The sequence below is a fragment of the Neoarius graeffei genome, chromosome 25 (genome assembly GCF_027579695.1).
Source record: "Neoarius graeffei isolate fNeoGra1 chromosome 25, fNeoGra1.pri, whole genome shotgun sequence".
In the NCBI taxonomy this organism is placed as follows: domain Eukaryota; kingdom Metazoa; phylum Chordata; class Actinopteri; order Siluriformes; family Ariidae; genus Neoarius; species Neoarius graeffei.
Window position 1 is genome coordinate 44938399 of NC_083593.1, and position 72089 is coordinate 45010487.

The window sequence follows — 72089 nt, forward strand, 5'->3', positions numbered from 1 at the left end:
TGTGAAATGTGTTTTCTTCTGATGACTCTTCCATGAAGTTCATATTTGTTCAGGTGTCGCTGCATAGTAGAACAGTGCACCACCACTCCAGGGTCTGCTAAATCTTTCTGAAGGTCTTTTGCAGTCAAACATGGGTTTTTATTTGCCTTTCTAGCAATCCAACGAGCAGTTCTTTCAGAAAGTTTTCTTCATCTTCCAGACCTCACCTTGATCTCCACTGTTTCTGTTAACTGCCATTTCTTAAGAACATTACAATCTGAGGAAACAGCTACCTGAAAACACTTTGCTACGTTCTTGTAGCCTTCTCCTGCTTTGTGAGCATCAATTATTTTATTATTCAGAATGCGAGGGAGTTGCTTAGAGGAGCCCATGGCTGTTGATTTTAGGGACAAGTTTGAGGAGTCAGAGAATTTATACAGCTTTGAAATCTGCATCATCTGGCCTTTCCTAATGAAGAGTTTGAACAAGCCATAGCTCAATAAACTAATTAAGGTCTGGAACCTTGGTAAAAGTTACCTGAGAACTCAAATGTATTGGGGTGCCCAAACTTTCGCATTTCTTTTTTCACTCTCCAATTGTACAAAACAAAAATAATACACAAATCTTGCAGAAAACGCTGAAAAGAAATGTCTCGTCTTACCTTTATGCCTTTTGGTGATCAGTTCATCTTCTGCTCACTTAATTATTCACAATAACAGACATTTTCAGCAAGGGTGCCCAAACTTTTGCATGCCACTGTACCATCAAATACTTTTATTCCATATTTTGTTGCTTTTCTTTTGTATTTTTTGGGGTTTTATTTTCGAGTAGAGTTTTTATTTCGTCCTCAGGTGGTTCAGCAATACGCTCCGCCATTTCGTTTTTCTCTACTCATGGTATATGAGCTGATATCCTAGTAGTAGAGTAGCCAATCAGAGCGCACGATTGCTCATATCCAGTGAATGTGGATAGAATAACTAATTAACTCATAATTAGACCATTATTCATTACAACGATGGCCAGGTTCATGAACTAACGTGAACAAACCATGTTCAAATTAAAAAATAAAAAAAAGTTCAGATCTACCGATAATTCGACTGATTCACTGGCATTGGAAAGTCAGAACCTGAATTCCTTGTCGCAGTCTGAATGCATAAAGCTGATATTTCTGCGAAGCATTAACTCAGTCGTAATGTAACAAATGACTTTCTTTTCATTTGTAATATTTCACTTTGTATACTGTCCAAATGCAATGTTCTCACACAGTTCCTCATCAAGCTAGTGAAGTCATTTTTAATCCACTAATACTGCGTCTTTTTTTTTTTTTAAGGTTGCGTTGTGCTCCAGTGGCTGTCAAATTTGTAACGAACACATCAGAAGAATGTAAGAGGACGCTCCTTGAACGACTGCGACGTCTCAGCTTTGACATAGAAGAGCGGGAGATCTTTACCTCACTGACTGCAGCTCGAAACCTGTTGGAGCAGAAGGAGATGCGCCCCCTGCTGCTGGTGGAGGATAGTGCACTGGAGGACTTTACAGGTGAGCTCACAGCACTGACGCACCTCATTTAATTCACAGGGCTTAATAAGTAGCTGATTATGATCATGAGATCATTAGTTTGTGGAAACGCTGTAAGGATGTGTGATTAAACTAGAATTCAGACTTTGTTCTTGTCCCAGGTATACAAACTTCAGATCCGAATGCTGTTGTGATTGGCTTAGCGCCAGACCACTTCAACTATGAGATGCTTAACAAAGCTTTCAGGTGAGGACTCGGTGTGCATTGGTGGAAAAAAAAATACTGTATTACTATTTATATTTACATTTTTAGTATGCTTCAGTAGTACCGTTACTGATGATTAAGATTTTGCAGCATGAATGCAGAAATTGTAAAAAAAAAAAAAAGGAGCGTTCCCTTATATAGACAGTTAGGCCTCTTGGAAAATGACACCTTCAGGTCCTTCTCGGATTCTAATCACACCCCTGAATACGGATTAATCAGTGATTGGATAGTGGTTGCATTTCAGGTTAGTACTGCTGTAACACAGTGATGAAAGTGTAATGTAATGTTCTGAAATGAGCAAAACCTGCTGATTGTTTTGCATCGAGGAAAGAAAGTGACATAAGAGCAATGCAGGTCAGGCTTTGCTTTTCAGTGTGGCATGTTGTCTTTATATCGCAAACAAAAAGCAATACTATCTACAATGGTGCTTGAAAGTTTGTGAACCCTTTAGAATTTTCTATATTGCTGCATAAATATGACCTAAAACATCATCAGAATTTCACACAAGTCCTAAAAGTAGATAAAGAGAACCCAGTTAAACAAATGAGACAAAAATATTATACTTGGTCATTTATGTATTGAGGAAAATGATCCAATATTACATATCTGTGAGTGGCAAAAGTATGTGAACCTCTAGGATTAGCAGTTAATTTGAAGGTGAAATTAGAGTCAGGTGTTTTCAATCAATGGGATGACAATCAGGTGTGAGTGGGCACCCTGTTTTATTTAAGGAACAGGGATCTATCAAAGTCTGATCTTCACAACACATGTTTGTGGAAGTGTATCATGGCATGAACAAAGGAGATTTCTGAGGACCTCAGAAAAAGCATTGCTGATGCTCATCAGGCTGGAAAAGGTTACAAAACCATCTCTAAAGAGTTTGGACTCCACCAATCCACAGTCAGACAGATTGTGTACAAATGGAGGAAATTCAAGACCATTGTTACCCTCCCCAGGAGTGGTCGACCAACAAAGATCACTCCAAGAGCAAGGCGTGTAATAGTCGGCAAGGTCACAAAGGACCCCAGGGTAACTTCTAAGCAACTGAAGGCCCCTCTCACATTGGCTAATGTTAATGTTCATGAGTCCACCATCAGGAGAACACTGAACAACAATGGTGTGCATGGCAGGGTTGCAAGGAGAAAGCCACTGCTCTCCAAAAACAACATTGCTACTCATTTGCAGTTTGCTAAAGATCACGTGGACAAGCCAGAAAGTTGGAAACATGTTTTGTGGATGGATGAGACCAAAATAGAACTTTTTGGTTTCAATGAGAAGCATTATGTTTGGAGAAAGGAAAACACTGCATTCCAACATAAGAACCTTATCCCATTTGTGAAACATGGTGGTGGTAGTATCATGGTTTGGGCCTGTTTTGCTGCATCTGGGCCAGGACGGCTTGCCATCATTGATGGAACAATGAATTCTGAATTATACCAGCAAATTCTAAAGGAAAATGTCAGGACATCTGTCCATGAACTGAATCTCAAGAGAAGGTGGGTCATGCAGCAAGACAACGACCCTAAGCACACAAGTCGTTCTACCAAAGAATGGTTAAAGAAGAATAAAGTTAATGTTTTGGAATGGCCAAGTCAAAGTCCTGACCTTAATCCAATCGAAATGTTGTGGAAGGACCTGAAGCGATCAGTTCATGTGAGGAAACCCACCAACATCCCAGAGCTGAAGCTGTTCTGTACGGAGGAATGGGCTAAAATTCCTCCAAGCCGGTGTGCAGGACTGATCAACAGTTACCGGAAACGTTTAGTTGCAGTTATTGCTGCACAAGGGGGTCACACCAGATACTGAAAGCAAAGGTTCACATACTTTTGCCACTCACAGATATGTAACATTGGATCATTTTCCTCAATAAATAAATGACCAAGTATAATATTTTTGTCTCATTTGTTTAACTGGGTTCTCTTTATCTACTTTTAGGACTTGTGTGAAAATCTGATGATGTTTTAGGTCATATTTATGCAGAAATATAGAAAATTCTAAAGGGTTCACAAACTTTCAAGCACCACTGTATGTGCTGCGTATCATGTTTTCCCCCTGGAGCGATTGGCCTGCTCTCTGACACGGATCCTAATTTCTTCTCCTCAAGTTCTTGATAAAGGAGTCTCACTGACACCTTAATTCAGTATCTTTACCTCTGATTTCTGGACTATTTCCCACATTAGGCTCATTCTAGATGGTGCCCCTCTCATCGCCATCCATAAAGCCCGTTACTACAAGAGGAAAGACGGCCTGGCGTTGGGACCCGGACCGTTTGTGACGGGGCTGGAATATTCCACTGACACACAGGCCACTGTTGTGGGCAAACCAGAGAAAACCTTTTTCCTGGAAGCGCTGCGGGATCTGAACTGCAGCCCTGACGAGGCCGTAATGATCGGAGATGTGAGTGTGATGCATTAATGTTTTTAATACAAATATTGTAGACTTTCAAGTTAATATTAACTTCTGCGTTCCGGTATTTTCTTCCACAGGATGCTAGAGATGATGTTGGCGGAGCTCAGAACACAGGCATGCTGGGAATATTAGTCAAAACCGGTACTTTTCTATTTGACCTTCATCGCTTTAAGACCTTTCTTCAGATATCAACCCACATTTATTTTATTATATATCATTGTTCTCAGGTAAATACAGAGCAGGTGATGAAGACAAAATAAATCCTCCTCCTCACCTGACCTGTGAGAGCTTCCCCGAAGCTGTGCATCACATCCTTCAACATCTGCTAGACACCAAATAACTTTTGTGGTGCTGTTTAAAGGTTAATTTAACATGTTTATACTGTATGTGTGCCAAAAACACAGTATATAGTAATTAATTCTGCAGCACTGTGTTAAAATGTTAAAATGTCTGCTGATGGACTGGAATGTGGTTGTAGATTTGTGTTGGTTTCACTCGTCCTCCTGCATTTGTCTTCTGACCAAATAATATGTCATTCTTACCACAACCACTGTAAAAAATAAAATGCCTTGAATGTTTCCTATGACAGCGTTACACTCCAGACTCCAGGCTTGTACGATGAAGATGAGCCGATGTTATAAAGAATAAAAACTACACAGATTTAAAATACTGACTTTGTCTGGACATTTTTCACTTTGTTGGTCAGTCTTTGTGTGTAGTATGCATTATTGTCCTTGTTTACATTCAGTTTGAGAAAGTAGACAGACAGTAAGGTGTTAAAATGACGGTAATGATCAGTTCTCTGTGACAATTCTAAAAATGATACAAAGAAAAGTTTGAGGCTGATAAAAACCTAAACTTCAATAAGATTTTTTTTTCATGAACAAAAAAAGTAAACCATCTCTTGCTGTTAAGCATCTAACGATTCATCCAACTCACGATGCAATTTTCCCATGATATTCTTGGAATAAATTAAATGAAGAATATTTTATCATATGAGAGAGAGCAATATTTATTTTCCTATTCTTTATCACAGGCGGCATGGTGGTGTAGTGGTTAGCGCTGTCGCCTCACAGCAAGAAGGTCCGGGTTCGAGCCCCATGGCCGGCGAGGGCCTTTCTGTGTGGAGTTTGCATGTTCTCCCCGTGTCCACGTGGGTTTCCTCCGGGTGCTCCGGTTTCCCCCACAGTCCAAAGACATGCAGGTTAGGTTAACTGGTGACTCTAAATTGACCGTAGGTGTGAATGTGAGTGTGAATGGTTGTCTGTGTCTATGTGTCAGCCCTGTGATGACCTGGCGACTTGTCCAGGATGTACCCTGCCTTTCGCCCGTAGTCAGCTGGGATAGGCTCCAGCTTGCCTGCGACCCTGTAGAAGGATAAAGCGGCTAGAGATAATGAGATGAGATGAGATGAGATATATATATATATATATATATATACACACACACACACACACACACAGTGGGGCAAAAAAGTATTTAGTCAGTCACCAATTGTGCAAGTTCTCCCACTTAAAAAGATGAGAGAGGCCTGTAATTTTCATCATAGGTATACCTCAACTATGAGAGACAAAATGAGAAAAAAAAAAATCCAGAAAATCACATTGTCTGATTTTTAAAGAATTTATTTGCAAATTATGGTGGAAAATAAGTATTTGGTCAATAACAAAAGTTCATCTCAATACTTTGTTATATACCCTTTGTTGGCAATGACAGGGGTCAAACGTTTTCTGTAAGTCTTCACAAGGTTTTCACACACTGTTGCTGGTATTTTGGCCCATTCCTCCATGCAGATCTCCTCTAGAGCAGTGATGTTTTGGGGCTGTCGCTGAGCAACACAGACTTTCAACTCCCTCCAAAGATTTTCTATGGGGTTGAGATCTGGAGACTGGCTAGGCCACTCCAGGACCTTGAAATGCTTCTTAAGAAGCCACTCCTTCGTTGCCCGGGCGGTGTGTTTGGGATCATTGTCATGCTGAAAGACCCAGCCACGTTTCATCTTCAATGCCCTTGCTGATGGAAGGAGGTTTTCACTCAAAATCTCACGATACATGGCCCCATTCATTCTTTCCTTTACACGGATCAGTCGTCCTGGTCCCTTTGCAGAAAAACAGCCCCAAAGCATGATGTTTCCACCCCCATGCTTCACAGTAGGTATGGTGTTCTTTGGATGCAACTCAGCATTCTTTCTCCTCCAAACACAACAAGTTGATTTTTTACCAAAAAGTTCTATTTTGGTTTCATCTGACCATATGACATTCTCCCAATCCTCTTCTGGATCATCCAAATGCTCTCTAGCAAACTTCAGACGGGCCTGGACATGTACTGGCTTAAGCAGGGGGATATGTCTGGCACTGCAGGATTTGAGTCCCTGGCGGCATAGTGTGTTACTGATGGTAGCCTTTGTTACTTTGGTCCCAGCTCTCTGCAGGTCATTCACTAGGTCCCCCCGTGTGGTTTTGGGATTTTTGCTCACCGTTCTTGTGATCATTTTGACCCCACGGGGTGAGATCTTGCATGGAGCCCCAGATCGAGGGAGATTATCAGTGGTCTTGTATGTCTTCCATTTTCTAATAATTGCTCCCACAGTTGATTTCTTCACACCAAGCTGCTTACCTATTGCAGATTCAGTCTTCCCAGCCTGGTGCAGGTCTACAATTTTGTTTCTGGTGTCCTTTGACAGCTCTTTGGTCTTGGCCATAGTGGAGTTTGGAGTGTGACTGTTTGAGGTTGTGGACAGGTGTCTTTTATACTGATAACGAGTTCAAACAGGTGCCATTAATACAGGTAACGAGTGGAGGACAGAGGAGCCTCTTAAAGAAGAAGTTACAGGTCTGTGAGAGCCAGAAATCTTGCTTGTTTGTAGGTGACCAAATACTTATTTTACCGAGGAATTTACCAATTAATTCATTAAAAATCCTACAATGTGATTTCCTGGATTCTTTCCCCCCATTCTGTCTCTCATAGTTGAAGTATACCTATGATGAAAATATTGACAATACAGTATGCAGTGACAAAGCCAAAGTTTCTGAATGTTTTAACCAATATTTTACTTCAATAGCTTCTAATCTTGTTAACAAACTGCCTCAAAGTTCAGGTTTATTTGGCAAATCCCACATTGACTCATTTTACCAAGACAAAGTTACAAATAGTTTTACTTTTAAAAATATCTCTGCAGAAGAAGTTGAAAGGATCTTGACTACTCTCAACCCAAGCAAGGCTACCGGTTTGGATAATATTTCCCCACGTTTTATGAAAGACAGAGCCAAGCTTATCTCGTCACCTCTTGCACATATTGTGAATTTATCACTGACATCTGGCACCATCCCTCTTGATTTTAAAAATGCAAAGGTGACCCCTCTCCACAAGAAAGGTTCCAAAACAGATCCTGGCAACTACCGCCCCATATCGATTCTCAGCACTATGTCAAAATTACTTGAGAGAGTGGTATACAATCAACTCAGTGAATATCTCTCTCAGAATAATCTTATCTATCAGTTCCAGTCTGGTTTCAGGCCCTCATATTCTACTGAGACCTGTTTGATCCACCTTTGTGATTACATCAAATCCAGAATGGACGAAGGCAAATATGTTGGTATGGTTCTGTTGGATCTCCAAAAAGCCTTTGATACGGTGGATCATGAAATTCTTCAGTTGAAACTTCAAGCAATGGGTCTTGATAATTCAGCATTGGACTGGTTCAGCTCTTATATGGAGCCTAGACAGCAAGTTGTAGAGATAGGTGGCACCCTGTCTAATCCAGCAAGTATTACATGTGGGCAGTGTTGGGCACGTTACTTTCAAAAAGTAATTAGTTATAGTTACTAGTTACTTTTCCCAAAAAGTAACTGAGTTAGTAACGGAGTTACTTTGTCATAAAAGTAACTAATTACCAGGGAAAGTAATTATTCCGTTACATTTTGTTCCCCCTCAAAAAAAAAATCAAATTCAATTAGTGTAATCATAATAAAAGTGAATGTTAAATGTGTTTAATGACTGAAATGGACACTTAACAGAACCAATTAGCAATGTTATCTACACTATATTAATATTTTTGTGGGACAATGTGAGATAAGACATCTATCAAATGTAATATATTTTTGTAGTTATTAAAATTATGTTACTAATTACTGGCCACTGACGAGGACAAACGCTTTGTTCCTCGACATAATGTGCATTGCATGTAAACACTCTTGCCTTTTATTTCAAGTAATGAAAAGTACTGGCTGTATTTCCAATGTGAAAGCGCAGTGCTGGGCTGACCGCTCGCCATCGCTGGGTCTTCTGATTGAAAGAGCGCGCAGTAGTGCAGTAGGCGTGGCCTACCACGTATGTTGTCCAAATCTACTCTGATTGGCTTACTGTGCCGTTGTCTCTCGTGTCTCCCCGCCCCACACGAAAGCAGAGTAAAGAAAGGCTGAACAAGCAGCGTGCCAGATGAGAACAGCTTTAATAAAGTAACGCATAGTATTTTATTGTAAGTAACGGGAACGGCGTTATAACGATGTAAAAAGTAATTAGTTAGATTACTCGTTACTAAAAAAAGTAACGCCGTTAGTAACGCCGTTTATTTCTAACGCCGTTATTCCCAGCACTGCATGTGGGGTGCCTCAAGGGTCAATATTAGGACCACTGCTGTTTCTCATCTATGCCAATGATATTACCTCTGCTGTTACATGCAAATTGCTACTATACGCTGACGACTCTGCCCTTATTGTGGCTGATAAGAGTACAGAGGTAATAGAGCATAGATTAAGTAGGGAAATGAATTCGATCAGGGAATGGCTGACCGACAGTAGATTATCCCTACATTTGGGCAAGACAGTGTCCATCCTCTTTGCTTCAAAAAAGAGGCTATGCAATTTTAAAACCATTCAGGTGCAATGTGCTGGCAATATTTTATCCAGTGCTTCTGAAGTGAAGTACTTAGGTCTAACTTTAGACCAATCCCTAAATGGAGATGGCATTGTGGACAAAATAGTCAGCAGATCTAATGCCAAACTAAAGTTTTTGTATAGACAGGCTGGCAACCTGAGTCCAGACACTAAGAAACTTCTTACTTCAGGCCTACTACAAAGTTACTACGACTATGCCAGCACAGCATGGTATTCTGGCACAACTAAAAGGAGCAAGTCACGGCTCCAGTGTGCACAGAATAAAATCATTAGGTTTATTTTGAATGCACCGTTCAGAACACACATAGGAGCTGATGAATTTAGACGAGTTGGTATGTTGCCAGTTGATTTTAGATCCAAACAACTCAAAGCCCATATGATGTTTAAAATTCAAAATTCCTCAGCGCCTCAATACTTGTCTTCTGCAATTCAAAATGTTACCCATAAATATAGTACAAGATCCAGTCACTCTTCTCTTCAGCTCCCCCGGTGTGGTCCTTTTGGAAAAACTTCTTTTCTGTACACTGCAACCAAAATTTGGAATGAACTACCTTCAGAAATAAAATCAGTAGAAAATTTTCCCCTGTTCAAGAAGAAGGTAAAACAGCACTTTTTCAATATTCTATTTGATGAGGAAGCAGCAGATTATGTGTATTTTTAGTTTTATATTCTTTAATTTCATTCTTTATTTATTATTATTATTATTATTATGATTTTTTTCTCTTGCTTTTTTTGTTTTTCTACTATTATTAATATTATCAATATTGTTCAGTATCATCTGTTATGGTATTAGTTTTTACATTTTTGCTACGCGTCCCCATGATATTCAGTTATATAGTATTGTCAAATTATTATTATTATTATTATTATTATTATTATTATTATTTTGTTATTTTTTTAATTGTGTGTAGCTATTTTTTGTCTGTGATAAGGGACCACAATGGAAACAAGTTTTTATGCTTTTTTGTGTCATCCCTGCCACACTTGTACCGTTTTTATTGTACGTTTATGGCTAAATAAACAAAACAAAACAAAAAATTACAGGCCTCTCTCATCTTTTTAAGTGGGAGAACTTGTACAATTGGTGGCTGACTAAATACTTTTTTGCCCCACTATATATTGATGCTGTAACAATGTAAATTTCCCCTTTTGGGATAATAAAAGGCTATCTTACACACACATTTATCATATAATACTTTATCAATAACACTTTTGAACAGTGCAAAGAAGCAGTTTCAACCATTAGAGCAGAAAAAAAGAAAGAAGACACCAAGTGCAAGAGATCTGGGGTTTTGTTTTGTTTTTTCAGTTTTCTAGCGTTGCAGTTCTGCTCCCGTTCAAGGACATAAAAAACCTAGCAGGTGTTGCGTTGTTTGCTGATGATGGGACAATCTGGAAAAGAGGAAGGAATATACAGTATATAACTAAGAAAATGCAACAGGCACTTGATATAGTGCAGGAGTGGGCAATCAAATGGGGCTTTAGGATTTCAGAGGACAAAACAAAATCCATATTATTTACAAAAAAGAGGACAAGTGGGGAATTTAAGTTGAGGCTGGCTGGCAAAGACGTGGAAAGGGTTGAAGCCTTCAAATACCTGGGGCTGTGGTATGACCGGCAACTTACGTGGAATATTCACATTGACAAGATGGTGGACAAATGCAAAAGGGTGCTCAATGTAATGAGGTGCCTGTGTGGAGTGGACTGGGGAGCATCCAGAGCAGCGCTAAGCAGCATTTACAAAGGACTGATAAGATCAGTGTTTGATTATGGCTGCATGGCGTATGGGTCAGCTGCAAAGACATCGCTTAGGCGATTAGATGTCGTCCACAACCAAGCCCTTAGGATTTGCTGTGGGGCGAAAAAGACAACACCAGTAGCCGCGCTACAAGTTGAGATGGGGGAGATGCCCCTCCATCTGAGGAGAGACCAGCTAGCACTGGTGTACTGGGCAAATTTGAGGGGGCATAGTGAAACACACATGGCACAATCAGTGTTGATGCATAGCCAAGAAAGGGAGAGAGAGGCTAAGAGATTTGGATGGACCATTGGGCAAAAGATGGACGAGATGGAGCTCAGCACAGTTTGTGTATCCCCCATAGTGGTGCTCCCTGCAGTACCACCATGGATGTATGATGACCTTAAGGTAGACCTATGGTTGCTTGAGAAGAGAAATAGATAGCAGCAGTTATGTGGTACATGAGGGAAACATACACAGAGTCACTACAAATCTACACTGATGCATCAAAGAAGGATGAAAAGGTGGGAGTGGCCTATGCCATCCCAAGGGAAAAAGTGGAGGTGGCAAAAAGAATCAGTAACAGCTTGGCAGTGTATACAGCTGAATTGATGGCAATATGGTTGGCGCTACAGTGGGTGGAGGATAACAGGCCACAGAGGGTTGTGATTGCGTCTGACTCAAGCTCAGCACTCATGAGCTTAAAAAATGTACATTCTGAGTCAAGGCAAGACATCATTTTTGAAATTGTACATATGGGAAATAACTTGAGGAAGGCTGGGGTTGAAATCACATTTCTATGGGTACCAGCACACATAGGTGTCAAAGGAAATGAGTTGGCTGACACACTTGCCAAGGAAGCCTTAAAAAAGGAAGAAAATGACATCTCATCTCATCTCATTATCTCTAGCTGCTTTATCCTTCTACAGGGTCGCAGGCAAGCTGGAGCCTATCCCAGCTGACTACGGGCGAAAGGCGGGGTACACCCTGGACAAGTCGCCAGGTCATCACAGGGGAGAAAATGACATTGAAGTGCTATATAGTAAGGCTGAGGTTAAAAGTATTGTCAAGGCCAGGACAAGAAGTAAGCGGCAGAGCATGTGGAATGCTGGGGACACTGGAAGGCAGTACTATGCCATTCAAAACCAAGTGGGAAGAGCCAGGAGCACAAGCAGGGAGAAAAAGGTGGAGGATGTGTTCTCCAGAATGCGTTTTGGACACACAGCACTTAACAGCACACTATACAGGATTAAGAAACATGATGATGGAACCTGTGAGTGCAGTGACAGCCAGGAGACTGTAGAACATGTTCTTGCATACTGTCCAAAATACAGTGCTGACAGGGAGGTGCTTATAAGGCACCTACAGAGGGAAAAAGTGGTGTTTAATGTCCAGAACATGCTGCAGTTAAGCACAGGAGAGGTGTGTTTCAATCACCTATGTAGGTTTTTAAAAAGCACAGGCCTAATTAACAAAATGTAGCTGGAAATCTGAGTGATTTCTCTTCCTTTTATACATTTTTTTCTTCTTTCTTTTCTTTTTTGTTAAGAATTGTGGGTGGTAGATATTCTTGTTCCACACTCCAGTCCAGAGGTGGCGGTAATGCACCAACAAAGCTGGTTGCCAAAGAAGAAGAAGTTCTGCTCCCGTCCAGCAGTTGGCGATAGTACACCAAAAATAAGTAGCGAAGAAGAAGAAGAAGACCCAAACAAGCCGGTTGTTCTCAGTAAGGACCTTTAAAACTTCTTGTAGATGAAGCTGTTTTATGTTTTGAGTGTTTCATCAGTTTCTCATCACAGTCACATTTATTGCACCGTGTTTTTGTTTTGCAGCTCCAGTGATGCCCCTAATTTAGCAAATTGATTAGACTGAATGATCAGAATCCAGTTTCAGCAAAATAATGAAGTTCAGAGAGAGAGAGAGATTAATATTAATCTGATGCTTTACCATTTCAGAATGTTTAGGAAAGACAGTGTCTTATCTTGTGTCATTTAAAATAATAATAATAATTCCTGAATCCAGATGTGTGTGATCATGTATGTACCAAAGCAGAAAACAGAAGAATCACATCTTAAAGGGATACTCCACCCTGACATACACTGAATAGATTTATATTGAATTGATTGTGATGTGGTGGCAAGAAGGTCTGGGTTCAAGCCCAGTGGCCAGCGAGGGCTTTTCTGTGCGGAGTTTGCATGTTCTCCCCGTGTCTGCGTGGGTTTCCTCCGGGTGTTCCGGTTTCCCCCACAGTCCAAAGACATGCAGGTTAGGTTAACTGGTGACTCTAAATTGACCGTAGGTGTGAATGTGAGTGTGAATGGTTGTCTGTGTCTATGTGTTAGCCCTGTGATGACCTGGCGACTTGTCCAGGGTGTACCCCGCCTCTCGCCCGTAGTCAGCTGGGATAGGCTCCAGCTTGCCTGCGACCCTGTAGGACAGGATAAGCAGCTACAGATAATGGATGGATGGATGGATGGATAAACACCTTTTCCTTGCTTGGGGATTATTCTAGTGGTAGGTATGTGAAGATAAGAGGAACAGCGAAAGATGGAGGGAAGTAAACAGTGATCAAGATCTTTTTATTCCTCACCATTACAATTAAAAAACACATCAAATCTTACTTCCATGAAAATATCAGTGGAAAAAACATTCATGGAAATAAACACACTAAACACCTTTTCAGGGCGGCAAGGTGGTGTAGTGGTTAGCACTGTTGCCTCACAGCAAGAAGGTTCTGGGTTCGAGCCCAGCGGCCGGCGAGGGCCTTTCTGTGTGGAGTTTGCATGTTCTCCTCGTGTCCGCGTGGGTTTCCTCCGGGTGCTCCGGTTTCCCCCACAGTCCAAAGACATGCAGGTTAGGTTAACTGGTGACTCTAAATTGACCGTAGGTGTGAATGGTTGTCTGTGTCTATGTGTCAGCCCTGCGATGACCTGGCGACTTGTCCAGGGTGTACCCCGCCCATAGTCAGCTGGGATAGGCTCCAGCTTGCCTGAACAGGATAAGCTGCTACAGATAATGGATGGATGGATGGATGATTGTGATGTGTTTAGTGATTCTGGTGCTGATATGCAGGTTGGTGCTCCATTTTTTATTATTTTTGGCCTCTGACATGTTATCAGAGTTATGAGCTTTGGTTTTGACATTTGACAATTGTTTAATCAGGGAAAATTCTTCCAAAAGATCTGCGACAAGACAGGCGTGCGATATAGACTTGGACAACCTTTGTTGTCATTCAGTATGCAACAAGTGTACGCCGAATGAAATTTCATTGCAGTTTGGCTCAGCACAGAAATAAATATGAAGTGTATTAAATTAAATTATGTTCAAGTTATAAATAGAAGTTTGGGTTTGGAGTTCAGCAGTCTGGTGACTTGGGGGTGGGGTGGGGTGGGGGGGTGTCTGTTACAGAACCTGGTGGTCCTGCACCGAATGCTGTGGAACCTCTTTTCAGAGGCCAGACGGGAGAACAGTCCATAATGAGGGTGTGAGGGGTCACTGATGATGTTACCGGCTCGAGACATGCAACTCCTTGGTGCAGTGTCCTGAATGGAGGGAAGAGATGTCCCAATGATTTTCTCTGCTGTCCTCACCACTCTTTTATATAGGCTTACCATTAAATGCATGAGTGCCAGATTTTCCTAAAACCATGAGCTATCCCAAAGGAGTAATGGGAATCGGTAGAACAAACAGAATAGCCATCCAGAAAAACTAAATCATTGGGTTTGGAGCAAGAGCCATCAACAAACACAAACGCGCACACTAAGAAAGATCAAGCCTCATGGATGAGGTGGAGGAAATTTCATCTCGACAGTCATGTTCCGACCATGATGGATCTGGGCTGGACTTTCAGGAAGACAATATGTGGTGTAACCACAGGGCTGGAGTATCCGCTGACATGACAGGCTTGATAGAGAAGTTTTGAGTGGCACACCGAATAGACTCGTAACCAGAACATTGCTGAGCGGTCATATGTTGGGTCTGAATATTGTTTAAAATGGAGTGTACCTGATGTGATGTATGTATAATCAGAAAGTGAGACAGTACGTACACACACACCACATTAATCAACAACAGGTATACTGACTTTGCCACTCACCTTCCCTGGCCCCGCCCTCCATTCACAAACCGATGCTTGACCACGCCCCCCTGCCACAACCATGCTCTTGAGCCAGGACTCCTGCTGCGCCCATGCCATCCTCCGAGATGTACAGGCGGAATGGTAGACTGGAGTCAGGCAGACCCTGTGCTCGAGCTGATGTGAGAGATTGTTTCAGATAACAGAATGAATGCGTGCATCATTTCAGAGGTCCATACAATGTCATTGGGCTGCTCTTTGAGGCAGGACTTTCTCAGGATCTTGTCATGATGAGAACAGTCTGGAATGTACTGACGGCAATAGTTAATAAGTCTGAGAAAAGACAACATGTAATGGCAGTTTTATCCGAGTGAGGAGCCGCCTTGAGTATTACAGAGAGTCTATCAGATGAGAGACAACGCTCACTTTGAGAGGTGTCAAAGCTGAGGTGTCGCACCAAGTGCTGACAAAACCGCAACTTGGACTGTGAGGCTTTAAATTCACACCTAGCGTGAGAAGAGCCAGAGAGCCTTGTTCACACTTGGGCCCTGTCCACACGGCAACGGATTCAGGTGAATCTGATAAAATTGTTTATCGTTTCGGCCTGGCGTCCACACGGCACCGGCGTTTTGGGTGCCCCAAAACGAAATCTTTTGAGAACGGGTTCCAGAGTGGAAAAATCTGGCAACGGCCCCGTTGCGAAGTCGTCTGGATGAGTAGAACGGATTTGTTTACGATGACGTCACAACCACATGACTGTCAGTGCTTCACGCCGGGTAGAAGTGTAACGAACTCGATGCGAGTTGTCAACAAATCCTATAACTTGGTTCATGAAACGCGCTTACAAAATATTTTCACTGTGAATATTTATTGTGTAAGGTGCAAAGTGAGAGAGAGAGAGAGAGTGAGAGAATAGCCCTTAGGGCAGAGTCTTTACTCCAAACCACGCACCGCCTGTGCGCTTTCCAAAAACAAAAACAATCCCGCCAGCAAACATAGGAAAAAAAAAAAAAGGAGCAATCTCACCTCTTCAGATGTTGGTTTAAGTCCGACAATACATTCCTCAAAAAGGGCGTAGAAGAACAAAGTAATCCATCAACGTGTAGCATTCAATTTATTCCGGACCATTAAAGAATTCTGAAGGATATCAGAATGTTGGCGTACCGGCTTCCATCTACCCCCATTCATTCCTCTTTCCGCGTCTTTCGTTTTACGCTACTGATTAATAATCAAAACTTTATGTGGCTGATGCTACAGAAGAAGGGGTTAATGCGCATGTGTCTACTTCTATTGTTCTGGTGTCTCCGATGGGACCGTCTTACAGCGCACATAAAGGTGTGGCATGTGTATTGCATCGTTTTCAGCAAGCGTTGCGTTCCCATATGTACCTGATATTTTACTGATCCGTTGCCCATGTGGATGCGATATTTGAAAAAAAAAAATCTTGTTGACATTGTCGTGTGGATGTAGCCTTGGACTCATCTTCAGCCGAGAGCAGAATGTCATCTGCATTTTGGAGCAACGTGCAGCCATCAGGGAGCGTCAGAGAGTCTCAGGACAACAAAGAAGATGGCAGGGGAGTCAACGAACCCTTGAATTAAGCGGGTCCATGTGTATTGTTGCAGCTTAAAAGTAAAGGCTTGGAAATAGGTTGATAATGGGTCTCGATACTAATGGGACACTGAAAAATGCACTGCAGACAGGAACAACTGAAGAGTTTGGTTCCAAAATGCTATATATCCAATTGCATTGTTTCGAGAAAAATCACTTTTTCTGATTACGGGAAAACCACTGTATCCTGTTTTCAAATGTATTGACTAACTCCTTAATGATGATAAACTTCAAAAATGAAACCCAGAACTAATTAACAGCTTTTAACTGAACCAAGTAATTATTTATTTGTCAAGTCGCTACATATCCACGCCACGGCATTTTCCCCCCAAATGCTACATATCCCTTTCTATTTAAAGTGCATTTAACCATGTTCTTTCATGACAGATTATTTTATTTTATAGATTTTTTTAGATTATTTTATCGAAATTATTCATAATTCAGTGTGAGATTGTCCAATAAATTTAAGAAGTGCCGAATCGATTTCCTACTTCATGAGCGCAACCATCTTAGAAGACTTCACGCCAATGGCGGCCTCTGATTGGCCAAATGGATATGTCTGGTTTTGAGAAAAATCGGTGACGGCACTTGTTGCGTTTTAGAATGAAAGGCCGTAATGCAGTGCATAAATCAATGGCAGAGATCGTGTTTTGGTGAAAACTGAATATGGTACGAGTAAGATATGATAATTGCTGATGGTTTGGTGGCGGGAGTTTCAATTTTTCAAATTTGGCGTTTATGACGTTTTGGAACCAAACTCTTCAACTGTAAAGTGGGTATGTTGACCTAGAAATAGATTTAAAAAAAAAAATGGAAGCAACATCTGGTACAATAGGACTGACAGGTATAACTAATTGATTAATACAGCTTGAGTGCTGAGGAAATCTCCAGGAGCCATTTGATATCTTTACAGGATTAACTGGAGTATTATACAGAGAAGACCAAGGAACTAAAATACCATGTGATAACACTGACGAAATCACAGGTTCAAAGCCCTTCTCCTTTTCAGGAGACAATGGATGTTGTTTACAATACACACAAACAGATGTTTTTAGACTGGCAGCGTATTGAGGTACCTGTGCACGTCTGCCCTCACTGGAATGCGACGCCTTGAGAGTCTGAGGCTACATCCACACGGCAACGAGATGTTCTTTAAAAAAATATCGCGTCCAAATGGGCAACGATCAGTAAAATATCAGGTCCATATGGCAACGCAACGCTTGCTGAAAACGATGCAATACACATGCCACACCTCTAGGGGCACTGTAAGACGGTCCCTTCGGAGACACCAGAACAATAGAAGAAGTAAGGACGCATGCGCATAAACTATTATGCGCGAGACTTCATATTAGCCACAAAGTCAGAAAAATCTGTTCGTAAAATTACATTATAATGACCAAATACAATGAAAAGTATTTTTCCAGTCTCACCTGTGAAAGGTAATCCCATGTGATCTCGTTTGGACGGTAAACCTGTTGGTACAGTTAAACGCAGCACATGAATGAGGCATCTTTATTCTCCGCTTTGACCCATCCAATATGGTGGCGAGTATGACGTATGATTCTACGCGAAAGGCGGCGTCTTTAATGGTCCGGAATAAATTGAATGCTACACGTTGATGGATTAATTTGTTCTTCTATGCCCTTTTTGAGGAATGTATTGTAGGACTTAAACCAACATCTGAAGAGGTGAGATCGCTCCTTTTTTTTCCCTATTTTTGCTGGCAGGATTGACTCTGCACTAAGGGCTATTCTCTCTCTCTCTCTCTCTCTCTCTCTCTTTGCACCATTACACAATAAATATTCACAGTGAAAATATTTTGTGAGCACGTTTCATGAACCAAGTTGTAGGATTTGTTGACAACTCGCATCGAGTTCGTTACACTTCTACCCGGCGTGAAGCACTGACAGTCATGTGGTTGTGACGTCATCGTAAACAAATCTGTTCTACTCATCCAGACGACTTCGCAACGGCTCCGTTGCCAGATCTTTCCACTCTGGAACCCGTTCTCAAAAGATTGCGTTTTGGGGCACCCAAAACGCCGGTGCCGTGTGGACGCCAGGCCGAAACGATAAACAATTGTATCTGATTCACCTGAATCCGTTGCCGTGTGGACAGGGCCTGAGGCACCTGGTGTCGTGGAAGTCTGTATCTCAAAAGTAGCCAAAAAATATACTTACACAAAAGAAGTTGCCTTAAACGCTTTTGTTGTACAGACCCAATACAAGTGTGAGTGATTTCCCAAGAGAGCACTGATCTCTAAGTTTCTTCCATTAGTTTTTAAGTTGGGTCTCTTTTTGGGAGACCTGCCCTAAGACCGCCCCAAACCAAAATGGCGGCTATTAAAATCATTGTAAACGGACTTTCTTTGTTTGAAACACAGACCTCTGATTGGCTCAAACATTTCCAGTGATTTTTCAAAAGAAAACAGACATACTAGCATTTACCATATGACCTTCGAAGGGTTTTACTACTTAATGACGAGTCGGTATTTGTCACACGAAATGCCTTTACAATGATAATCAGTGGTGGAGAACACAAGATGATCACATATACATGAGGTCCTCTAAACATTTAAACTCAAAGTGTACTTAGGCTCAGCTTAAGGAGCTTGATGTTAAAATACCTCTCAAGTATACTACCATTCAAAAGTTTGGGGTCACTTTGAAATGTCCTTATTTTTGAAAGAAAAGCACTGTTCTTTTCAATGAAGATCACTTTAAACTAATCAGAAATCCACTCTATACATTGCTAATGTGGTAAATGACTATTCTAGCTGCAAATGTCTGGTTTTTGGTGCAATATCTACATAGGTGTATAGAGGCCCATTTCCAGCAACTATCAGTCAGTGCATTTACATGCACATAGAGAAAATCAAATTTCTGCCGTAGCTCGACTGAAATCGAAGTTCTAAATGCCATGGAAACACCTTAGCTCGGCTGAAATCGAACCGAACTGGATTTCTCGTAATCGAGCTACGCGACCTAGATTATGCAATTGTAGCCGAGCTACTTAGTGCATGTAAACCCTATCGAGCTACGTAGTTGAGCTACTTACTTCAGCACTGCCCCTTCTGGAAGTGACGAGTGACGAGACCACAAGCGGGAAACACAACAGCCTCGGTCGGCATGACAACAGTAGTAGTAGCGAGCAGCAGAAGGGAACACAGAACTGATAACTTTGTTTATACTCTTGAATAGCTCTTCTTCATGATGACAACCGGAAGTGTACCAACACGATGGGGTGTGTAGCGCCACCTGTGGCTCGGGTGCACAATGTACCTCACACAATAGCTCGATTTCCTTGTGTGCATGTAGGATTGGATTTCTCTGGCACCCCTGCTGGGACCCTTAGCTCGATTACCGACAGTAGCTCGATTTGGATGTGCATGTAAACGCACTGACTCCAGTGTTCTAAAGGCCAATTTATGCTGACAACGCAGTCCTCGCAGATGGCGTCTGCGTAGCCCCCCCACCTTCGCAGACGCTCTGTGCGCACCTCCCAAAAATTGTGACCACCGCAGAAGCCTTGCAGACAGCGTCGCAGACAAGAGGGCTCTGATTGGTCCACTCTACATCCGCTGTACACGCACTTCCACTTCCCTACTTTCCCGGTTTGGTTTGTTTTCACGACTGCCATTTTTAAAAACACGAGCGAAGATGGAGCAGCACGAAGAGCGGTTGATCGAGGAAGTGAGGAAGTACGTACATCTATACGACCCCAGTTCTAGTCATTATAAGTAACCGGAGGATAAACACTCCACTAACCACACCCACCAACTACTCCTAGCGATTTCGCGACTTCGCGCCCCCTTGCGTTGTGGCGGTGAATAACATCGCGCACGCCTATTACTCCCCGCTCAACGATAAATTACAACTGTCTGCGAAACGCTATCTGCGAAAGCCTTGTCGCAAGAGCATGCAGAGGCCTAATGGTACAATGTGTTTGCTCATTGCCTCAGAAGGCTAATGGATGATTAGAAAACCCTTGTACAATCATGTTAGCACAGCTGAAAACAGTTGAGCTCTTTAGAGAAGCTATAAAACTGACCTTCCTTTGAGCAGATTGAGTTTCTGGAGCATCACATTTGTGGGGTCGATTAAACGCTCAAAATGGCCAGAAAAATGTCTTGACTATATTTTCTATTCATTTTACAACTTATGGTGGGAAATAAAAGTGTGACTTTTCATGGAAAACACAAAATTGTCTGGGTGACCCCAAACTTTTGAACGGTAGTGTATATCAATCATAAATTCATGCTAAATACTACAACAATTTTCACCATGCTCTCAAAAAAAAAAAAATTGTAGCAAGCTAAAGCAGTTTGTCTGTGTGTGTGTGTGTGTCCAGTGTGTAACTGGAGGTGTGAGGGCCATAAAATATCGAAATAAGAGAGCAGTCTTTCTAACCTAGTCAACAGTTGATCAAAAAGATAACTGTGGCTACAGAGACCTTCACACCTTTTGGTGCCTCCAGAGACAGAAAGTCTACGGGAATCCCAGCACATTCTGAAACTCAAAACCACAAGCTAAAGTTAAAATTCTCTCAGACTGGTTCATCAAAATCTGAGGAACAAAAACTTCAACATGTGTCATCCTTCAGGTCATACTCCGAGAGAACAGTAGAAGGATAAACTAGGTTATCTGGTGTGCACAGAACAGTATGGCCCTGTTCAAAGGAAATGGAACAATCGAGCTTAGTAAAAATATCACGACCTAATAGATTAAAAGGGGTGATAGGAATGACGCAAGCGTTTTCAGGACTCAAAAAGGTTGTTATGAAAAGCAGAGTGAAATCAGAAGCAGATTGAATGCAGATATACAACACTGTCGCTCTGAGTTACGGCAGAGATTCGACTTTTCGTTATGGCTTTCCGAGGTGCCAAGCGCAGTGGCGTTGATGCCAGTATTGGCATAAAAGCACAGTGTATAGACGAGGAGATGAGAGAGCTGGATAGACTAAAGGACTAAAGCGCTGCTGCATCGCTCTCTTCAAGAAGAGATGAAGCAAGAACTAAACCCTACTGGCACCACGAATGGCAGGTAGCTGAACAGGACAGTGGGTAACGTACAAACTAAAGTGAACATAGACCGACATGTCAATGCAAGTCATGTACAGAATTTCATTCTTCATAAATCTTAGACACCGCTGAAAATCAGGTTCATGATAAAAATGAATAAGCATTTCATTCAGGGTTTTATTTCATCCTCTGCTTTATTTGATTGACAGGCGATGGCATCTCGCCGCGCACTTAAAGCCGTGCTCATTGATCTAAGTGGGACTCTTCACATCGAGGACACGGCTGTACCTGGAGCTCAGGAAGCACTCACAAGGTGAGAGAACATCAATGATACAGTCAGTGATGAGCGATGAGCTTGGCTAGTACCGTAGCCGACACTTACCGTTATAGACCTATACATGCTTCGTAGAAACGAATTGGGGTTGAAAAAGGTCACTTCTCAGGAGTTAATCAGCACGTCTTAAATTAATCTCCTGTGTACTGCACAACAAAAACAGCGACGCTGTATCATATTGAGAAATGCATTGAGCACATCATCAGTCTCTCTGCGATATTTGCGTAGCTCCATTACTAAAGCTACCTTACTAAAGCTTTTGACTCCATCTCCCATGACAATTTCTGGAAAATATTAGCAAAACTGGGCATACCTGATAAATTAATCAGAGCATCGGTGCAGCTCCCTGATGGCATGCATGGACGCGTATGCACAGATGGCCAGCTCTCAGATCGCTTCCCAATAATGACTGGCATGAAGCAAGGATGTGTTAATTGCCCTGGTTTTATTCCTTATCATCTTCATGGCCATGTTGAACGAAGCCCTGCTCAACAACTTCTTCTTTCTTGTCCAGCGCTGTTGCCAGGTCGGGGTGCATGTGGACCCTACTGATCCATGTGTCATTATTAATTTATGCTGGATGCCCTTCCTGCTGCAACCCTCCCATTTCCGGGCTTGGGAAACACACACATTCTCACCTATGGGCAATTTAGAGTAGCCAGTTAACCTAACTGCATGTCTTTGGACTTTGGAGGAAACTAAGGCCCTGTCCACACGGCAACGGATTCAGGTGAATCTGATCAAATTGTTTAGCGTTTCGGCCTGGCGTCCACACGGCACCGGCGTTTTGGGTGCCCCAAAACGAAATCTTTTGAGAACGGGTTCCAGAGTGAAAAAATCTAGCAACGGCGCCGTTGCGAAGTCGTCTGGATGAGTAGAACGGATTTGTTTATGATGACGTCACAACCACATGACTGTCAGTGCTTCACACCGGGTAGAAGTGTAACGAACTCGATGCGAGTTGTCAACAAATCTTATAACTTGGTTCATGAAACGCACTTACAAAATATTTTCACTGTGAATATTTATTGTGTAATGGTGCAAAGTGAGAGAGAGAAAGAGAGTGAGAGAATAGCCCTTAGGACAGAGTCTTTAGTCCAAACACTGCGGAAGCAGTATAACCAAACCGCGCATCGCCCGTGCGCTTTCCAAAAACAAAAACAATCCCGCCAGCAAACATAGGAAAAAAAAAAGGAGCGATCTCACCTCTTCAGATGTTGGTTTAAGTCCAACAATACATTCCTCAAAAAGGGCGTAGAAGAACAAAGTAATCCATCAACGTGTAGCATTCAATTTATTCCGGACCATTAAAGAATTCTGGAGGATATCAGAATGTTGGCGTACTGGCTTCCACCTACCCCCATTCATTCCTCTTTCCGCGTCTTTCGTTTTACGCTACTGATTAATAATCAAAACTTTGTGGCTAATGCTACAGAAGAAGGGGTTTATGCGCATGCGTCTACTACTTCTATTGTTCTGGTGTCTCCGATGGGACCGTCTTACAGCGCACATAGAGGTGTGGCATGTGTATTGCATCGTTTTCAGCAAGCGTTGCGTTGCCATATGTACCTGAAATTTTACTGATCTGTTGCCCACGTGGACGCGATATTTAAAAAAAAAATCTCGTTGCTGTTGTCGTGTGGATGTAGCCTAAAGCACCTGGAGGAAACCCATGCAGACACGAGGAGAACATGTAAACTCCACACAGAAAGGCCCCCATTAGCCACTGAGCTTCTTGCTATGAGGCGACAGTACTAACCACAACACGACCATACCGCACGAAGCCCTGCTCAACTGCGATGAAGGAATCAATGTTGGATTCAGAACAGACGGTAACATCTTTAACATCTCAAGGCTCTGTGCTAAACCCAAAGTTCACTATCAGCTGGTTCGTGAGCCTCTCGTTGCTAATGATTGTGCCTTGTTTGCCCACACTGAAGAACAAATGCAAGCACTGGCAAGCAGTTTTTCCATCGTGACCAAGCAGTTTGGCCTGAGCATCAGCATAAAGAATACCGAGGTCCTTTAAAAGCCTTCTCCTGGGATGGATTAGAGTGAGCCAGCCATCATTTTTGATGGCCAGTTAAACAATTAAAGAACACAGACGCTTTCATATATCTGGGATGCATGATCTCAAGTGACGGCCAACTAGACAGCTGTTTATTACACTATTGTCGTAAGCATCTTACTGTATGGAGCCGAGTGCTGGACGACACACTGTCACCATATCCAACAGCTCAAGGCCTTCCAATAGCGTTGTCTGAGGAAAATCCTTAAACTAACCTGGGAAGACAAAGTACCAAATCTCAGAGTATTGAGAAAGTCAAACTGCTCCTCTGTCGAAAGTGTGATCTTTAAGCGCCAGCTACAGTGGACTGGGCATCTAGTCTGTATGGACGACCAAAGAATCCCAAAGAAACTACTCTGTAGTGAACTGGTTGTCGGAGTACGTGGTGTCAAAAGACCAAAGAAGCTTTAAGAAGATTTAAGGACTGTATCAAAAACACTCTAAAGTACTGCAGCATGGCCCCCATCACCCTCAAAGCTGCCAACTGAGAGTTATGGAAATCTTCCATTCAGAAAGGGGTGTCCACATTCAAACAGGACAGATGCTATCAGATCAACTATGCCCGTCTTCGAAGAAAAGCATCGGAATCTGCCGATGAGACAAACCACAAATGCCGAGTGTGTTCCGGGCCGTGTGCCTCTCCGGCTGATCTCGCAGCTCAAAACCATGCGCGTCATTCAGTCCACTGACAGTCGTCAGGTACGGCGTGACATCCATGAATACTGTGATTTGTATCACTTTAGAAAACAACAGCCGTTGATGCATAAATGCAGTGTGCATTCTCACACAGTTCCTCGTCAAGACGGTATGGTCATTTATTTGTGTGTTTTTAAGGTTGCGTTGTGCTCCAGTGGCTGTCAAGTTTGTAACGAACACAACGAAAGAATGTAAGAGGACGCTCCTTGAACGACTGCGGCGTCTCAGCTTTGACATAGAAGAGCAGGAGATCTTTACCTCACTGACTGCAGCTCGAAACCTGTTGGAGCAGAAGGAGATGCGCCCCCTGCTGCTGGTGGAGGATAGTGCACTGGAGGACTTTACAGGTGAGCTCACAGCGCTGACACACCTCATTTAATTCACAGGGCTTAATAAGTAGCTGATTATGAGCATTAGATCATTAGTTTGTGGAAACGCTGTAAGGATGTGTGATTAAACTAGAGTTCAGACTTTGTTCTTGTCCCAGGTATACAAACTTCAGATCCGAATGCTGTTGTGATTGGCTTAGCGCCAGACCACTTCAACTATGAGATGCTTAATAAAGCTTTCAGGTGAGGACTCGGTGTACATTGGTGCAAAAAAACTGTATTATTATTTATATTTACATTTTTAGTATGTTTTAGTCCTACTGTTATTGATGATTAAGATTTTGCAGCACGAATGAAAACCCTTTTTTTTTTTTTTTTTTAAAAAGAGCGTTCCCTTATATGGACAGTAACGCCGCTTGGAAAATGACAGATCCTTCTCTGATGACAACCTCAATTCCAAAAAAGTTGGGACGCTGTGTAAATTGTAAATAAAACCGAATACAATAATTTGCAAATCACGGAAACCCTATATTTCAGTAAAAAATAGTACAAGGACAACATATCAAGTGTTGAAACAGAATTTTTTTTTTTTTTGGAAAAATTTATGCTCGTTTTGAAGTTGATGTCAGCAACACGTTTCAGAAAAGTTGGGACAAGGGCATGCTTACCCTCTACTTTTAACAACACTCTGTAAACGTTTGGGAACTGAGGAGACCAATTGCTGTAGTTTTGAAAGAGAAATGTCTCATTCTTGCCTGATATACAACTTCAGTTGCTCAACAGTTCAGGGTCTCCTTTGTTTGTTGTATTTCACGCTTCATAATGCACAAAATATTTTAAATGGGAAACAGGTCTGGACTGCAGGCAGGCCAGTTTAGCACCTGGACTCTTTTACTATGTAGCCATGCAGTTTTAATATGTGCAGAAAGCGGTGTGGCATTGTCTTGCTGAAAGAAGGAAGGCCTTCCCTGAAAAAGATTTTGTCTGGATGGCAGCATGTTGCTCTGAAATGTGTATATATCATTCAGCATTAATGATGCCTTCCCAGATGTACAAGCTACCCATGTCATGTGCACTAATGCCCACTCATACCATCACAGATGCTGGGTGTTGAACTGTGCACTGATAAAAAGCCAGATGGTCCCTCTCCTCTTTAGCCTGGAGGATGTGGTGTCCATGATTTCTAAAAATAATTTCTACTTTTGATTTGTCAGACCTGGGGACAATTTTCCACTTCGCCTCAGTCCATCGTAAAACAGCTCAGGCCCAGAGAAGGTGGCGGTTTGTCTGGATATTGTTTATATCTGGTTTTAACTTGCATTTGTGGATGCAGTAATGATCTGTTTTCACAGACGATGGTTTTCTGAAGTGTTCCTGAGCCCATACAGTGATTTCCACTACAGACACGTGTCTGCTTTTAATGCAGTGTCTCCTGAGGGCCTGAAGATCACAGGCATCCAATGTCAGTTTTCAGCCTTGTCTCTTGCAAACAGAGATTTCTCCAGATTCTCTGAATCTTTGATGAATATTATGTACCATAGATGCTGTGATCCCCAAATTCTTTGCAATTTTACATTGAGGAATGTTATTCTTAAATTGTTGCACTGTTTGCCCACACAGTCTTTCACAGAGCGATGAGCCCCTCCCCATCTTTACTTCTGAGAGACTCCGCCTCTCTGGGATGCTCTTTTTATACCCAATCATGTTACTGGCCTGATGCCAATGAACCAAATTAGGATTTTTTAGCATTACACAACTTTTTCAGTCTTTTGTTGCCCGTCCCAACATTTCTGAAACGTGTTGCTGACCTCAAATTCAAAATGAGCATACAGTGGGGCAAAAAAGTATTTAGTCAGCCACCAATTGTGCAAGTTCTCCCACTTAAAAAGATGAGGGAGGCCTGTAATTTTCATCATAGGTACACTTCAACTATGAGAGACAGAATGGGGGGAAAGAATCCAGGAAATCACATTGTAGGATTTTTAATGAATTAATTGGTAAATTCCTCGGTAAAATAAGTATTTGGTCACCTACAAACAAGCAAGATTTCTGGCTCTCACAGACCTGTAACAACTTCTTTAAGAGGCTCCTCTGTCCTCCACTCGTTACCTGTATTAATGGCACCTGCTTGAACTTATCAGTATAAAAGACACCTGTCCACAACCTCAAACAGTCACACTCCAAACTCCACTATGGCCAAGACCAAAGAGCTGTCAAAGGACACCAGAAACAAAATTGTAGACCTGCACCAGGCTGGGAAGACTGAATCTGCAATAGGTAAGCAGCTTGGTGTGAAGAAATCAACTGTGGGAGCAATTATTAGAAAATGGAAGACATACAAGACCACTGATAATCTCCCTCGATCTGGGGCTCCACGCAAGATCTCACCTTGTGGGGTCAAAATGATCACAAGAACGGTGAGCAAAAATCCCAGAACCACACGGGGGGACCTAGTGAATGACCTGCAGAGAGCTGGGACCAAAGTAACAAACGCTACCATCAGTAACACACTACGCTGCCAGGGACTCAAATCCTGCAGTGCCAGACGTGTCCCCCTGCTTAAGCCAGTACATGTCCAGGCCCGTCTGAAGTTTGCTAGAGAGCATTTGGATGATCCAGAAGAGGATTGGGAGAATGTCATATGGTCAGATGAAACCAAAATAGAACTTTTTGGTAAAAACTCAACTTGTTGTGTTTGGAGGAGAAAGAATGCTGAGTTGCATCCAAAGAACACCATACCTACTGTGAAGCATGGGGGTGGAAACATCATGCTTTGGGGCTGTTTTTCTGCAAAGGGACCAGGACGACTGATCCGTGTAAAGGAAAGAATGAATGGGGCCATGTATCGTGAGATTTTGAGTGAAAACCTCCTTCCATCAGCAAGGGCATTGAAGATGAAACGTGGCTGGGTCTTTCAGCATGACAATGATCCCAAACACACCGCCCGGGCAACGAAGGAGTGGCTTCGTAAGAAGCATTTCAAGGTCCTGGAGTGGCCTAGCCAGTCTCCAGATCTCAACCCCATAGAAAATCTTTGGAGGGAGTTGAAAGTCCATGTTGCCCAGCGACAGCCCCAAAACATCACTGCTCTAGAGGAGATCTGCATGGAGGAATGGGCCAAAATACCAGCAACAGTGTGTGAAAACCTTGTGAAGACTTACAGAAAACGTTTGACCTCTGTCATTGCCAACAAAGGGTATATAACAAAGTATTGAGATGAACTTTTGTTATTTACCAAATACTTATTTTCCACCATAATTTGCAAATAAATTCTTTAAAAATCAGACAATGTGATTTTCTGGATTTTTTTTCTCATTTTGTCTTTCATAGTTGAGGTATACCTATGGTGAAAATTGCAGGCCTCTCTCATCTTTTTACAGTGGTGCTCAAAAGTTTGTGAACCCTTTAGAATTTTGTATATTTCTGCATAAATATGACCTAAAACTTCATCAGATTTTCACACAAGTCCTAAAAGTCGATAAAGAGAACCCAGTTAAACAAATGAGACAAAATATTATACCTGGTCATTTATTTATTGAGGAAAATGATCCAATATTACATATCTGTGAGTGGCAAAAGTATGTGAACCTCTAGGATTAGCAGTTCATTTGAAGATGAAATTAGAGTCAGGTGTTTTCAATCAATAGGATGACAATCAGGTGTGAGTGGGCACCCTGTTTTATTTAAAGAACAGGGATCTATCAAAGTCTGATCTTCACAACACATGTTTGTGGAAGTGTATCATGGCACGAACAAAGGAGATTTCTGAGGACCTCAGAAAAAGCGTCGTTGATGCTCATCAGGCTGGAAAAGGTTACAAAACCATCTCTAAAGAGTTGGGACTCCACCAATCCACAGTCAGACAGATTGTGTACAAATGGAGGAAATTCAAGACCATTGTTACCCTCCCCAGGGGTGGTCAACCAACAAAGATCACCCCAAGAGCAAGGTGTGTAATAGTCAGCGAGGTCACAAAGGACCTCAGGGTAACTTCTGAGCAACTGAAGGCCTCTCTCACATTGGCTAATGTTAATGTTCATGAGTCCACCATCAGGAGAACACTGAACAACAATGGTGTGCATGGCAGGGTTGTAAGGAGAAAGTCACTGCTCTCCAAAAAAAACATTGCTGCTTGTCTGTGGTTTGCTAAAGATCACGTGGACAAGCCAGAAGGCTATTGGAAAAATGTTTTGCGGATAGATGAGACCAAAATAGAACTTTTTGGTTTAAATGAAAAGCGTTATATTTGGAGAAAGGAAAACACTGCATTCCAGCATAAGAACCTTATCCCATCTGTGAAACATGGTGGTGGTAGTATCATGGTTTGGGCCTGTTTTGCTGCATCTGGTCCAGGACAGCTTGCCATCATTGATGGAACAATGAATTCTGAATTATACCAGCAAATTCTAAAGGAAAATGTCAGGACATCTGTCCATGAACTGAATCTCAAGAGAAGGTGGGTCATGCAGCAAGACAACGACCCTAAGCACACAAGTCGTTCTACCAAAGAATGGTTAAAGAAGAATAAAGTTAATGTTTTGGAATGGCCAAGTCAAAGTCCTGACCTTAATCCAATTGAAATGTTGTGGAAGGATCTGAAGTGAGCAGTTCATGTGAGGAAACCCACCAACATCCCAGAGTTGAAGCTGTTCTGTACGGAGGAATGGGCTAAAATTCCTCCAAGCCGGTGTGCAGGACTGATCAACAGTTACCGGAAACATTTAGTTGCAGTTATTGCTGCACAAGGGGGTCACACCAGATACTGAAAGCAAAGGTTCACATACTTTTGCCACTCACAGATATATAATATTGGATCATTTTCATCAATAAATAAATGACCAAGTATAATATTTTTGTCTCATTTGTTTAACTGGGTTCTCTTTATCTAGTTTTAGGACTTGTGTGAAAATCTGATGATGTTTTCGGTCATATTTATGCAGAAATATAGAAAATTCTAAAGGGTTCACAAACTTTCAAGCACCACTGTAAGTGAGAGAACTTGCACAATTGCTGACTGACTAAATACTTTTTTGCCCCACTGTATATTTTTCAAAAAGCAATACAATTTCTCAGTTTCAACATTTTGATATGTTGTCTTTGTACTGTTTTCAATTAAATATAGGGTTTCCATGATTTGCAAATCTTCACATTCTGTTTTTGTTTTACATATAAAGTCTCCCAACATTTTTGGAATTGGGGTTGTATAATCACACCCCTGAATACAGATTAATCAGTGATTGGATAGTGGTTGCATTTCAGTTTAGTACTGCTGTAACACAGTGATGAAAGTGTAATGTAATGTTCTGAAATAAGCAAACCCTGCTGATTGTTTTGCATTGAAGAAAGAAAGTGACATAAGAGCAACGGAGGTCAGGTTTTGCTTTTCAGTGTAGCATGTTGTCTTTATATCGCAAACAAAAAGCAATACTATCTATGTACTGCGTGTCACGTTTTCCCCCTGGAGCGATTGGCCTGCTCTCTGACATGGATCCTAATTTCTTCTCCTCAAGGTCTTGATAAAGGAGTCTCACTGACCCCTTAATTCAGTATCTTTACCTCTGATTTCTGGACTATTTCCCACATTAGGCTCATTCTAGATGGTGCCCCTCTCATCGCCATCCATAAAGCCCGTTACTACAAGAGGAAAGACGGCCTGGCGTTGGGACCCGGACCGTTTGTGACGGGGCTGGAATATTCCACTGACACACAGGCCACTGTAGTGGGCAAACCAGAGAAAACCTTTTTCCTGGAAGCGCTGCGGGATCTGAACTGCAGCCCTGACGAGGCCGTAATGATCGGAGATGTGAGTGTGATGCATTAATGTTTTTAATACGAATATTGTAGACTTTCAAGTTAATATTAACTTCTGTGTTCTGGTATTTTCTTCCACAGGATGCTAGAGATGATGTTGGCGGAGCTCAGAACACAGGCATGCTGGGAATATTAGTCAAAACCGGTACTTTTCTATTTGACCTTCATCGCTTTAAGACCTTTCTTCAGATATCAACCCACATTTATTTTATTATATGATATATCATTGTTCTCAGGTAAATACAGAGCAGGTGATGAAGGCAAAATAAATCCTCCTCCTCACCTGACCTGTGAGAGCTTCCCCGAAGCTGTGCATCACATCCTTCAACATCTGCTAGACACCAAATAATTTTTGTGGTGCTGTTTAAAGGTACATTTAACATGTTTATACTGTATGTGTACCAAAAACACAGTACAGTGAAGTGCATTTGTGTTGGTTTCACTCGTCCTCCTGCATTTGTCTTCTGACCAAATAACATGTCATTCTTACCACAACAATTGTAAAAAATAAAATGCCTTGAACATTTCCTATGACAGCGTTACACTCCAGACTCGTACGATGAAGCTGAGCCGATGTTATAAATAATAAAAACTACACAGGTTTAAAATACTCACTTTGTCTGGACAGTTTGCACTCCGGTGGTCAGTCTTTGTGCAGAATTCATTATTGTCCTGGTTTACGTTCAATTTGAGAAGGTAGACGGATCATATTTGCATTTCTTTTTTGGTGTTTTAAGAAATTAATCTTGTTTATTTTTATAAGCCACTTTATCCTCGTCAGGGTCACAATACAGTGACGAGATAAAATGGATGGTTTGTTGGTGGTAACATGATGGTAATCAATCAACTTTATTTAACCAGGAGTAAGAAACTCACTGAAATTAAAAATCTCTTTTCCAAGAGTGTCCTGACCAAGACAGCAGCACACAGAACAGTTTTCAGACACAAACATAAAACATTACCCAACAAGGTCAACTGTGAGCTACTGCTCACTTATGTATCCCCCCCGGTGTCACTGATATCAGAATGCAAGCAATCGAAGGAATCGGACACTCATTATGAATGTTGACTTCAACAAAGGGGCGGCACGGTGGTGTAGTGGTTAGCGCTGTCGCCTCACAGCAAGAAGGTCCTGGGTTCGAGCCCCAGGGCCGGCGAGGGCCTTTCTGTGTGGAGTTTGCATGTTCTCCCCGTGTCCGCGTGGGTTTCCTCCGGGTGCTCCGGTTTCCCCCACAGTCCAAAGACATGCAGGTTAGGTTAACTGGTGACTCTAAATTGACCGTAGGTGTGAATGTGAGTGTGAATGGTTGTCTGTGTCTATGTGTCAGCCCTGTGATGACCTGGCGACTTGTCCAGGGTGTACCCCGCCTCTCGCCCTTAGTCAGCTGGGATAGGCTCCAGCTTGCCTGCGACCCTGTAGAAGGATAAAGCGGCTAGAGATAATGAGATGAGATGAGATGAGACTTCAACAAATAATTAACCCTGAAACAAGTAAGTAAAGAGCAGTGTCCTCCCCAGGAACTTCAAATAACATCCTGGTAAACTGTCATTTTGAAATAGCATTTTGCGTCTTGAAATAGCGTCAAAATCCACCCTATATGTTTCATAAATATATTCAGTCGGTAAACAGGAAGTCGATGTGCGACAGACCTAAAAACGGTATACATGGTACAGAACCCCAAGCTGAAGCTCGGTACCAAATATCAAGCAGTTGTGATTTGTAGTTGTTGAGAAAAGTGTTAGGAAAATTTTGTAAATCCACCCTATACATTTCGTAAGTCGGTAAACAGGAAGTTGATGTGTGACAGACCTGAAAACGGTATACATGGTATAGAACCCCAAGCTGAAGCTTGGTACCAAATATTAAGCAGTTGTGATTTGTAGTTGTTGAGAAAAGTGTGAAGAAAATTTTGTAAATCCACCCTATACGTTTCGTATATACATTAAGTCGGTAAACAGGAAGTTGATGTGCGACAGACCTGAAAACGGTATACATGGTAAAGAACCCCAAGCTGAAGCTTGGTACCAAATATCAAGCAGTTGTGATTTGTAGTTGTTGAGAAAAGTGTTAGGAAAATTTTGTAAATCCACCCTATACGTTTCGTATATACATTAAGTCGGTAAACAGGAAGTCGATGTGCGACAGACCTAAAAACGGTATACATGGTACAGAACCCCAAGCTGAAGCTCGGTACCAAATATCAAGCAGTTGTGATTTGTAGTTGTTGAGAAAAGTGTTAGGAAAATTTTGTAAATCCACCCTATACGTTTCGTATATACATTAAGTCGGTAAACAGGAAGTTGATGTGCGACAGACCTGAAAACGGTATACATAGTATAGAACCCCAGGCTGAAGTTTGGTACCAAGTAGCTAGGATTTGTGGTTGCTGAGAAAAAGGGTGTTTCGGACGGACGGAGGTAAACCAGTATATCCCCCTCCCCCTTTAGAGTGGGGGTATAAAAAAAAAATTTTAAACATCTACAACCAGATGTAGCTGTATCCAAGTCATTTAAAATCCCTTTAAAAGTGTTCAGTGAAAGCAGTGAAAGGAAAAAGTCCAAGAACTGCCTTATAAATAAAAATATGCCAACGTCTCAGGGCAGACAAGGCCGACCAACCAACCCACCCGCTCATACAAAGAGCAATGGTGTAAGAGAGCCTTGAGATTTGTGATAAATCTCAATGCTCCATAATAGACGGTATCCAGCATGTGTAGACACTGTGAAGAGGCGTGCGTATATACAACCGCCCCATAGTCCAGCACAGATATACAAATAGCAGCTACAAGTCTCTTGCTGACCTCAAAAGAGAAGCAGGCCTTAAGCCTCGGTCACAACCGGACGTACGATTTTTTGGCCGTGTGATTTTTGGCGTTTCCCAAATCGCTGCGGTTTTTTTTTTTTTTTGTTCGTGGAGAACGTAGTTGTGGTGACCATGAAGGAGTAAGATCACCGCGCACCCAACGTACAGCCCGGAAGTCGAACATGCGTACCACGCACGAAATCTGAGGCTGCTCGGACGTACGGCTGTCGCTTCATTCGTACAGCCAACACACCTTCAAATGTGCACTAATCGTACTGACCGTGCGTTCCATGCAGGCTTCGTATGAAGGTTGCAAGAACTGCGCACGATCTGTACGTTGTGCGTACCAACGGCGTTCGTTTGTCGCACCGTGGCGATTGGAGAGGGATATATATATATTTCGGCATACTTTGGTTTCTCACTGTGAAAATGGCAATCCCTCCGCAAAGACTTCGTCTCAAACTCCTGGCCTGCTGGCCACTGTCATGGTCTTCATCCTCCTCCTCACTGCTCCTTGTCCTCTCTCTCTCCTCCCTCTCTGCTGCTGTCTCTCTCTCTCTCTCTCTCCTCCGTCTCCGACACCTTTTCTATCCTCCTCTTCCCTTTTGCCTTCGGCATATTGAAGCAATGCAATGAAATGAAATTAAATGAAATTGGGTTTTCTCTCAATCAAAGCCTACGTGTACAAATGGCCGTAGGCACTCCTGCAGCTTTATATACCCGAGTTTTCGTGCGATTGACGCCCTCTCGCCAATGCACGGCCGACTTACTTGACACGCATGGATGACGTACGAAATATCTGAACGTGCGTTGGCCGCACTAATTACGTATGTGGGGCGCATGACACACATGCGGAGTCCGCAAGTGCGACGTCTGAAAAAAATTTGACATTTTGCCCAAACCTGACACCAGCAAATCGTACGAAAGACGCACGTCGGCCGTACGGAAGACACGCGAGGCCGTAAGTTTGTCATGCAACCTGAAAAAAACGTAAGCGCCCGTAGAGTTTGTTTGACATGACAAAGAATCTCTGCGGCCAGTCTACGGCTCGAAAATCAGCACGTCACACATGCGCCCTCCATGCGTTTCTTTGCGTTTTTTGCATGTAGACCGGCCGTAGGAGCACGTACGGCCGGTTGTGACCGAGGCATTACTGAGGACTACAGTTGACTTGCTAACTTTAGGACTGCAGTTGTCATGAACAGTTTTGCACTCAAGTTTCCATTAATGAAGAGTTTATAACATCAACGAAACTGGCTTCATGTTAAAACTGTTAATGTTATAGTCAGGCTGTCTGTTGTTGCCCAAATGAGGATGTGTTCCCTTTTGAGTCTGGTTCCTCTCGAGGTTTCTTCCTCATGTTGTCTGAGGGAGTTTTTCCTTGCCACCGTCGCCACAGGCTTGCTCATTGGGGATAGATTAGGGATAAAATTAGCTCATGTTTTAAGTCGTTCAAATTCTGTAAAGCTGCTTTGCGACAATGTCTATTGTTAAAAGCGCTATACAAATAAACTTGACTTTGAAAGAAAAAATAAATAATTCAATTTCAGCTTTTTTTTATATCAGTAATGATCAGTTCCTATTTATCACTTTAAATATTCCTTTAATTAAATAAAAAAGTTTAATTTTCTTAATAACCAACCATATTTTTGGTTTTTAAACTTGAGTAAAATATAATAGCCTATGAACTCAATTATTCCTTTTATTCAAAATGAGAAGTTAATAATACTTTTTCGTCATAAACGTGTATAAACATTACCTCATTTTTCTTCTCTCTTTTTTTTATAAGCTTTCAGCAGTCTACAAAAAGAGCACTGTGATTTCTTAAGTCTGTTTGTACAATCATAACACTTCTTTCCCATTTTAGATCCTTTTTTTTTTTTTGCATATTTCTACGGCGGGTGGCACGGTGGTGTAGTGGTTAGCACTGTCGCCTCACAGCAAGAAGGTCCGGGTTCGAGCCCCATGGCTGACGAGGGCCTTTCTGTGCGGAGTTTGCATGTTCTCCCCGTGTCCGCGTGGGTTCCCCCACAGTCCAAAGACATGCAGGTTAGGTTAACTGGTGACCGTAGGTGTGAATGTGAGTGTGAATGGTTGTCTGTGTCTATGTGTCAGCCCTGTGATGACCTGGCGACTTGTCCAGGGTGTACCCCGCCTTTCGCCTGCAGTCAGCTGGGATAGGCTCCAGCTTGCCTGCGACCCTGTAGAACAGGATAAAGTGACTAGAGATGATGAGACGAGATGTTTTCATGGCATTAGAGCTGCGTTACTTCAGCCGAGGGTGAAGTCACATATATATTCCAGCTGTCTAAACAACACAATTACAGCTAGGAAAAACTAAAGGCCCGGTCCCACTGGCCAATGGACACAAAACGTATGCAAAAAGGACACAGCGGACGAGCAAAATTTCGGGGGTGGCTCTATCCGTTTTCATCCGCTCCAGAAATGGACAAAATTGGCGAAAATTTGCGAAAACAGAACAGAAAAGAACGGACGTGGGTAGTATATAGCAGGGATGTTAAACGCATGTTCATAGGAAGCCTAGCGGATGGAAGTGGATGACAGCTCCGAAGGGGTTACCGGTGATAACTGAGAAGCGGACGCATAGCAGAAAGAGCGGATGCATAGCGGATTAAGGGGATGCATCACGTACGCCTAACGGAAACAAAGGGCATGTTGCGCGGATGTATATTGGATGCAGACCGATTGTCCGCTAGTTGTCCTTCTACATACTCTAGACATACTCCAGACATCCTCAATATACGAGATACATCCCAGATATAAACGCTTTGTCCGTTTTGAATACTTTATATACGAGATGCATACGCTTACATCCTTTCTATTTCCGTGCTACTAACGATGAATAGACGTTTCATGTACCTTATCTTTCCTCCCTCTTTCCGTTTTCAGCTGCAGCGGATGTGAGTTGCGAGGATGCCCAGAGGATGCAGAGAGGATACAGCAGACATTTAACGGATGATAACGGACATAGAACGTTTGTTGCTCGTATATGTCGCGGATTTACATCGTACACGGCGGAAAGTTCATCCGTTCTAAAAGTTTTGTGCAGCTCAAAACTTTTTGCGCGGATGAAATCACAGTGGACGGATGCTCGATGGATAGAGCGTATGAAGCACGTATGCAATGAGTACACAACGGATGCATAGCGTTTTCCAACGGATGGCAAAGATTTTTTTACGTTTTACATCCTCTTTGCATCCGTAAGTGCAGTGGGACCGGGCCTTAAGATTATGTACCTGATTAATAATCATGATTCATTCTTTCATCGATTCAAATGGTCATAAATTTGTATCATGAATTATCTTTATTTATAAAGTGCATTTATATGTAGCACTCTAAAGTGCTTGACAAAATAACTATAAAAAAAGATCCTACGAAGTATAATACAACACCTATACCTACAACTATGACTATACCTCTGCCTGAGTTCAGTTTCAGTCTGGAGCAGAAACACCACAACTATAATATCACTTGGTGCACTCAGGGAAATAAATGCATGCAACTTAGGAATAGTCATGGAAGTTTTTTCCAAGTAGTAGCACATTATTCCGGGTCGTACTGTACAGCTTGGGCTTCAACACAACCCATGCACATACTCCGGTGGTTGATATAATACGGATAGGTCACGGACTACGGAAATATAATGGAAAAAAAAAGATACAAAATACAGAGTGGTTACAGATTTTAATACGGATGCATCACAGATGCTAATAATTTACGGATTGGTCACGGACGTTTCAGTATATTACAGATTGGTTCCTGATTTCATATGGATGATGCATCAGGGATAAAAAAAAATTAAGCAGTCTAAAACAAATGTTTAGACTGCTGATGTACATAATTAAAATATCTCACCTGCATTTATACGTTTATTAATTTACTATTGATATTTCATGGAAAATCATATCTCTGAATAAAAGAGCCAAGTTTTGTATTATATATATATTTTTTTAATTTCCCATGACTTCATGATGCAACAAAGATGCCCGGGGAAAATAGCACGTGCTCAGACGACGTCACATGCAAACAATTACCTGATTGGTCAGATGTTTTATTGGATCAGGTCCAGGCCTGGAAAAATGGCTCCAGAAGCAATCTCACTGATAAACCCAGGCCTGGGCTATGGAGCACTTGCATGTGACGTCACAGCCGATCCAGATTGTGACAGACGCCATCTTGTCGGTCAAATGCCATTTTCCGCCTTCTACTTCTGGTTCTACTTCTACTTTTTCTTCTAGAAAATCCTACTATATACAATTCTACTACAACGGCTGCGGCTACAAGCTCTCCCTACCTGTGCACATTTTTTATGTTTTTTGTGTGTATTTTTGCGTGTTGTTCGTCTGTACCGGACTTCAATATCCACTACAACGGTATGGACTTACTGGACATTGGTTTCCAGCAGAAAATGACGGTTTGTAGCGATTTCCATCGCATGCACAACATTCCGGACGAGATAGCGAGACCAGCGGGGTCTCCGTGGATTGTTATCGGAAGCAAAGCGAAGGAGGCGGCGCCGGGAGCGGAAGCAAAAGCGAGGCTGCAGGCAGAGCCGGCCTGTTGACTAAGCTCAGAAAACAGCCACTCAAATCTCCACTGCCAAGCCTCTACCTCTCCAACGCCAGATCCATGGTAAACAAGACGGACGATTTGGAATTACAGCGGGAATTACCTTATTCTATTCTATAATCGGCTGGTCAGTGCTATACTCAATACTTAAGTGACTTACCCGTCCAATGAGGATTATTTTCTTGTTTACAAGATGCCACATCTGAGTCGCTGACAAATCCTGAATTTCTGTAAAGATAACTGTCCAGAGATTTATAAGCACGCAGTGCTTCACCACTGAACAGCGAGGGAAAGTTGATGAGGTAATTATACACGTCTGGGTATTCCACCTCTGGCAGTTCAACATCCACTGACACGGTCGTGAAAACTCTGGCCGGTAAGCCATAAGGGTCACTAATCTGTAGATCGTTTATTTTAGACATATCTAGTTATCTGTTCATTAGAAAAATGAGCCGTGTAGTCCGTCGGTTGAAATTGATCCATTTTGTACACGAGTGCAGCAGTATTCAGCTGTGTTTTTTACCGACAAGATGGCGGCTGTGTACTTTCCGGTCACATGACTGCAAGATCTCTATTGGGATTGTTATCGGTCTGGTGTGAGCACAAACTACATAAACTGCAAGGGGACTGGTTGATTTATTAATAGTTATCAGTATTGCGGGACCGGGCCTTTAGTCAGGAGATTGGCAACACTAGAAGTCTGAGGGCCAAGAAATTGTCTATCGCTGCCAAAAAAGGAAAAAGTCAAGGAACATGGAGACGTCTAACGAGGTGAAAGAAATCAAAAATTCTCACATGCTTGACTTTTCATTGGGATGTTGTGGGGCAATGCAGACACGCCATCGCTCTTCTTCGATTATATCACACTACAAGGCCTGTTAGTCGTTCCTGATGTTCATTTTGGGTCCAAAGCTGGAATTTTGTGTAGTCGAATCGCGGCATAAAGCATCAACAATTGTAACTGATCAACTATAATGATATGGGATAATCACACAAAAATCAAACACATGAAAAGAATCTCTTTATTAAAATCTGACAAGCATCGACTAGCTCACTGAGGTCGTCGGTTACCGAAGCATCAATCATCAAAAACAGTCAGTCAGTCTTTACTATAAAATTTTTGCATGAAACTGAGCAAGAGCACTTCATCACGGACACTGTTTACAAGATCAGACTGTTCATTTAGTTACAGGACACGAACCACAACTTGCTCCCTTCACCGTTTATTTCAGTCTCAATGTTAAATGCGTCTGATTTTAAAGTCTGAATTGTTGACATGACATTAATAAGGTCTACACAGACGGGTTTGAAGTTAACGATATGGCTGTACGAGTGCCAAGGGCATCACCGGTTATAACGAGAGCTTGGATATTAAGAATGAATCATGTAAACAAGACTAAGAGTGACGTGAGCTCTCTTGAAAGCTCTACTGAGCAACATTATACAAAAACAAAACAGCAGGATATACTGATATCCAGACATATAAAACTTTGGAATAGCCACTCGAATCCCGTCTGATCAGGAAACAACGGGGAGACAATTACATTGCATGTACAAAAAGAAACAACAACAAAAAAAGTCCATTTTCTTTCACCAGTTAGTCCACGAGCCATACCGAGTCAGCGTTCATCCAAACAGCAATAATAACACCATGCTCACTGCATTTACTATTATCAAAGGCACTGTGGACAGAAAGAAAGAAAGGTATTAAAACTCAACATGAAGAAAACGATTCGGTCTCAGCTATGATTTTTTCAGAGAACGTTAGAAGGCTCACCTCTCATGACCGTCCTGACAGATCGGATAAGGTTTAGAAGTTGAGCTTTGATTCCTGGTTCGTCTCCAAAGCCGCCGATGCCTTGATCCGCCCCCCAGCCGACTGCAAATAAAGATACACTCGTCTGTAAGGTTTCAGACTTTTTTTTTTCCTTAAACAGAAAACAGAACCAGGATGTGGACCTACAGTGGTGCTTGAAAGTTTGTGAACCCTTTAGAATTTTCTATATTTCTGAATAAATATGACCTAAAACATCATCAGATTTTCACACAAGTCTTAAAAGTAGATAAAGAGAACCCAGTTAAACAAATGAGACAAAAAATATTATACTTGGTCATTTATTTATTGAGGAAAATGATCCAATATTACATATCTGTGAGTGGCAAAAGTATGTGAACCTCTAGGATTAGCAGTTAACTTGAAGGTGAAATTAGAGTCAGGTGTTTTCAATCAATGGGATGACAATCAGGTGTGAGTGGGCACCCTGTTTTATTTCAAGAACAGGGATCGATCAAAGTCTGAGCTTCACAACACATGTTTGTGGAAGTGTATCATGGCACGAACAAAGGAGATTTCTGAGGACCTCAGAAAAAGCGTTGTTGATGTTCATCAGGCTGGAAAAGGTTACAAAACCATCTCTAAAGAGTTTGGACTCCACCAATCCACAGTCAGACAGATTGTGTACAAATGGAGGAGATTCAAGACCATTGTTACCCTCCCTAGGAGTGGTGGACCAACAAAGATCATTCCAAGAGCAAGGCGTGTAATAGTTGGCGAGGTCACAAAGGACCCCAGGGTAACTTCTAAGCAACTGAAGGCCTCTCTCACATTGGCTAATGTTAATATTTGTGAGTCCACCATCAGGAGAACACTGAACAACAATAATGGTGTGCATGGCAGGGTTGCAAGGAGAAAGCCACTGCTCTCCAAAAAGAACATTGCTGCTCGTCTGCAGTTTGCTAAAGATCACATGGACAAGCCAGAAGGCTATTGGAAAAATTTTGTGGACGGATGAGACCAAAATAGAACTTTTTGGTTTAAATGAGAAGCGTTATGTTTGGAGAAAGGAAAACACTGCATTCCAGCATAAGAACCTTATCCCATCTGTGAAACATGGTGGTGGTAGTGTCATGGTTTGGGCCTGTTTTGCTGCATCTGGGCCAGGACGGCTTGCCATCATTGATGGAACAATGAATTCTGAATTATACCAGCGAATTCTAAAGGAAAATGTCAGGACATCTGTCCATGACCTGAATCTCAAGAGAAGGTGGGTCATGCAGCAAGACAACGACCCTAAGCACACAAGTTGCTCTCCTAAAGAATGGTTAAAGAAGAATAAAGTTAATGTTTTGGAATGGCCAAGTCAAAGTCCTGACCTTAATCCGATGGAAATGTTGTGGAAGGACCTGAAGTGAGCAGTTCATGTGAGGAAACCCACCAACATCCCAGAGTTGAAGCTGTTCTGTATGGGGGAATGGGCTAAAATTCCTCCAAGCCGGTGTGCAGGACTGATCAACAGTTACCGCAAAAGTTTAGTTGCAGTTATTGCTGCACAAGGGGGTCACACCAGCTACTGAAAGCAAAGGTTCACATACTTTTGCCACTCACAGGTATATAATATTGGATCATTTTCCTCAATAAATAAATGACCAAGTATAATATTTTTGTCTCATTTGTTTAACTGGGTTCTCTTTATCTACTTTTAGGACTTGTGTGAAAATCTGATGATGTTTTAGGTCATATTTATGCAGAAATATAGAAAATTCTAAAGGGTTCACAAACTTTCAAGCACCACTGTATACGCAATCGGGATCCAAAAATCTAGTGTCTGGAAACATGGCTTAACATTTTGCTTACACCAGACTATTCTGAAACAGAGGAACTCAAAATTTTGTTTCCATGCAGGGTTGCCAAGTCTGTGCAAATTTTCAACTACATCCTGAAACTAGCCCAATTTTTCCCATTTTCTCAATGAAATAAGTCCACCACAGTACACATGAACTTTTTATTTGAACACTCATCCCCCCCTTTCCCCACTCCAATTTGTACAATAAACCTTACAACAAAAATAATTCTGTACATCATAAGACACATTCTCTGCACTTGTCCATTCCCTTTGTTTACCTTAATGTGATTTTTGGACCAGATGCTCCGTTTACAGAATGCGTAGAAACGGCGTTGAAAAGCACGCGATATTTTGCACTGTTTTCGCTGGCTGATCCAGTAACTATCAACAAATAATCACCTCAACAGCGCCCCTACGGGATACATGTACCACTTTTATCATCCACGACCGAGACAAGTATAGAGCTTCCTTCTGCCATAAAAAAAATCAGTGAATGATATTTTGATTTGGAGTGACAACGCGTCGATAACGTGAGTGCAGTTTTCGTGCAACATCGGCTTGGCGGTGCTAATAGTTCACCAGGTGTTTTCTTGACCCCAAAATGCTGCTTGGAAGGTCTGCTGCTCAACAAATCTGGGAAATATGCCAATCGTCTACAGTCGAGATTGTCTCCTGATGGATTCACAAGGTTCTGTATCATCTGTAGTCAGTGCCTGGAAAATGGACCATTTTGGGTTGCGTACACATGATTTCAGGTCAGATTTACAGTCACTTCCCTCGGTCCAATTTCACTTTGGTTTGTATTAAAACTATTTTTATGCATACATACATACATACATACATATATAAATAATCAGTGGCGGCTGCTGGTTTTTAAAACAGGGGAAGCCCATTTTACGCATTCATCGTAAAACCTGTAGGCCGGATATCAAAGCATAGAAAGGTGTGACCCATTAGCATAGTGAACTAGACAACCCTACCTAGTGGCAGAAAGTATTTTTGCTTGTACATTTCATGTTATAGTCTGGCTTGCCAGGCTAGTGCCTCATATCCTTAATCAAAAATATCAAACATCCAAAAATCACTGGCTATTCAACGAAGAGTCTTGAACATCATACCCTGATATGCAACACAGAGTCTTTAACACAACACCCAGCTGTGCAACACATCCTTGAACATCTTCTGCAACACAGTCTGGAAATTCATAACCAGGTAGGCTATGCAACACACAGAACCTTGAATATTATACCCAGGTATAACCTATAACACAGAGCCCACCATTCTCTTAACATTACTGAACAATATACACACTTCAGATTCATGAACATGAACACTATTTATACACAAATTCTGCCCTCCGCTCCTTTTCCAGAAAATGGTCTGTGACCCTGTCATACCAGCTGGTTGTGCTTTCCAGAGACTTCACCAATTTCTGTTAGCAGCTAGCACTGCAGATCCCAATAAGGCTCAAGCTAGCCTACAACCAGATTGAACTACAAATGAAATAAACGAGTGAATTCACGAATGATCAAACTGATAGAATGGATGAAAGTTAACGGAGCACAACGAGTAATATTTACATTTATTTACAGAGTAATGTACAGAGACATCAATGAGAAGAAACGTTTATATGAAAAGAAATTCAGACAGCACTTTGGCACACGACTACACTTTCTCGACATCCGCTAGGGACTGATCATGCGCTTACCGTGTTCCTCGCCGACACCGAAGTACAGAGCCCGCCCTCCTCATGTCTTTCAAACACTACCTCCAATAATCCTTCATCAGCCCGGCTTCTTGCCCCTCCCACTGTCTCGTTAGTCCCAGAGAAGCCCGGCTTCCCTGGAAGTGACAATTTTGTCGATTTTAACCAATAACAACTAGCCGAAATTGGCTGTTCAGAGCCGTCTCGTAGACTGCAATGGATACCCGGCTGCCAGCGCATAGAGCCCATTGTTACAGCCAATGTTGCCAGATTGGGCGGTTTTAAGTGCATTTTGGCGGGTTTTGAACATATTTTAGCTGGAAAACGTCAGCAGTATCTGGCAACGCTGGTTACAGCCTGGCAGCAAAGGTGATTCTCGTAGCGAACTGCAAGTTTGTCAGACATCACTCAAATAAGTTACAGGATAGTTATGAATGTAAATACAATCTTGAGCATATATTATGTTATGCAAGTTATTGTTTTAATGAGAATTCAACGTCATAGATGCCGCAGTTTGGGGAGAGAATTTTAGGGGAAGCTCGGCTTCCCTTGTTGTCTCTGAGAAATCGCCCCTGATATTGAGATATATATATATATATACACACACACACACACACACAGAGTCTACCTGTAATGTGCAATTTTTCCGAGCCTCTCAATAAGGCAATTTTTCTATACTTTTTCACGGTAGATAATGCAAATAGCCCTCTGTATTTAATCCTTCGCTTGTCTAATTTTTATTTGTTATCTGTTTGACAATTTCTTGCTACTGCAACACGTGAATTTCCCCGATGTGGGATGAATAAAGTGAATCGAATCTAATCTAATCTCCTGCATACGCAGGCTTGGTAGTGCAGATATAACTCAAAATCCATAATCTGAGCATCTGGGACGAAAATCTGGTGGACTGACATATGTTTATAAATTCGTTTAGATTTCCAATTATTTGCAGCCACAGAATTTCTAAACTAATCAACATCCGTAGACTTGTTTTTCCCACTGACAACACATTAGATCCAAGTTCACTTTTTTTTTTTTTTTAAACTCAGTGAGATTTCCAGTGCTGTAATTAAAATCAAAACAACCGAAGATCCTTTGCTTATGCTTCACAGACCCTCTGTCCTAAAATATATCCCTCTTTGAATTTAGGGAAAAGGGCGGGTGGAGGCATTCGGCCCTGTGAGGTATTTGACCCCACTACATTGAAAATGCATGGAATTTATCCCCAGCATGTCAGACATTACTGCAGGAGCCTGTGGGAATGGGTGATAACTGTAAATCAGAGAAATGAAATAGAAATTGAAAGTTGGACTCTTCTACTGGGGGATTATTGCACCACCCCTGTGGGGAACAGACTCTCCTATTCTTAAAAATAATAATTGACTTGTTAGCTCATCCGGCTGACAGGTGATGAGTTTATGCCATCGTGGGTTGTCCATCGTCAGTCTGGCATCGTCCACATTTCACAAAAATCGCTTTTTCTCTCTCATTTCTTCACCGATTTTGATTCTTTCTGGCATGAAGGTAGGGGTACCTAGGGTGCATATAACTTCTACCCAGATTTGCTTAATTACAATTATTACTGAAGTTATGGACTAATTAAGCCTTAATGAGCAGTTAAAAAAAAAATTCACCACTTCTGTCAATTCCTTGCTGTTTTGGATTCTTTCTGGCAAATAGGTCGGTATTCCTAGGGTGTATATCGTTTATATATATATATATATATATATATATATATATATATATATATATATATATATATATATATATATATATAGCTTGCAACATTTATTGCACAAAGTGGCCCACTTTAGATCGTTCCTTCTGGACTAGACGGGGCCAGAGTGAGCTACGGCAATCACTGACGTCTCATTGAAAAACCGTTGTACTTTTATTATCAGATTTGATGCCAGTTAATCTATAATCATGTGTTTGTTTGTTCTATTACACTGTTAAGCATTCTTTATACAATATATTACAGGCATTTAGCAGACGCTCTTATCCAGACTGACGTACAACAGGACCCTGACATACCAACAGCAATGGGCAGCAGTTGGCAGTTAGGTGCCTTACTCAAGGGCACTTCAGCCATTCCTGCTGGTCCAGGGAATTAAACCAGCAACCTTTTGGTCACAAAGCTGCATCTCTAACCTTTGTATCATATAATTTTTTAAAAACAAACAAACAAACAAACAAACAAAAAAGCATGAGGTCTAATGCCCCACCTTTGGCCTATAAGACATTGCTGTAACAAATAGCACTTTCAAATACAATTAAAAAAAAAACCCACATCAAATCTTACTTCCATGACAATATCAGTGGAAAAAACATTCATGGAAATAAACACACTAAACACCTTGTCAGGGCGGCACGGTGGTGTAGTGGTTAGCACTGTTGCCTCACAGCAAGAGCCCAGCAGCCGACAAGGGCCTTGCCTTTCTGTGCAGAGTTTGCATGGGTTTCTTCCGGGTGCTCCGGTTTCCCCCACAGTCCAAAGACATGCAGGTTAGGTTAACTGGTGACTCTAAGGTCAAGTTTACATTAGACCGTATCTGTCTCGTTTTCTTCGCGGATGCACTGTCCGTTTACATTGAAACGCCTGGAAACGCCGGGAAACGGGAATCCGCCAGGGTCCACGTATTCAATCCAGATTGTGTCTGGTCCGGTGCTGTGTAAACATTGAGATATGCGGATACGCTGTGCTGAGCTCTAGCTGGCGTCGTCATTGGACAACGTCACTGTGACAGCCACCTTCCTGATTCGCTGGCGTTGGTCATGTGACGCGACTGCTGAAAAACGGCGCGGACTTCCGCCTTGTATCACCTTTCATTAAAGAGTATAAAAGTATGAAAATACTGCAAATACTGATGCAAATACTGCCCATTGTGTAGTTATGATTGTCTTTAGGCTTGCCATCCTTCCACTTGCAAGTAGTAAGTGATATGCACTGAGATCACACACACAGCGGCTCAGTCCCAAATCACTGCTCGTGCGCTTCACTCGCGTGCTCTGTGAGCTGCGCAGGGCCGGAGTGCGCACCCTCCAGAGGGCACTCGCTGTTCAGGGCGGAGTGATTTGGAGCGCAGGATGCCTGCGGAGCCGAGCGTATCCGTGTATTGGCGTTGCTGTGTGCACGCGAATCGTGTATTGGCGTTGCTGTGTGCATGCTAATCGTTTTAAAAATGTTAATCTGATGATCCGCTGATACGGTCTAATGTAAACCCCACCTAAATTGACCGTAGGTGTGAATGGTTGTTTGTATCTCTGTGTCAGCCCTGCGATGACCGGGCGACTTGTCCAGGGTGTACCCCGCCTAGGCTCCAGCTTGCCTGCGACCCTGTAGGACAGGATAAGCGGCTACAGATGACAGATGGATAAACACCTTTTCCTTGCTTAGGGATTATTCTGGTGGTAGGCGTGTGAAGATAAGAGGAACAGTGAAAGATGGAGGGAAGTAAATAGTGATCAATCAAGTGATCTTTTTATTCCTCACCATGTGTATATCACTTTGATTCTCTCAGTGTTAAACTGACCGAAAAAATAAACAAGTGGATCACCTAAACACTGAGATAAAATATTTCCAGCAGAAAATGATGGCTGTGATTAAGACATATCTTTTGAATATGAAAACACCTCTGAACTTGTTATAATAATAATAATAATAATAATAATAATAATAAATTGCCATTTAAATAACATTACAACATAGAGGCCATTTGGATAAACAACATACGGTACTGCTGACTACTGAAGAGGCATTAAACAACAGCATGAGACCCAAATAATAATTATGTCAGATAATTTTATATAAATATAAAGGTATATTAAATCAGTCCTGTAGTGGGACAAAACATTATACACTAAACAGCTGATGGCTGGTCTCAGCAGCTCTTATCAAAATAAATAAACACTCAGAACATAAACACACAAACAAATAATGACTTACTTTTACTGAGAAATCTTTCTTCGTGCAACACAGCAATGGCATTCGTAAATAAAATCGCCGCCTGAATCAGGGAGTACAAAGTAAACGCCATGTTGGCACTTCTCCTCTAACGTAATGACGTTGCACGCACGCGTAATACGTCATTACGCAGGTACGTAGTAACACTGCGTGCGTGCGCATGCGTGAATACCAAATCACCATGTGGAGTGGACAGGCCGGCTCATGCACTATATACAAGCAAATCATTTTATATATAAAAGCACTGTTTTTTGTTTGTTCGTTTTTTCCCATCTAATTAAATATGCATATGTAATAATAACATCAAAATAGCTACTATGCACTTTTACAAATATACCATTTTAATGATAAAACCTATATAAATCTAACAGTAATCAACGTTTTGTGAAATTCTTCCACAATATCCTTCTGATTAGGAATAATAATGAAGATGCAAAATTTCCTACATGCAGGTAGTTTGAAATTTTTTTGTCCTGAATATCTCATCTCGTCTCATTATCTCTAGCCGCTTTATCCTGTTCTACAGGGTCGCAGGCAAGCTGGAGCCTATCCCAGCTGACTACGGGTGAAAGGCGGGGTACACCCTGGACAAGTCGCCAGGTCATCACAGGGCTGACACATAGACACAGACAACCATTCACACTCACATTCACACCTACGGTCAATTTAGTCACCGGTTAACCTACAGTGGTGCTTGAAGGTTTGTGAACCCTTTAGAATTTTCTATATTTCTGCATAAATATGACCTAAAACATCATCAGATTTTCACACAAGTCCTAAAAGTAGATAAAGAGAACCCAGTTAAACAAATGAGACAAAAATATCATACTTGGTCATTTATTTATTGAGGAAAATGATCCAATATTACATATCTGTGAGTGGCAAAAGTATGTGAACCTTTGCTTTCAGTATCCGGTGTGACCCCCTTGTGCAGCAATAACTGCAACTAAACATTTCCGGTAACTGTTGATCAGTCCTGCACACCGGCTTGGAGGAGTTTTAGCCCATTCCTCCGTACAGAACAGCTTCAACTCTGGGATGTTGGTGGGTTTACTCACATGAACTGCTCACTTCAGGTCCTTCCACAACATTTTGATTGGATTAAGGTCAGGACTTTAACTTGGACATTCCAAAACATTAGTTTTATTCTTCTTTAACCATTCTTTGGTAGAACGACTTGTGTGCTTAGGGTCGTTGTCTTGCTGCATGACCCACCTTCTCTTGAGATTCAGTTCATGGACAGATGTCCTGACATTTTCCTTTAGAATTCGCTGGTATAATTTAGATTCCATTGTTCCATCAATGATAGCAAGCCATCCTGGCCCAGATGCACCAAAACAGGCCCAAACCATGATACTACCACCACCATGTTTCACAGACGGGATAAGGTTCTTATGCTGGAATGCAGTGTTTTCCTTTCTCCAAACATAACACTTCTCATTTACAACATAAAGTTCTATTTTGGCCTCATCCATCCACAAAACATTCTTCTAATACCCTTCTGGCTTGTCCACATGATCTTTAGCAAACTGCAGACGAGCAGCAATGTTCTTTTTGGAGAGCAGTGGCTTTCTCCTTGCAACCCTGCCATGCACACCATTATTGTTCAGTGTTCTCCTGATGGTGGACTCATGAACATTAACATTAGCCAATGTGAGAGAGGCCTTCAGTTGCTTAGAAGTTACCCTGGGGTCCTTTGTGACCTCGCCAACTATTACACGCCTTGCTCTTGGAGTGATCTTTGTTGGTCGACCACTCCTGGGAAGGGTAACAATGGTCTTGAATTTCTTCCATTTGTACACAATCTGTCTGACTGTGGATTGGTGGAGTCCAAACTCTTTAGAGATAGGTTTGTAACCTTTTCCAGCCTGATGAGCATCAACAACACTTTTTCTGAGGTCCTCAGAAATCTCTTTTGTTTGTGCCATGATACACTTCCACAAACATGTGTTGTAAAGATCAGGCTTTGATAGATCCCTGTTCTTTAAATAAAACAGGGTGCCCACTCACACCTGATTGTCATCCCATTGATTGAAAGCACCTGAGTCTAATTTCACCTTCAAATTAACTGCTAATCCTAGAGGTTCACTTACTTTTGCCACTCATAGATATGTAATATTGGATCATTTTCCTCAATAAATAAATGACCAAGTATGATATTTTTGTCTCATTTGTTTAACTGGGTTCTCTTTATCTACTTTTAGGACTTGTGTGAAAATCTGATGATGTTTTAGGTCATATTTATGCAGAAATATAGAAAATTCTAAAGGGTTCACAAACTTTCAAGCACCACTGTAACCTGCATGTCTTTGGGGGAAACCGGAGCACACCCATGCGGACAACATGCAAACTCCGCACAGAAAGGCCCTCGTCAGCCACGGGGCTCGAACCCGGCCCTTCTTGCTGTGAGGCAACAGCGCTAACCACTACGCCACCGTGCCGCCTGTCCTGAATATAGAAAAACTAATAATGAGGTGTGCAGTTGAATGGTTCAAGGTGAAGGTGGGACTTCATCAAGGATCTGCTTTGAGTCCTTTGCCGTAGTGATGGATAGCGTGATGGATAGCTTGACGGACGAAGTGAGGCAAGAGTCACCATGGAACATGATGTTTGCGGATGATATTGTCCATCCATCCATCCATTATCTGTAGCCGCTTATCCTGTTCTACAGGGTTGCAGGCAAGCTGGAGCCTATCCCAGCTGACTATGGGCGAAAGGTCATCGCAGGGTCATCGCAGGGCTGACACATACCGTAGACCCAGACAACCATTCACAGTCACATTCACACCTACGGTCAATTTGGAGCCACCAATTAGACTAACCTGCATGTCTTTGGACTGTGGGGGAAACCGGAGCACCCGGAAGAAACCCATGCGGACACGGGGAGAACATGCAAACTCCACACAGAAAGGCCCTCGCTGGCCGCTGGGCTCAAACTGAGGACTTTCTTGCTGTGAGGTGACAGTGCTAACCACTACACCACCGTGCTGCATGGATGATATTGTGATGTGGTGAAAATAGAAAGGAGGTTAAGAAAGGGTTTGGAGAGATGGAAGTATGCATTGGAGCGAAGAGGAATGAAGGTGAACAGTAGCAAAACAGAATACATTGCATCAATGAGAATGGGGATGAGAGTGCAAGGAGTAGACATAAAGAAAGTTGGCCAATTCAAGTACCTGGGGTCAACTGTGCAGGAGAATGAGGGCTGCGATAGTGAGATGAGAAAGAGAGTGCAGGCAGGGTGGAGCAGTTGGATTTTGGGAGTCATTTGTGATAGGAAAGTCCCAGCAAAAGTGAAAGGTAAGATGTATAAGACAGTAGTGAGACCAGCTGTGATGTATGGATTGGAGACTGTACCCTTAACGAAGAGACAGGAGGCAAAGCTGAAGGTGGTGGAGTTGAGGATGTTAAGGTTTGCGATGGGAGGTTGGACAGGATAAGGAACGAGCACATCAGAGGGATGGCACATGTAGAGAGCTTGGGAATTAAGCTAAGAGAGATGAGACTGAGATGGTACGGGCACATCCTGAGAAGAGATGTGGGAAGGAGAATGTTGAGGATGGAGCTGCTAGGCACACAAAAATGAGGAACACCAAAGAGGAGGTACATGGATGTGGTGAGAGAGGACATGAAAGTGGCAGGTGTGGTAGAGAAGGATGCGGAAGGCAGGGAGCAATGGAGACGAAAGATCCGATGTGGCGACTCCTAATCTGGAGCAGCCAAAAGAAGAAGGAGAAGATAGAAAAACTAATAATGTTTTGAGATAAACAGTTTTGAACCGTGTTTCCACTCTGGTTAGTGAAGTTTGTAAAGTTTATAAAGGACAATGACATGTACAGAATATCATAATGACATAGACATGGCCATATATATATATATGGACACCAACTAGTCAATTCTTTGATTTGGCTCTTTCAGGTCAAGGTCAGGAGCCGACTTCTATATCGTCTATCAAAGGCTGTTATTTTTTTAAAATATATTTTTAGCTCATCTGGCCGACAGGTGATGAGCTTATGCTATCACGTGTTGTCCGTCATCTGTCTGGCGTCATCCACATTTCATGAAAATCACTTCTTCTCTCTCAGTTCTTCACCAATTTTGATTCTTTCTGACATGAAGGTTGGGGTACCTAGGGTGCATATAACTTCTACCCAGATTTGCTTAATTACAATTATGAAGTTATGGACTAATTAAGCCTTAATGAGCAGTTCAACAAAAATCGCTTCTTCTTGGTCAATTCTTCGCCATTTTGGATGCTTTCTGGCAAATAGGTCGGTATTCCTAGGGTGTATACAGCTTCTATATATATATATAGTGTATATAGCTTACAACATTTATTGCACAAGGTGGCCCACTTTAGATCGTTCCTTCTGGCCTAGACGGGGCCGGAGTGAGCTACGCCGTCACTGACCGTCTCATTCTTTAATCAGTATTCTGCATTCATAACTCACTAATACCTTTACATAGAACAATATACAATTGCACATTGTGACAGAAGTGCATCACTTGAATCTCATCAACATCTCAGCTGTATAGAATCATAGCTAGAACTGTGTTTCTCAAAAGAACTTCAGAGATGGAAATGATCCATTTTTCTGATACAGTGATAGTCATACCAAGAGGTTCAATAGTTTAACCTTCTAAATAGCAGGCCACTTAAAAATAAAAAAAATCTAAATATTTAGCAAAAATGGACCCCTAGACATCCTTACAGCCTGAGTCAATATCAGTTAATTAAAGATGTTATGGGTGTAAACTTTGAGAATGTACATAAAAAAGAATAAATATATGCAACCAGATGACATTCAGACATTTTGGATTCATTTTGATTCAGCTTATATCATATTTAAAAAAATGTGTTATTTAATATATTATACAGATCATGTGTTGCTGTTATTGTCTGTTGAATAAGATTTTATTTGAACCAAAATGAGCAACACTTGTTTTTGTTGTTTGTAGCAAGAAGGAAATATTAAAATATACATTTTCATGTTATATACTTTTATTATCCACATAAATAGTAGAGAAACTACAAGAACATATTTAAATACATTTGCATCAGCAATAATAACATTCTTCCTTTTTAGTTTCGTCAGTGTTGGATTTAAACATGTAAAGAAATTCGCCTGCTTACACAACTGCTCTGAGATATAATCTTCATTATAGAGCGAATAGGCTGTGTGTTTAACCCCCAGGCCTTATTCTTCTGGACATATGGATTTTCTATAGCCAGTATATTTATACACAGTTCCGTTTTTACAAATAAATTAATGAATAAATACATAAATAAATCAATAAATACATAAATAAATACATAAATGAATGCACAAAATGAGATCACTGTACAGAAAGTGACTGGGGAATGATGTAGTACTAGTGCTGACGTTTGAGACACTCGCAGTGTAAATTTTGCTCAGTTAGTCATTGGTTTGTATGTTGGTGAGCAGATGATGATGAGTGCCATCGTCCTTAACGAGGATTCGCTTTTGCACTAATCAGATGTATCATGAAAAATCCTGATAATGTGTTTCAAAGGATTTGGAGAGCAGCCTGTAACGTCCACATGGAATACAGCAGTGGAAAACCTGAAAGAAAAGACAGGACATTCTATCACTTCCTGTATAACTATCGGATATAGCCAAAATATGGTATACATGGAATAATATTAAAAATTGACAGTATTAAACGTACAACCCAAAATTATAGTTTTCAGTATAATACAGCATCTGCTTACAACTTTAGCAGGTAATAAAACATGATGAGGTATACTGTTACTACTCTGAAGGTGATTATTTTATAAAAACAGATGTTTTCGTTCCTCTTATACCACAGCAATTTCTTAGTAACTGAATTTTTGTCTCATCTCGTCTTCTTCCGCTTTATCCGGGACCGGGTCGCGGAGGCAGCAGTCTAAGCATGGAAGCCCAAACTTCCCTTTCCCCAGACACCTCGGCCAGCTCCTCGGGAAGAACACCGAGGCGTTCCCAGGCCAGCTGAGAGACATAGTCCCTCCAGCGTGTCCTGGGTCTTCCCCGGGGCCTCCTCCCGGGGGGACATGCCTGGAACACCTCCCCAGGGAGGCGTCCAGGAGGCATCCGAAAAAGATGCCTCCTGGACATGGAGGTGCTGGAGGACTTGGAGGACTTGGAGGACTTGGGGACATGCCTGGAACACCTCCCCAGGGAGGCGTCCAGGAGGCATCCGAAAAAGATGCCTCCTGGACATGGAGGTGCTGGAGGACTTGGAGGACTTGGACATGGAGGACTTGGAGGTGCTGATTCTCATCCCAGCCACTTCACACTCGACTGCAAACCGCCCCAGTGCATGCTGGAGGTCCTGGTTTGAAGAAGCCAACAGGACAACATCATCCGCAAAAAGCAGAGATGAAATCCCAAAGCTCATGACCATAGGTGAGAGTCCCAAAGCTCATGACCATAGGTGAGAGTCGGAACATAGATCGACCGGTAAATTGAAAGCTTCGCCTTTTGGCTCAGCTCCTTCTTCACCACGACGGACTGGTAAAGCGACCGCATCACTGCGGAGGCTGCACCAATCCGCCTGTCGATCTCACGCTCCATCCTTCCCTCACTCGTGAACAAGATCCCGAGATACTTAAACTCCTCCACTTGAGGCAGGACTTCTCCACCAACCTGAAGAGGGTAAGCCACCCTTTTCCAGTCGAGAACCATGGCCTCGGACTTGGAGGTGCTGATTCTCATCCCAGCCACTTCACACTCGACTGCAAACCGCCCCAGTGCATGCTGGAGGTCCTGGTTTGAAGAAGCCAACAGGACAACATCATCCGCAAAAAGCAGAGATGAAATCCTGTGGTTCCCAAACAGGATTCCTTCCGGCCCCTGGCTGCGCCTAGAAATTCTGTCCATAAAAATTATGAACAGAACCAGTGACAAAGGGCAGCCCTGCCAGAGTCCAACATGCACTGGGAACAGGTCTGACTTACTGCTGGCAATGCGAACCAGACTCTTGCTCCGTTCGTACAGGGACCGGACAGCCCTTAGCAAAGGGCCCCGAACCCCATACTCCCAAACACCCCCCACAGAATACCACGGGGGACACGGTCGAATGCCTTCTCCAGATCCACAAAGCACATGTGGACTGGTTGGGCAAACTCCCATGAACCCTCGAGCACCCTATGAAGGGTATAGAGCTGGTCCAGTGTTCCACGACCAGGACGAAAACCGCATTGTTCCTCCTGGATCCGAGGTTCGACTATCGGTCGAATTCTCCTCTCCAGTACCCTGGAGTAAACCTTTCCTGGGAGGCTGAGAAGTGTGATTCCCCTATAATTGGAGCACACTCTCCAGTCCCCTTTCTTAAAAAGAGGGACCACCACCCCAGTCTGCCACTCCAGAGGCACTGTCCCCGACCGCCACGCGATGTTGCAGAGGCATGTCAACCAAGACAGCCCCACAACATCCAGAGACTTGAGATACTCAGGGCGGATCTCATCCACCCCCGGTGCCTTGCCACCGAGGAGCTTGCAAACCACCTCAGTGACTTCGGCTTGGGTAGTGGACGAGTCCACCTCTGAGTCATCAGCTTCAGTCTCCTCAATGGAAGACATGACGGTGGGATTGAGGAGATCCTCAAAGTATTCCTTCCACCGCCCGACAATGTCCCCAGTCGAGGTCAACAGCTCCCCACCCGCACTGTAAACAGTGTTGGCAGAGTACTGCTTCCCCCTCCTGAGGCGCCGGACGGTTTGCCAGAATTTCTTCGAGGCTGACCGATAGTCCTTCTCCATGGCCTCCCTGAACTCCTCCCAGTTCCGAGTTTTTGCCTCCGCAACTGCCCGAGCTGCAGCACGCCTGGCCTACCGATACCCGTCAGCTGCCTCAGGAGTCCTGGAGGTCAACATGGCCCGATAGGACTCCTTCAGCTTGACGGCATCCCTTACTTCCGGTGTCCACCACCGGGTTCAGGGATTGCCGCCACGACAGGCACCGGAGACCTTGCGGCCACAGCTCCGAACAGCCGCGTCCACAATGGAGGTAGAGAACATGGTCCACTCAGACTCAATGTCCCCCATCTCCCTCGGAAGCTGGGAGAAGCTCTCCCAGAGGTGGGAGTTAAAGACCTCCCCAACAGAGTGCTCGGCCAGACGTTCCCAGCAGACCCTCACCATACGTTTGGGCCTGCCAGGTCTGTCCAGCTTCCTCCTCCGCCAGCGGATCCAACTCGCCACCAGGTGGTGATCAGTTGACAGCTCAGCCCCTCTCTTCACCCGAGTGTCCAAGACATGTCTTGGACTGAATTTTTGTTTAATAAACAACAACTCATACTTTTTATTTTATATTGTCACATTTAATGTCATGGAATGTCCCTGAAACAAGCTAGTTCTTCTTCTCAACTTTATATATAACAGTGATAAAAAGTTATTCCTTCACCCACTGTTCTTTTTCTGTCTGCTGAAATGACAAAGAAACCAGAAAGCACAGTGTCCTCTCTCTCAAAGACTTTGATGTGTTAGAAAATATAAATACAGTACATACACAGCTTTATGTCTGAAATTATTCTAGCCACATTCACTGGATATGAGCAATCGAGCACTCTGATTGGCTACTCTACTGCTAGGCTATAAGCTCATATACCATGAGTAGAGAAAAACAAAATGGCGGAGCGTGTTGCTGAACCAACTGAGGATGAAATAAAAACTACTCGAAAACAAAACCACCAAAAATACAAAAAAAAAGCAACAAAATATGGAATAAAAGTATTTGATAGTAAGAACATATCTTTAAGTTGTCAAGAATTATTATAATTATTATTATAGCATTTTTCACAAATTGCTACTGTCATTTCGCTGGTTTGTTTACATTCTAAGCGGAAATGATTTTGTCGGTTGTTTTGTATATAGCTTCTCGAATTTGCAAAAAATAAAAATATAAATGCTCTGTTTCTCAAAATCCAGTGAATGTGGATAGAATAAAACAGTTATTCCACTCAATCTCATTGTACATGGCTTATAGCTGACTCGGTGCTACGTGCCTCATTGGCTATCAGCTCATGTACGACTCGATTTAATGGAATAACTGTTAAATAGCTCTGACACTGGAGACTCCTTACATAAATGTTAAGTAGAGAAAAGCAGAAAACTTGCATATTATTATTATTATTATACAATATTATGGCTAGGATTATACATTTTGATTGTTAAATAACACTTTTTTATATCTATATGTATGTATTATTACTTTTATTTACGTGGCGTATCCATAAAACACGTCCCTGTGATTTGCCTTGGAGTCGGCACTATTGTCAGAGCTCCTGGTACAGAATTAATCAACACTTTCTGCCCAAGAAAAAGCAAGAATTCAACAGCGCCATGCTTAAAATAGCAAATAAACATTGTAGTTTTGGGACAACTATTAAATTACTGGGTTTGGGAATGTGATCAAATAGCAGACTTTGTCTTTGTCACCATTTTCTCATAGGTTAATTTGGCATGTTTGTCCAATACAGCATATACAAGTCTGTCTAGAATACAGTACGTTCTAAACAAAGCATCACCTGGAAATAATACATTTTACTTACACAAGTATAGAAAAACATTTATTTTCTAAATACAGTATTTCAGCTTTATTTATCAAGATATATCATCATAAGAGGGGATCATTCCATCCCTAGTACTTATACATAGAGGATATTACACAGCTGCGTGAAGATATGAAATTTATCTTTGAGTGTTGAGCAAAGTGAAGGAGTGAAAATATTTTAACACGAAAAGATAAACTTCATATCTTTATGCCACCGTGTAATGCTCCTTATATTATATGGACACATCCACATAAAAAAAACCCCAAAACCTGCAAGTTAATCAAAAGAATTTTAATTTTGAACCGGTTTGCCATTTTGACAATGCACATCTAGTCAGTGGGAAAACACTGGGAATGACGTCACTGGAGTGAAATATCGGGAATTATTTGATCCACAGTCACTGGATATGAGCAATTGCACGCTCTGATTGGCTACTCTACTACTAGGCTATCAGCTCATATACCCTGAGTAGAGAAAAACAAAATGGCGGCGCCATTGGCTGCTGAACCAACTGAGGACGAAATAAAAACTCTACTTGAAAACAAAACAAAAAAATTTAAAAAAAAAGCAACAAAATATGGAATTAAAGTATTTAATGATAAGAATGTATCTTTTTTATTTTTCAAGAATTATTATGATTGCATTTTTCACAAATTGCGACTGTCACTTTGCGGGTTTGTTTACACTCTAAGCGGAAATGATTTTGTCGGATGTTTTGTATGAAGTTTTTATTTAATGAATTTGCAAAAAATAAAAATGCTCTGTTTCAAAATCCGTACAGAATAAAGCAGTTATTCCACTCAATCTCGTCGTACATGGATTATAGCCAACTCAGCGCTACGTACTTGCCTCATCAGCTATCAGCTCACGTACGACTCGATTTCGTGGAATAACCGTTAAACATGTCACTCAGATCCGTGATGTATTTCATTTGCAAAATGTGAGTTTTTCAACATAAGATAAACGTCATATCTTCAAGCCAACATGTGATTTTCTTTTTATTATATCGACACATTCACAAACAAAAAGTGCCCAAATTTATCAAAACAATTCTTTGATTTCCTCACAAGTGACATATAGAGATTTATGTCAGGATTTTGGTTCTCCATGTCCCGGATGGAGTTCGTATGAAAAATACAAGTGGTGTATTTTCCAGTTTAAACATGTATGATTATACATATATGATTATATACAGTACCATTCAAAAGTTTGCGCACCCCTACTCTACTCATTCATAGGTTTTTCTGTATTGTGACTATTTTCCACATTGTAGAACAATATTGAAAGCATCAAAACTATGAAATAATATATGAAACATATATGGAATTATGTGGTAAACAAAAAAGTGTTCAAAAAAACCCCTAATTGTTTAGTATTTTAGATCCTTCAAAGTAGCCAGCGTTTACCTTGATGACGCTTTGCACACTATTGGTATTATCTTAACCAGCTTCATGAGGGAGTCATCTGGAACGCTTTTCAATTAACAAGTGCCTCGTCAAAAGGTAATTAGTGCAATTTCTTGCCTTCTTAATGAGTTTGAGATCAAACAGTAAATAATAAAAATACAGTAAATAGCCTTATTCAACACCACAACTGCAGTAATCCATATCATGTCAAGAACCGCTCGACTAAGCAAAGAGAAATGACGTCCATCATTACTTTAAAGGAACAGTCCACCGTACTTCCATAATGAAATATGCTCTTATCTGAATTGAGACGAGCTGCTCCGTACCTCTCCGAGCTTTGCGCGACCTCCCAGTCAGTCAGACGCAGTCAGACGCGCTGTCACTCCTGTTAGCAATGTAGCTAGGCTCAGTATGGCCAATGGTATTTTTTGGGGCTGTAGTTAGATGCGACCAAACTCTTCCGCGTTTTTCCTGTTTACATAGGTTTATATGACCAGTGATATGAAACAAGTTCAGTTACACAAATTGAAACGTAGCGATTTTCTATGCTATGGAAAGTCCGCACTATAATGACAGGCGTACTAACACCTTCTGCGCGCTTCAGCAGCGCATTGATATCAATGCGCTGTCGAAGCGCGCAGAAGGTGTTAGTACGCCTGTCATTATAGTGCGCACTTTCCATAGCATAGAAAATCGCTACGTTTCAATTTGTGTAACTGAACTTGTTTCATATCACTGGTCATATAAACCTATGTAAACAGGAAAAACGCGGAAGAGTTTGGTCGCCCCAAAAAATACCATTGTAAACAGGAAAAACGCGGAAGAGTTTGGTCGCCCCAAAAAATACCATTGGCCATGCTGAGCCTAGCTACATTGCTAACAGGAGTGACAGCGCGTCTGACTGCGTCTGACTGACTGGGAGGTCGCGCAAAGCTCGGAGAGGTACGGAGCAGCTCGTCTCAATTCAGATAAGAGCATATTTCATTATGAAAGTACGGTAGACTGTTCCTTTAAGACATGAAGTGACTTTTAATTAAAAAATAAAGAAAAAAAAAAACATTGAATTAGAAGCTGTGTCCAGACTTTTGACTGGTCCTGTATAGGCTCATGTTTCTGTGCACCTGAATGCCATGACTATGAAAGAAAACACGATATTCAATAACAGAAACATCCTCTTATAAACCTCCACATCATCATTGTTTTGTGGTATAAAACTGATTCCTAATACTGTAGGTTACTTACCATTTTAGCTTTTGTTCAAGTGTGTGCCAACTTTGTCTTTTCTGATAATGTTTGCATAGGGAATCTGAAAAAAAAAAGGCTATAAATAGAAGAATATTTCATTTTTAAGACATTTTATCATCAGCATTGGTGTTGAAATCTCGCTGAAATAAGAACAATCCAGTTTACTGTGTTCTTCAAAATTTGTTTGAGATATTTCATATTTCAGAAAAGCTCATTAATCCGGTTTCGCTAGCCTCTTGATTGAAGATCGACAGATGATTGAGCAAACAAAGGTGCTCTCCAAATATTATCTTGTTTTTTTCAAAACTGTGCTTTGTTATTGCAGTCGCTGATCGGTATAGATTGTGACGATAGATCTGAATATGATGACAGCTCATTATCTTATATTAAGGCACCCCTGAATTGAGCGAGTACGTTTTTATGAGCGATAACGGCTTCGCTGTGAGCTGTTATGTTCTGTTATTGTAAGTGGTGTCATTAAGAAAAGATTCGTCACCATCTGTAGCTGCTGGACCATCTCCTCTCTGTACGCCAGTTCCCTTTTCATTTGGTCTTGGAAGTTGTCTGAAAGGAGAAAAGGATGGTGTGAGAATGAGGCATTATCCATAAAAATCAAAACCCCACTTTCTTATTAATACACCATCATCGTGCAGGTTCTTAGTGCTCCCATTTATCAGAACAGATCATTTTGCAGGGATGTACAGATATATTCTGGATCTTTGTATGATGAGAGGTTGTGTAAAGGAACGTACGGAAAACAGGAAACGGTGAGCTGCCTTTGAGGGCGTGAAACTCCTGCTCGAGTCTTCTCCGTAAGTCGATCTGCTCGAGAAGAACTTTTTGGAGTTCCTCTGGAAGAAGAGCAACACAAATTCAAACCTGAATCTAAAAAGCTATCATAAGACCTGTGATTTAACAGAAAGGTCAGTGGACACCAAATATCTGAAACCATTTGGGAATTATATTTCATTTAAACTTGGGAATTAACAGAACTTTTTTTTTTTTATTCAAAACACAGAAAGGAAATGTTCATTATCCGGACTATTTCTTGATCACTATTTAATGTAAGCAAATATTATTATTATTATTATTATATCTCATCTCATCATCTCTAGCCGCTTTATCCTGTTCTACAGGGTCGCAGGCAAGCTGGAGCCTATCCCAGCTGACTACGGGCGAAAGGCGGGGTACACCCTGGACAAGTCGCCAGGTCATCACAGGGCTGACACATAGACACAGACAACCATTCACACTCACATTCACACCTACGGTCAATTTAGAGTCACCAGTTAACCTAACCTGCATGTCTTTGGACTGTGGGGGAAACCGGAGCACCCGGAGGAAACCCACACGGACACGGGGAGAACGTGCAAACTCCGCACAGAAAGGCCCTCGCCAGCCACGGGGCTCGAACCCAGACCTTCTTGCTGTGAGGCGACAGTGCTAACCACTACACCACCGTGCCGCCTATTATTATATCCACTATCTTAACTCCTTTGTTCAAAAGGTCAGCTTTTACTTGACTCCTATCTCTTCCATTGAAGCACGTGCTCAGATTGCTCTCGAATGGCTCATCAGGCTCACACGCACATTCTCAAGTGGACGTGCCAATACTCAGTATGAAATATTGAAATGCATGTCAATATTTCTGAGATCTGACTTTGCACTCAAGTTATGGCTCATAATATCGTTTGTAATGAAAAATACTGTGTTAAATTAGTAACGAATGCAATGCCAATCTTAGACGTTTGGACCTCGCTGTATATCTGAAACTGCTCTAAAATAAAATCGTAGGTTTTTTTTTAATTGCTTAATTTATATGTTTCTAAAGCTCACCTTTCTCCATGTTCTCAACGTCCTTCTTGAGTGATGCAGGTGTGTGCGGTTCTTGACTTTGTTCTGCTGTATTTAAAAAAAAAAAAAGAAGCAAAAATCATTTAAAAAATGATCAGTGTTTTAAAAACTATAAAAATACTATAAACAGTAATCAGTAAGGCATCATAAATGAAACAAAGTCAATATTTGGTGTGAGACGACCTTTTGCTTTCAAAAAAAGAAAGAAAAATAGTAGTCTCCGGTACAATGAGTGCAGTTTGATAAGGAAATGAGCTGTAGCTTTTACTGAGCATCTTCCAGAACCAGCCACGGTTCTTCTGGACACTTTGACTGTCACACTCGCTTCTTCATTTTGCACCAAAACCCGGCAGCCTTCATTATGTTTTCTTTTTTAATCTGAAAAGTGCTCTCTTATATAATATGCTGCTCAGATACAAACTGTGTGTGTAACATTTAATTTTGTGCTGGAAAACGAACATTTGAATTCTAAAATGTTTTTTGTACCAACTCGATAATGTAGAAGTCATAAAATAGAAATCTATAACAGAGTTTGTATGGAAAAAAGAGGGTGCCTAAGACTTTTGCACAGCACTGTATAAAGCTAACAAATGTTAATGTTTATTTTAAAAAAATCCATACAGTACAACAGAAGTAAGTACTTACAGCCTCTAGCAATATATTTTGATCATTCAATCATCATTTTGTCATTTATTTATCATAATTATCTCATGTTTTCAGCCCTGTGCAAAAAGACTAATGCTTTTTTTCTGCAATCATTCAATTAAATTTTTCCTATGCAATATGAAAATAATATTGGCTGTTTTTTTTTTCCATGGTATATCAGATATATTCCATTCAGCTAGTGTGATATTGAACAAATTGAAGATGAGTAGCTGAATGGAATATATCTGATATACCATGGAAAAAAAGCCAACCATTATTATCTCATCTCATCTCATTATCTCTAGCTGCTTTATCCTGTTCTACAGGGTCGCAGGCAAGCTGGAGCCTATCCCAGCTGACTATGGGCGAAAGGCGGGGTACACCCTGGACAAGTCGCCAGGTCATCACAGGGCTGACACATAGACACAGACAACCATTCACACTCACATTCACACCTACAGTCAATTTAGAGTCACCAGTTAACCTAACCTGCATGTCTTTGGACTGTGGGGGAAACCGGAGCACCCGGAGGAAACCCACGCGGACACGGGGAGAACATGCAAACCCCGGACAGAAAGGCCCTCGCCGGCCACGGGGATCGAACCCGGACCTTCTTGCTGTGAGGCGACAGCGCTAACCACTACACCACCGTGCCGCCACCATTATTCTTATTATTATACATTCCTTTCGAGTGTTCAACGCGTCTTTCTTTTTCAAAATTCTCATGTGACGTCATGCTGTCTTGATATCCATGCAGTATCGTAAACCATATTCGACGCTCATTCTTCATTGGGTAGATATGCTAACAATATTGCATGCTGTCAAACCAAATGAATGGAACCTGCTCGAAGGGAATAGAACACGTTTTTATTCCATCGAAAAAGTGTCCTGTATGTATAATAATGTAGCATATATAGTGTCTATATTGTGCTTTTTATTGTATTTTTTTTTTATTATTAACTGTCTTACTTTTCTTCAGCTTGGATCTCATCACAGAAGCAGAATTGTCTATTCAAAATAAAAAAGTGTAGTTCAACAAATGACCAGTAGGTGTCAGTATAACAACGAGTTAACTCATACGAATGTCTTCTAATCAAACCACTGCATATCAACTGTACATCTAAGTAACAACCACAAAAGTTGTACTGTAAGTATAATTACTGAACAATGCTATTAATTCCTTCTGTAATGACATGAACCTGCTTGTCATTATTTTTGTTATAATCATTACAATTATATTTTAAGATGCTACTGTGATCATGAACACACATTACCTTTTCACAGGGGGGAAAAATAAAAAAAAACAGATGCTTTTCTTTGATTGTTGAAAACCCAGTTAATACATTATCATATGACTCCTATCAAATACTTGTACAGTATAACGCACACCATTATGTTTGTCTATGTACAATATGGAAAAGAAAAGAGCAATTTAATTTAAGGAGGATGGAGGAGGGGTATTCTGATAATAATAATAATAATAATAATAAATTGGCTCAGGTTACTGATTTTGTTATTGTTATTGCACTGAAATATCACATTATTCTAACCTGTATGTCCTCATATTCAGAATATTGCACCTATGGTGTATATTGGAAATGTGAGGATGTCTGCTTTCTGTGATATGTTGCAAATCAAATGCCTTAAATGAAGCAATCCAGCACATTTCTGTATATAATCCCCCCCATCTTTCCTCTCTCCCTCTCTCTGTTTCACGTCTTGCCTCCTTAAGCCTTACGACGTTTTCCTCATTTGGAAAGCAGCCTTGTTCTCCTTCTCCTCCACTCTCTGTCTCATTTGACAAGCAAATTTGCAGACACTGCCTGAGGATAACAACCTCGTTTGACAGTCAATTAACCGTGAATAGTCAAAGCCAAGGCAGTTTGCATTACATAAATGGAAAATTAGATTATTTTTTTCTCCTCTCTCTCTCTCTCTCTCTCTCTAAGACACTGCCTTTAGACCCGGAAATCAGAACTTCTAATCACGTCCCCCACTAACCCCTTGGAGACATTTAGCAATCAGGCAAAGGTGGTTTCATTTAATTTGTTTCATGTAATTTTTTTCAAACATATTATACATTATGCGAGGAGATCATTATCAGCTCCATAATACAAATGTTGGCACAGATGTCATAAAACACTTTTTAATGTCTCCCTGACAGATAAAAGGCAATGCACGATGATCTTTGTAATGGAAGACTTTGCCAAGCAAAAGGCAATTATATCCGTTTGATATTGTTCAAATGGTGATTGTCACCTTCCCTGTGTCGAGCTGATTGTCTTCTTGAACTGTTAGGGCTCCCCACAGATCACATTTTCTCAATGACACTGGGAAGAAATCTGCTCCATTTGAACAGTGTGGCTGCACTTCAGGAGGATATATGTTCCATTTTGTCTTTTCCATCCACTCTAATCCCACAATCATTGCACGGCCTGGCTGTATTACTCTAATGATTTTATCGCTCTCTTGCTGTAACTGTTGAATCTTTTATTTATTATTATTATTATTATTATTATTATTATTAGTGATGAAGCTGTGATATTACCTGTGCTCTCTCTCCAATAATCTGGTGCAGACGTTTCTGTATCTGGGATAAAGAAATTACTCTGTTCTTTGTTTTCTTCTGCAAGAGAAAGAAGGACAGTCAGCCTAGAAATGTGACTCTATGTGCAATAATGTTTTCCTCAACACCATGTGCAATATTTACTTTCACCATCAGGTTTGTCTCTTACATAACTTACCTTATTTCTATTGTTAGAATGCTAAGTATCTAGGCACTGTTTTTTTTTTTATTTCCCCCATCTTAGTTTTGTAGTTTAGCCCCTTATGTAACTTACAATATTTCTATTTTTGTCTGTGAAGATTCTCAATCATCCAGGTCATAGTAATCCAGGATCCAGGAGAGGATAAATATCTGATACTCCCTATTAGTCAGATAGAACTGAGGAAGCCTTTCGGACGAGAGGTGAAACGTTTTCAAGAATCTTCAAGCAAGTCCAGTTGCCCATTTCTACCACCCACAATATTTCTATTGTTATTTTATTTGTTGTTCTACATTAGGCACTGGTTTGTTTAGGCATTTATTTCTTGTCCAGTTTTATTTTACATACAGTTCCCCCCCAGCTTGTATTGTTGTATTTTAACATACTGTATTGTTATGGAGTGATTTCTGGCACAAGAATCTCCTTCAGGATTAAGAGAGGGTTTCTTTCTTTCTTTCTTTCTTTCTTTCTTTCTTTCTTTCTTTCTTATCGTATGTCTAAAAATACACCACACACCCTGTGTTTTTGTCTTTTTCTTCGTTACCGTATCAAGCTCTGAATCATGAGAATGTTTAAAATTGACAATCCCTGATTACACTTCATAGTAATGATGCTGAAACAATTATTCACTGACAAAAAGGCACCAGATGCATTATATCAAAGCCACAGACAAACTATTTCTGCGTTGCATAAAGAACCTTTCAGGGAATGATGCTTCAGCCATTTGTGTTGGTACCACAATGACCTTGCTGTAGGATTATTTCCCACCACAAAACATCAATATTTAAGAAGGGAAATATTTGTTCAGGTTTTGTGGCAAAAAAAAAAAAAAAAAGGTTATAGGACCATCCACTGAAAGATGGTTTCCCGTGCATCTTCAAAATGTATCTTCTCTGCCTCTGATTGCTCTAAGGAACTTTTAAGAAATCTGGTTTATTAGTTTAAAATTGCACTTTCATACCTGGAAATAAATAAATAAATACTTCCCCACCAAAACTACTGACACAATTCTGCGTCACTGAGTTGCATCATAGGCAACTTATTTTAAAAGTATCATTAAAATGGTTAATGGCAATTTCATATGTTCATATTTGTCTATTCTGCCTAGATTTGAGATTTATAAATACTCGAAGAAATAATCTGTGTTTGGAATAAGAGCTTGAGTGCCACTAGATCTTGAACCGTATGTCTCGTTTTTATAAACCCTCTCGTACCCACCTGCTCGTGTTGTTTTGTCTTTTGCTGCATACGCAGGTAGGCCATCATCTCTGCCCTTGTGCGACTGAAAACAGAAAACACACAGATTAGACCTGATTCATGTCTGCAGGCCAGAGGCTGGACACTAAACACATATATCAGGCAGCCAAAAGCACAGAATCAATTGGCCTTGAGGATGACAATGCTGTCGTCTGCATTTTGTTTAAATGCCTTTGTCAGCCTGATTAACAGTCGAAGGTGTGAGCAGGCTTGTGTGTGTGTGTGTGTGTGTGTGTGTTCAAGCTAATCGCTGCAGCATCACTAAGCAGCCCCCTCTCTTCCCCCTCTGTGGCTGTGAGTAACTCCTTCAGCTCCCTGTGTTAATGTAGTGTCGGCAGGTTAAAGACTAAAAGGGCTAATAGGCAGGCGTGACAAAAGCAGAGCCGAACGTAATGTCGCCATTAAACAAAACATGACTGGGCTTATTAGGAGGGATCAAAGCACTCTGAATATTTCATTTCTGCAGGGAGCGCCCGGCTATCAATCTTGTTATGCATACGGATCCCGTCAGTCTATGGCCTGCATTTAAATAATAATTAGTTTAAGTGCCTGCAGGGAATATTTACATTTTTGTAGGCAGCGGTGTCCTCCACTGAGGCATGAACAGGGCTGGGGTCTTTGAGAGAAATGGGTGGACTGAGAGCCAAGCTTGGTTTGTCCTCTGTCGCGCTTTCAGGGGGGATGGTGGAGAAGGAAGGTGCGTCTTTATCTCGGTCGCCTACGGTGCCTTCAGTCAGTCGTGAAACATGAAGACTGCACGGCTGCTGCTGGGATGCTGCTGCACGACTGCTGAAGGCTTCCTGCTCTTCATCCTGCTTGGTTTCCACATCCACTTCCTGTTCCTCGTCGCTCTCTGCGCTCTCGCTCTGGTAGCTGCAGCTGGTGCCAGGTGAGAGATGCCTCTCTGCACCAAACTCCTCCAGGTTACCGTGGAGCTTGGCGATGCTTTCACTGTCCTTTACCACTGGTCGGAAGGCGGAGTGGTAGCTGGATTTGCGGGCTTGCAAAGACGGAGCATCTAGAAGTTTGAGCCAGCCTTCCGGGGCAGGTCGCAGGTCAGGGGTCATGGTTGGAGGGCAGTCACTTTCAAATAGGGCTGCTCTGGGAGTGGTGCCTATGGCAGCACCAGTCCCGGCTCCTGTAGCAGCGTCACTTTGCTCGCTCAGGTCAAGGAAAGCCTGGCGAAGGGAGGGCGTTTCTGTCAGAGTTGAGAGAGCGTTGGGCTGGGGCTGGAGGTATGTGGGTACTGGGATGCCCCCTGCAGCTCTTGGGGGCCAGAACATGCAAAAAGGAGGATAAAAAGTGTCCTTGCGGCCTGGCCAAAGCAGGCCCGAAATAGCACCATTTTTCTGCCCGTTCACAGCCTCACTGTCATCCTTCTTCTGCTGACACAAACCGAATGCTGGGAAGGTGTAGGGGTTAGGGAAAAGCGAAGTGGGTGGAAATTTCTGCAGCATACCAAAACCTTTGCTGGGCACAGGAATAACCGGATAACTACGTGGGTTCTTGTGAGGAGAAAGGCTGCTGGCATCCAGGTCCTCATCATCATCATACCTGCCCCTCTTCTGGCCCAGATCAGAAGATATCATGTGGGGCAGCACTGAGCTGACAGCTTTCACAGAGTCCATGGGGGGGCAGTGAGAAGGAGGCAGTGCCCGTTTACGGCTGCCCCCATTGAACATGGCTTTCACATCCTCCCAGGCGAACACCAGATCATCTGGAGGAGACTTGTCTGTGAGCTTGAGGTGCCGACGCCAGGAGTTGAAGTTGGCAGCGTCGGGCTGGGTGTACTTGGCCTCAGGCATGCGGTGTGAGTGAAAGATGAATTTGTTTGGGGAGAAGTACATGTTGCAGTAGGAGCACTTGATGCACTTGGCCCTTGAGCTGTTGTAGCGAGCGGGGATGAAGCTGCCACGGCAGCCCCACGCGCACTCATGTGTCACATCAAACGCAAAGTTATCAGGCAGCTTGGGGGGGCTGTTCTCACCCAGAAATGACTTGCAGAGTCGCTCAGCCTCACGCTTAGTAATCATGCCGCAGCGACGGGATGAGATGGGCATAGCGCCGGCTCGCCTCAGGATCTCCAGCTGCACTGGAGTGCACTGCACGCACGTGATACCCAGAGCTACTCGCCGGTTGTGGATCTCATTGTAGCTGTAGTTCTTCAACAAAGTGTTGGAGATTTGGGCCAGACAGAGGCGCTCCTGGTTGTCGATGACCAGCGAGACAATGGGCACTCCATACAGGATGACTTGACCCACCTGGTTGGGTTTGAGAGAAGACGAGTGGTTGGATCTGGGTGGAGTGAGAGCTTCTTGCTGGAATGAACTGGGAGGATTCGCCATGACTATATCAGTGGATCCAGAGAGAAGACTCTTGTCCATCCTGCGGGGACCTTAAATAGGAAACTGGTTTTAACTGTCAGGGGAAAAAAAAGAGTAAAAGAATTTCAGTGAAAGAAGGCAAAAATTAAAAGCGAGGAATGTTGCAGTTAATGTGTTGTACAATTTTGAATGTTATTTTAATAGTGAATAGTTCAGTGTAATTATGCAGGGTCTAATTGGATTAACGATTTAAGAGATTAAAATAAACCTAATCAAGGTTAAATAGCAAAAGAAAAAAAAAAAAGAAATTGCAAAGCCAACACTGTACATAAAACTATATCATTTACAAACTGCATTTGCAACTTGGTAAAAACGAGCTGGTAAAGCGCACAAATGGAGAGAAATATCCTCAACCTATTTCTAAAACAAACAAACAAACAAACAAACTTAAAAGAAAAACACTTATATTTTCAGTGTAATAATCCCACAGGTTAAACTGAATTTATCCGAATGAAACATTTATTTACAACATTCACAAATACAGTATAATAAACTCTCAAAACAGATGCGTATAATAATAATAATAATAATAATAATAATAATAATAATAATAATAATGATAATAATAACCAGATATTTAGTGTTGCTTAAAAAATGGTGTCATGTTGAACCTCAACACAGACAGTGTGATCGGATTTTAACATAAATATATGTATATATATATATATATATATATTTTACTTTCAACGTCTTTGGACACATTTACTCAACCAGAATTTATTAAAAAAACAAACAAACAAACAAACAAACAAACAAAAACAAAAAGGACACAAAAATTAGGAAAGTACAAATGTTTTTAGAAAACAGGATTAGACTATCAAGCAGCAGCAATAATAATAATAATAATAATAATAATAATAATAATAAAAGCAGGCTATCAAAAACATAATTAGACTATTATTATTATTATTATTAGTATTATTATTATTATTATTACAGCTTTTAAAAAAAATAGTTCACATCGTTAACGGATCGCGCTCTTTTTTACACACACACACACACACACACACACTACCAGCTGTGTGTAGCTGAGCTGAGATGAAGTTTTACCTGTCGCAGGTACCCAGGCTACCCGAGCATATCCGCTCTGCTTTACACAAACACCGGCTGCGTGTTTACAGGCGGAGGAACGGAATACACCGCAAATAAAAGTCCAGCGTGATGCGGAGCCGCTTTTCCTTTTTTTTTTTTTAACACCTGCGTGCAGGCGAACAACAACAACAACAACTGCGCAGCGCACGCGGGCTTGCTTCCATTCTAACAGACGTCGGCGGGCGCGCGCTGATTGGCGCAGCGCTTCTGTCCTCGAGCCTCAGCGCGCGCGGCCCGCGGAGCCAATGACGTTTCACTAACTGGCACTCAGCGCTAAAGAGAGAGAGAGAGAGAGAGAGAGAGACACGCGCCCCGGGGCGACCAACACGCGCGCGCCCACCGGAAATCAGAATGAGAGAAACTCTAATTGACTCAGGCCATGTGTTCAGTTTGTTTAACAAAACGGTTGTTTTTTTTTTTTTACATGACATATATTTATAAACTTCAAACAATTTCACACACGCCTCAATTAAAAGAAATAATCTAAACACAGTTTCATCACTCCGTGCCTGTATCAGCACTGTGGAGAAGAAAAACAACAGAAACCTAATAAAGGCCTGGGTCCATTTATCTGACTGTAAATACATGCTGGAAGACATTTAAACAGCAGATACCGGCACTAAACACTTCTCCTGTAGTTAATATATTTTATAAGGATTTTTTTTTTGCTTTAAATGACTATATCCTATATAGAAGCTTCACTTATTTTATTTTGATATACTGTATTTAAATATAAGCCAGTCAGATATTTAATTGGAAAACGTATTTTCTCAGCATTTCATTCTGAAAACAGTAAAAATATTTCCCCCCTGTATTAATTACATTTATCCTATAGATTGATGGGACTAGAAGTGGTCTACATCTGAAGCCTAATCATTTTCCTTTAGGAACAATAACAACAACAATAAACGGTTGGATTTATTCGCGTTTATCTAAAGCTCCACCTGTGGCCTGTTGGACTCTGTCCAGTCTGCACATGTAAAGGTCAAGGAGGCCTGGGAATATTTATTAATGAGTGAAAGAATGAGTGAATGAATGAATGCACCAAGTAGGAAGACACCGGAATGGAAATGTCGACCCGTCTTTTTTTTTTTTTTTTATCATTATCAGGGTGATTCAAGCACAAACGAGGACAACCCAGAGCAAAGTGGAAACAAGGGGGATAGGATAGGGTAGGGTGGTGTAGGTGGGGTTGTGTAGTTGGGGTTGGGGGTGATGATAAGTAGCCTTACAGATGACATTTCTTTCCTTATCAATAACATCAAGACACAAACAAATCCACTGTAAAGTAAAATGCTTCACAATGATCTCGGGTTGAAAATGGCACCGAAATTGTTCTGAAGAATTACAGGCTCTGTGGGGATGTGAACGTGAATGCATTTCATTTTAAAAAGGGCAAAACTTTTACTTGCTCTGCAACTTTGAAGAGAGCTCGAAGAACAGGGACGCATTTATTTATTTATTTATTTATTTATTTATTTATAAATAAATAAATACATAATATTCACCTCCTTTCGCGGTGATTAATGCAGTTTTTTTCTTTTCTTTTTTTTTTTTGCACGTTACATTGTGTGCTGTATTGACTGTAATCGGCCCGTGGGATGAGGTCCCATCTGCTGGGTTCTGAAGCTCATTCCGTCCCATCATCTCCTCCTGCTGCTACCTTTTGTCTCCTTACACACACCGCGCGCTTGACAACGGAGCGCGCGCCGCCAAGTACCGGTCCGACACTTCCGGTGGTGACACTGCGCGAGACTATAATAATAATAATAATAATAATAATAATAATAATAATAATGTAGAGGATGATTTAAGGTGATCAGGATGGATGCAAATAAATAAATAAATAAATAAATAAATGAGAATGCCGAGGTCTCCATAAATCTCTCTCTCTTTTTTTTTTTTTGCGTTGTTTCAGTGATTCAGGAGCTCTCAGATCTAACCGAACCCGCAGTCGCAGTCACACACACACACACACACACACACACACACACACACACACACACACACACACACACACACTTTTCCACTTTTCGTGTTGACGGCCAAACACTGAATCGCCTCCAAAAAAAAAAAAAAAAAAAATCCCAAACAAACAAGCAAACAAACAAAAAAACCCCAAACAACTCGGCATCAATAAATGATGAGTTTCATCTAGGCGCGCGCGGAGCTCCTACTGCGAAATTAATCACGCGCTTAAAGAAGAATTGCTCCGGTGACCTATAAGGGTCAATGCACCGGGAACAGATACTCCAGAAATTAATAGCTACACGACTAAGACATCACACAGCAAATCAGTCAACAAATCAAACACGCCCGAAGCAAATTAGTCCCGTTTTTAAACAGATGAAACACATCATATTTCCTGCACAGGGCCATTTCTGAGGCTCATGCATGAATCACCTGCATGAATTTCACTTGAAAAGGGAAAAACAACAATAACAACAACAA

The 72089-nt window shown here is 41.7% G+C and overlaps 4 protein-coding genes across 7 annotated transcripts in view; 2 read left to right on the forward strand and 2 right to left on the reverse strand.

Annotated features, from left to right (window-relative positions):
• Positions 1–4839, forward strand: part of LOC132873644 (haloacid dehalogenase-like hydrolase domain-containing protein 2) — an 11131-nt gene extending 6292 nt beyond the window's left edge. For both annotated transcript variants that reach the window (XM_060909394.1, XM_060909395.1), the window contains exons 3-7: positions 1310–1518; positions 1659–1743; positions 3942–4158; positions 4248–4311; positions 4398–4839. In XM_060909394.1, the coding sequence (XP_060765377.1) occupies positions 1310–1518; positions 1659–1743; positions 3942–4158; positions 4248–4311; positions 4398–4510 (688 nt within the window). In that variant the 3' untranslated portion in view covers positions 4511–4839. The remainder of the gene's footprint in view (positions 1–1309; positions 1519–1658; positions 1744–3941; positions 4159–4247; positions 4312–4397) is intronic.
• A 7600-nt stretch (positions 4840–12439) lies between these two features.
• LOC132873086 (haloacid dehalogenase-like hydrolase domain-containing protein 2) lies at positions 12440–31357 on the forward strand. Of its 3 annotated transcripts, none has more exons than XM_060908317.1 (7): positions 12440–12529; positions 21719–21822; positions 24746–24954; positions 25095–25179; positions 30523–30739; positions 30829–30892; positions 30984–31357. In XM_060908317.1, exons 2-7 carry the CDS (start codon positions 21722–21724, stop codon positions 31094–31096), a joined length of 789 nt encoding a protein of 262 aa, XP_060764300.1. In that variant the 5' UTR covers positions 12440–12529; positions 21719–21721; the 3' UTR covers positions 31097–31357. The 3 variants fall into 3 exon arrangements, with proteins under 3 accessions (XP_060764300.1, XP_060764301.1, XP_060764299.1); XM_060908318.1 differs by lacking the exon at positions 12440–12529 and adding an exon at positions 19203–21551; XM_060908316.1 differs by lacking the exon at positions 12440–12529 and adding an exon at positions 19203–21531.
• A 7791-nt stretch (positions 31358–39148) lies between these two features.
• Positions 39149–47520, reverse strand: ier3ip1 (immediate early response 3 interacting protein 1). The gene is made up of 3 exons (XM_060909501.1): positions 47415–47520; positions 39918–40019; positions 39149–39822 (listed from the first exon to the last, which is right to left on the reverse strand). The coding sequence occupies exons 1-3, from the start codon at positions 47503–47505 to the stop codon at positions 39767–39769; spliced, it is 249 nt and encodes an 82-aa protein (XP_060765484.1). The 5' UTR covers positions 47506–47520; the 3' UTR covers positions 39149–39766.
• A 12122-nt stretch (positions 47521–59642) lies between these two features.
• Positions 59643–68546, reverse strand: skor2 (SKI family transcriptional corepressor 2). Its single transcript, XM_060908216.1, has 7 exons — positions 66729–68546; positions 66124–66187; positions 64689–64766; positions 61478–61543; positions 60394–60492; positions 60138–60205; positions 59643–59702 (listed from the first exon to the last, which is right to left on the reverse strand). The coding sequence occupies exons 1-7, from the start codon at positions 68544–68546 to the stop codon at positions 59643–59645; spliced, it is 2253 nt and encodes a 750-aa protein (XP_060764199.1).
• Between the last annotated feature and the right edge of the window lie 3543 nt (positions 68547–72089).

Bases quoted from the DNA above. Each gene is read 5' to 3' on its own strand.
- LOC132873086 (XM_060908317.1), top strand. From the start codon at position 21,722: ATGGCATCTCGCCGCGCACTTAAAGCCGTGCTCATTGATCTAAGTGGG. The intron at 21,823-24,745 runs GTGAGAGAACAT...TGTGTTTTTAAG, and splicing joins GCTCAGGAAGCACTCACAAG to GTTGCGTTGTGCTCCAGTGG. The intron at 25,180-30,522 runs GTGAGGACTCGG...TTCCCACATTAG, and splicing joins ATGCTTAATAAAGCTTTCAG to GCTCATTCTAGATGGTGCCC.
- ier3ip1 (XM_060909501.1), bottom strand. From the start codon at position 47,505: ATGGCGTTTACTTTGTACTCCCTGATTCAGGCGGCGATTTTATTTACG. The intron at 40,020-47,414 runs GTAAGTCATTAT...CTTTATTTGCAG, and splicing joins AGAAAGATTTCTCAGTAAAA to TCGGCTGGGGGGCGGATCAA. The intron at 39,823-39,917 runs GTGAGCCTTCTA...TTCTGTCCACAG, and splicing joins TGTCAGGACGGTCATGAGAG to TGCCTTTGATAATAGTAAAT.
- skor2 (XM_060908216.1), bottom strand. From the start codon at position 68,546: ATGGACAAGAGTCTTCTCTCTGGATCCACTGATATAGTCATGGCGAAT. The intron at 61,544-64,688 runs GTAATATCACAG...TTTTAAATACAG, and splicing joins TTATTGGAGAGAGAGCACAG to CAGAACAAAGTCAAGAACCG. The intron at 60,493-61,477 runs GTGAGCTTTAGA...CTCTTCTTCCAG, and splicing joins CGTTGAGAACATGGAGAAAG to AGGAACTCCAAAAAGTTCTT.